The following is a 72,089-nucleotide window of genomic DNA, read 5'->3' on the forward strand; positions in this document are numbered from 1 at the left end:
CCCTGACTGCTGGGGGGTGGGGGTGGTGGGAGACATGTGTGGGGGCCTGGTGGAGGGTGCCCCTGACTGCTGGGGGGTGGGGGTGCAGGGGGACATGAGTTGGACATGAGTGGGGGTCTGGTGGAGGGTGCCCCTGGATGCTGGGGGTGGGGGTGGTGGGAGACATGTGTGGGGGCCTGGTGGAGGGTGCCCCTGACTGCTGGGGGTGGGGGTGGTGGGAGACATGTCTGGGGGCCTGGTGGAGGATGCCCCTGACTGCTGGGGGGTGGGGGGGTGGGAGACATCTGTGGGGGCCTGGTGGAGGGTGCCCCTGACTGCTGGGGGTGGGGGTGCAGGGGGACATGAGTTGGACATGAGTGGGGGCCTGGTGGAGGGTGCCCCTGGATGCTGGGGGGTGGGGGTGATGGGAGACATGTGTGGGGGCCTGGTGGAGCGTGCCCCGGGATGCTGGGGGTTGGGGGTGCTGGGAGACATGAGTTGGACATGAGTGGGGGCCTGGTGGAGGGTGCCCTGCACTGCTGGGGGGTGGGGGTGGTGGGAGACAAGTGTGGGGGCCAGGTGGAGGGTGCCCCTGACTACTGGGGGGTGGGGGTGGTGGGAGACATGTGTGGGGGCCTGGTGGAGGGTGCCCCTGACTGCTGGGGGGTGGGGGTGTTGGGAGACATGTGTGGGGGCCTGGTGGAGGGTGCCCCCGACTGCTGGGGGGTGGGGGTTCAGGGGGACATGAGTTGGACATGAGTGGGGGCCTGGTGGAGGGTGCCCCTGACTGCTGGGGGGTGGGGGTGGTGGGGGACATGTGTGGGGGCCTGGTGGAGGGTGTCCCTGACTGCTGGGGGGTGGGGGTGGTGGGAAACATGTGTGGGGGCCTGGTGGAGGGTGTCCCTGACTGCTGGGGGGTGGGGGTGGTGGGAGACATGTGTGGGGGCCTGGTGGAGGGTGCCCCTGACTGCTGGGGGGTGGGGGTGGTGGGAGACATGTGTGGGTGCCTGGTGGAGGGTGCCCCTGACTGCTGGGGGGTGGGGGTGGTGGGAGACATGTGTGGGGGCCTGGTGGAGGGTGCCCCTGACTGCTGGGGGGTGGGGGTGGTGGGAGACATGTGTGGGGGCCTGGTGGAGGGTGCCCCTGACTGCTGGGGGGTGGGGGTGATGGGAGACATGTGTGGGGGCCTGGTGGAGGGTGCTCCTGGATGCTGGGGGTGGGGGTGCTGGGAGACATGAGAGGGGGCCTGGTGGAGGGTGCCCTGCACTGCTGGGGTTGGGGGTTCTGGAGCACATGAGTTGGACATGAGTGGGGGCCTGGTGGAGGGTGGCCTGCACTGCTGGGGGTTGGGGGTGCTGGGAGACATGAGTTGGACATGAGTGGGGGCCTGGTGGAGGGTGCCCTGCACTGCTGGGGTTGGGGGTTCTGGAGCACATGAGTTGGACATGAGTGGGGGCCTGGTGGAGGGTGGCCTGCACTGCTGGGGGTTGGGGGTGCTGGGAGACATGAGTTGGACATGAGCGGGGGCCTGGTGGAGGGTGCCCCTGGGTGCTGGGGGGTGGGGGTGATGGGAGACATGTGTGGGGGCCTGGTGGAGGGTGCTCCTGGATGCTGGGGGTGGGGGTGCTGGGAGACATGAGAGGGGGCCTGGTGGAGGGTGCCCTGCACTGCTGGGGTTGGGGGTTCTGGAGCACATGAGTTGGACATGAGTGGGGGCCTGGTGGAGGGTGGCCTGCACTGCTGGGGGTTGGGGGTGCTGGGAGACATGAGTTGGACATGAGTGGGGGCCTGGTGGAGGGTGCCCTGCACTGCTGGGGGGTGGGGGTGCTGGGAGACATGAGTTGGACATGAGTGGGGGCCTGGTGGAGGGTGCCCCTGGATGCTGGGGGGTGGGGGTGATGGGGGACATGAGTGGGGGCCTGGTGGAGGCTGCCCCTGGATGCTGGGGGGTGGGGGTGCTGGGAGACCTGAGTGGGGGCCTGGTGGAGGCTGCCCCTGGATGCTGGGGGGTGGGGGTGATGGGAGACATGAGTGGGGGCCTGGTGGAGGCTGCCCCTGGATGCTGGGGGGTGGGGGTGCTGGGAGACCTGAGTGGGGGCCTGGTGGAGGCTGCCCCTGGATGCTGGTGGGTGGGGGTGCAGGGAGACATGAGTGGGGGCCTGGTGGAGGGTGCCCTGCACTGCTGGGGGGTGGGGGTGCTGGGATACATGAGTTGGACATGAGTGGGGGCCTGGTGGAGGGTGCCCTATACTGCTGGGGGGTGGGGGTGCTGGGAGACATGAGTTGGACATGAGTGGGGGCCTGGTGGAGGGTGCCCCTGGATGCTGGGGGGTGGGGGTGATGGGAGACATGATTTGGACATGAGTGGGGCCTGGTGGAGGCTGCCCCTGGATGCTGGAGCATGGGGGTGCTGGGAGACATGAGTGGGGGCCTGGTGGAGGCTGCCCCTGGATGCTGGGGGGTGGGGGTGATTGGAGACATGAGTGTGGGCCTGGTGGAGGGTGCCCTGCACTGCTGGGGGGTGGGGGTGCTGGGAGACATGAGTTGGACATAAGTGGGGGCCTGGTGGAGGGTGCCCCTGACTGCTGGGGGTGGGGGTGCAGGGGGACATGAGTTGGACATGAGTGGGGGCCTGGTGGAGGGTGCCCCTGGATGCTGGGGGGTGGGGGTGATGGGAGACATGTGTGGGGTGCGCCTGGATGCTGTGGGGTGGGGGTGCTGGGAGACATGAGTGGGGGCCTGGTGGAGGGTGCCCTGCACTGCTGGGGGTGGGGGTGCTGGGAGACATGAGTTGGACATGAGTGTGGGCCTGGTGGAGGGTACCCTGCACTGCTGGGTGGTGGGGGTGGTGGGAGACATGCGTGGGGGCCAGGTGGAGGGTGCCCCTGACTGCTGGGGGGTGGGGGTGGTGGGAGACATGTGTGGGGGCCTGGTGGAGGGTGCCCCTGACTGCTGGGGGGTGGGGTGGTGGGAGACATGTGTGGGGGCCTGGTGGAGGGTGCCCCTGACTGCTGGGGTGTGGGGGTGATAGGAGACATGTGTGGGGGCCTGGTGGAGGGTGCCACTGGATGCTGGGGGTTGGGGTGCTGGGAGACATGAGTGGGGGCCTGCTGGAGGGTGCCCTGCACTGCTGGGGGGTGGGGGTTCTGGGAGACATGAGTTGGACATGAGTGGGGCCTGGTGGAGGGTGCCCTGCACTGCTGGGGGGTGGGGGTGCTGGGAGACATGAGTTGGACATGAGTGGGGGCCTGCTGGAGGGTGCCCTGGATGCTGGGGGGTGGGGGTGATGGGAGACATGTGTGGGGGCCTGGTGGAGGGTGCCCCTGGATGCTGGGGGTGGGGGTGCTGGGAGACATGAGTGGGGGCCTGCTGGAGGGTGCCCTGCACTGCTGGGGGGTGGGGGTTCTGGGAGACATGAGTTGGACATGAGTGGGGGCCTGGTGGAGGGTGCCTTGCACTGCTGGGGGGTGGGGGTGCTGGGAGACATGAGTTGGACATTAGTGGGGGCCTGGTGGAGGGTGCCTTGCACGGCTGGAGGGTGGGGGTGTTGGGAGACATGAGTTGGACATGAGTGGGGGCCTGGTGGAGGGTGCCCCTGGATGCTGGGGGGTGGGGGTGCTGGGAGACATGAGTGGGGGCCTGGTGGAGGCTGCCCCTGGATGCTGGGGGGTGGGGGTGCTTGGAGACATGAGTGGGGACCTGGTGGAGGGTGCCCTGCACTGCTGGGGGGTGGGGGTGCTGGGAGACATGAGTTGGACATGAGTGGGGGCCTGGTGGAGGGTGCCCTGCACTGCTGGGGGTGGGGGTGCTGGGAGACATGGGTTGGACATGAGTGGGGGCCTGGTGGAGGGTGCCCTGCACTGCTGGGGGGTGGGGCTGCTGGGAGACATGTGTTGGACATGAGTGGGGGCCTGGTGGAGGGTTCCCCTGGATGCTGGGGTGTGGGGGTGCTGGGAGACATGAGTGGGGACCTGGTGGAGGGTGCCCTGCACTGCTGCGGGGTGGGGGTGCTGGGAGACATGAGTTGGACATGAGTGGGGGCCTGGTGGAGGGTGCCCTGCACTGCTGGGGGGTGGGGGTGCTGGGAGACATGAGTTGGACATGAGTGGGGGCCTGGTGGAGGGTGCCCCTGGATACTGGTGGGTGGGGGTGCAGGGGGACATGAGTGGGGGCCTGGTGGAGGGTGCCCCTGGCTGCTGGGGGGTGGGGGTGCAGGGGGACATGCGTTGGTGATCAGTAGTGCAAGGTGACATGTGGGTTGGCTGGGGGGCATGGCCATGGTGGATGGGCTGCCTGCGGGACATGTGCAGGGGTGCAGGGTACTCCCCTGTGGTGTGGGCTGCCTGCAGGGGCAGTGGAGGGTGTAGAGGGAACACCTGGGAGGACCCACACGGTCAATTCATTTGTAGTACTACCCAGCACCTCCGAAATACACGTACCCTGCTGAAATCCCGTGTGGAACTTCCCGCGCACCCCGGAATTCACGTACCCTGCAGGATTAGCGTGTGGAACTTCCCACGCACCCCGGAATACACGTACCCTGCAGAATTAGCGTGTGGAACTTCACACGCACCCCGGAATACACGTACCCTGCAGAATTAGCGTGTGGAACTTCCCGCGCACCCCGGAATACACGTACCCAGGCCAATTGCGTGTGGGACTTCCCGCTCACCCCGAAATACACGGACCCAGCCATTTCGCGTGTGGGACTTCCCGCGCACCCCGGAATACACGGACCCAGGCAATGTGTGGGGGCCTGGCCACTCATGTCCCACGGACCCAGGCAATTCGCGTGTGGGACTTTCCGCGCAGCACAGAATGCACGCACACACTATTTTTCACACAGCGTGTTTGTCGCGTACCCCTTTTCATGTCATTTGTCCTAAAGGGCCACAGTATGTGACATTCATCATGGCTGTATATAGGTGCTTTTTGTTGGCGCACATTTTGGCGCACATTTATTTCAGGGGCAGGGACACTACCGCCTGCTTTCTTGTGGCGGACGTGTTTGGGCCTGTGCGCTGGTTTGACCGTGCGCTGGTTTGCCCTATTGGATTCCATGAATACGTGTTGTAGGCGAGCGTGTGGCCGTTCCGTGCACTTGCCTCCTGTACTTCCCCCGTGACGCCCACATTTTGACGAGTTGTTCCCCATTCCGAGTGTTACGCCCCGTGTTCCGCCTACTTTTGTTGTGTGCGCCACGCTATGTGCGATTTCGCTGTGGCTGTGGCACACACCGTTAGATATCCTGTGCGCCGGCATGCACCGCACACTTTTTCAGCGCACATCCGATATTTTTCTCGCGCACGGCCTTCCATGAATCGATGTGCGCTGGTTTCCCTGTGATTTTCGCACTTGCACTGCGATTTTCGCACTTTTACTGCGAATCGCAAGTTTTGGCACCTCTGCGCGGGAATTTTCAGCGCACATTAATTCCATGAATCGACACCATAATAGGTAATAAGAGTGGTGGGGTTTAATGGAGTACAATGGCTGTACTCCCCGCCCACCTGACACTTACCTTAATAGTCGCATCTGGTTGATGGTGCAGGCTTCCCAGGTGAACATGAGCAAACACAAACTGGAGTTGTTTCTTCGGGAGCTGCCCTTTGCCTTCGGCCCTTAGCTGAGGCCTTCCCAGGCATCCTCACCTGGGAAGAGTATCCTAAAAGGACAAGAGGACCATTCAAAGGAAGGAGGGTGGGAGTACAGCAAGGCATGCAAACGCCAACTATACAATTTCAAATGCTGCACTTCTTTCAATTTACATGAAAAAAGCTTAAAGGAGGATGCACTAATTGGATGGTGGTTCTCAGCGCAGGGAAACACTCACTGCATGGCTCACCACTGTAGAGTGGCCTCAGTGACTTCAATGAGAGGGCAAGGCTGTCATCAATCTTCTCAAAGGCCTACAAAGGACCAATCATGGGAAGGAGGGCGGGATGCGAGGCAGGGACAAAGACCACTACGATTAAGTGGGCAGGGAGTGCAGCGGATCATGCCAACACTGATTTTACAATTTAAAATGCTGCACTTCTTTGAAAAAAAGCTTAAATGAGGTTGCACAGAGTGGATAGTGGCTCTGCATGCAGAAAAACACTCACTGCATGTAGAGTAGCCTTAGTGGCTTCAATGAGAGGGAAAGACCCTCATTGGTCTTCCCATAGGTCTACAACAGAGCATTGCAAAATAAGGCCTACAGCAGACTATTGTGAAACATTGTGATGTAAAGGCAAAACTGACGTCATCAAGAAAGTGGATGGGGCTGTGTGGTATGAGTGAGCAAATGATTTTGCAGAAGAATGAAAATAAGTTTTGTAAATTTCTTTTAGGCCTTCCTGCATCAGCCCCTTCCTATGTGTTCCATACAGAAATGGTTATTAATTACCTTGATGAAGATCTAAAGTTGGAACTTTTTATTTTGCCACTAAAGAGCGCTAATTAATTCCATTGCTGTGTTGACCAAAACCACATGGAAAATCCTTCTGGGAAATGGTCAAGATGATTCCATGGTTAAATAACATATGAGCTCATTTTCAATTGAGCTGTAAGGTAAATGTAAGGGATAAATGCCTTGAGTAACACCTTCCATTCATGCCACAGTTCATTATCAAGCATTTTTATGGTACAGAGGAGGGGCGGAACACAATTTGCATTTCCACTGCTCCCTTACTCTCCGCCATACAAATGCTCCAGCATCTGCTCCAGCATGGATTTTCATGCCGGTGCAGAAACTGGAGATCCCCATGAGGTTGGCCTGCTTTATGCACCAGCAAAAATCAGGTGGACCCCATAGGGACCATGTGAGCATCTACAATTGTAATTAAACCCTCCCCGAAATTCTCGGATGTCGGGGGGTGTTTAATTTCAACTGGGAATGGTCCTTACCATGCACGCAGTAGGAATGAAACCCTTCCCGACGTGCAAGCATGTCAGGAATGGTTTCATTTAATTTGTGAGCACTGCTTGCCATGCCATGCCTGGCAGCATTTACTCGTTTTGCACTGCACAGTGCAAATCTGAAGGGCAAAAGGGCACATACACACTTGTACACTGCCTGTTTCCCTTTACGTTTGCACTCCACTGTGAAAATTACAAAAATTTGGCAGCGGGGATGCACTTACATTACAGTATAAACGTAACGGCTCCCTGCAATCAAATTATACTTTTTTAGAAAATGAGCCCCAAAGTGTCCTAACTAGCTTAGGTTAATGCAGTAAATGTTATTACTGACCCACCTATTTTAAAAACATCAAATATTAGGGAAATAAAGAATATCCTACTAGTGCTGTACAAACAATAATAGGAAGCTTCTAAAATCAACTAATAGGTCCATAGTGATTATTACTAATATCGCTGGACCGTAGGCCTATTTAGAGTGGTCTCCTTTTGGAAATACAGGTCCGTAATAACTTGACTCAACCTTAATTTCCTTCAGATAAGCAATACCATTGGAAATTGGCAAACAAATCATTCAATATAAACGTTCCCTTTTGGCTGAATCTAACTGTAACAGTGTTTTAAAGAGTGAGTTTTTTTGCCCATTTTTCACACATATTAGGACATCCATCTTAATGCCAGTGCTTAGAGACTTGAACTTTAGGCAAGCTTTTATATATCTATTAAGAGCTAGAACCAAATATAGAACATGGGCAGTACTCCAGTTCTAAGGAAACCTCTGAGGAAACGGACTATGAGAACTTGAATTCATGTTTGTGTCTGGATAAAAATGTATTTTAACTATTTTTGATGTATAACCGCTTTTATTGCAATTCATTTTATTGGTACGTTTTAGAACCTGGTGGATTATACTTTTAGTTGCAATAATATTGTTTCAGGGTATAATTCTTTTGCATGTTTTTAATCTCATTATGATTTATAATTGTGATTTTGCAATATGGATCTTCAATGGGATTTTAAATGACTTTATTTCTGAAAATAAAGGCTTTAAATTATAATTGAAATGGATATTGGGTTCTGCTGTTCTTATTAAAATGCTACAGAATCTTACATCTCTGCATACTCCTGAACCCACAACGTGGTAGCCTGAAGCAGAAAAGGCCTAAATGCCATTAAACATGCTCTCTCCACCACACCAGCCTTACGGCTGCCTGATTACAAGAAACCCTTTACTCTATTCCATCACAAATTAGATGGTTTTGCTCTTGTGTTTTGACAGAAGGAAATGGGGATAAACACTGCCAGTTAGCACACTGTATCACTGCACTAGATTATGTTGCCACTGCACTTTCTCCCTATGTCCAGTCTTTTGCAGCCACTGCTCTGTCAATACCATTTTCAGAATCTTTGGATTTTGAGTTCCCCTTTAACTGTTGCAGTACCATGTGTTGCCACAGCTTTGCTGCTTAAAACAATACCTGTATCTTTCTACATTAGAGAAACACCAAACTGTCATCATATACACTGATGTGCTTTGTGCTTTTGGAGTTGTATATGATTATACACAGTTACGGAAAGAGTTGGAATGCTTTACATCTGTTGGAGCACCAATTAAATATACACTTTATGTTTCAGTCTTACTTGACGATCTAAAATAACCAAAAGCGATTGCTACGTTTAAGTGTATTGCTCACCAACCCCTTCATGATGAGGTTACGGAAGGAAATCGCTTTGTTGATACAGCATCTAAGAAAGTGTCTCTGTTGCTTCTCTCAGACTGCACATGTTTCTCCAAACTGACCAAATGCAGTGACCTCCCTTTGCATGCCTGCAGGCCCTTGCTAAAACACAAGACGAGACACTAGAGGTTGGAAAACAATATTTGAATGTTACAGGGTTCCTCTTAGATCCCAGCAACCTTTTGCACGCCTCAGACAGCCACCTCGTTGCACCGAAGTTGTTGTTTCCCTATTTTTCCCACATACCCCACAGAGTGGTGCACATAGCCAAAGAGAGGCTAGTAGCATCTGTTCAGCAAAACTGGGATGCACCACACTTCTCTTCAGCAGCTCGGTAGTACTGTGAACAATGCAATGTTAGCAATACAAAGTTGTAAAAACAGCGAAAACAAAGATTGGTGCACACACCTCTCCATGAGGATCTTTTGGAAATATTTAGATTGATTTAATTCAAATGGCAAAATGTTGTGGGTTTGAGTATGTATTAGTTGGGAGAGAGTGTAGCCCTGTTGGGAGATACATACAAAGGCTGTAGTGAAAACATGTATTAAAGACCTCATTTTAAGATTTGGAGTTCCTGTGAGCAAAAATGGTGATAGGTTATGCGCATTCCTGCATCACCCCTGCTAGTTTTGATACAAATGAACATTCATCTAGCTGACAATTTATGTTTAACCTATTGCCTGGCACTGAATAGATGTGTCAGATCTATTCAATCACAGGTCAATGAAGCACTGCCAAAGGTTCCACAACAAGTCTGTCATTCATGGGGGGCGGGATATTAGATCTATATAAAAGTAAATCAGAAAAAGTCTGCTGTAACATCACAGTGTAAGGGTCAATACAAGGTTCTGCTAACCACAAACATTGCTGTTAAGTGCCAAGGACTACCCATTTGTATTCACATATGAAGCCCCTAAGGAGTGCCCACAATGGTACCAGTTGCAAAGACTCATCTTAAGAGAAATCACTGAAATGTCAACACAATGGACATAATAACATCGGCATACACATGAAACTGGACATGGTGGAATAGGTTTAAAGTTGTTGTTTGGCAAGGGGGTGGCGAAGGGACATTATTTGGGTTTTTCCTGGGGTATCTGAGTATGCTTTTCAACAAGTCCCACCTCCATACTATGCACTTCTTTATTGGGTTTCTGATGAAGAGCATAATAAAATTATATTGTAACTACTTCTTGTTTGCCTCAATCCGTCCCACCTACACTCCCTATCATACCACTCCTCAGACTGCTATAGTACAGGTAAAATTATAGCATAAGCCCTTGACCCTAAATAACTTGATGCTGTATTGTACTAACACTTTATTTTTTTAAACCAGGAGAGAACGTACCAGAGGATGATCCAATGGCATACAAAAACGAAGGAAAAAGCCAATGTACCTGACATGTGGGATATCATAACGTTCTTTATATATATGTATATATATATATATATATATATATATATATATATATATATATATATATATATATATATATATATGTAAATATGTATATAGGGACCAATTGCTACCGAGTCCCTAGAGAGTGGTTAACAAAAAGGGATGTTTTTAGAGGAGGAAGCCCCATTTCCAAGTGCAGGTGTAAGTCCACAAATACCTTGAACGTAAGTCAGCCAGATATATGTTGCGTATCTTCTTTTTTGCTCTGTATCAGTGTCCGGTGGTAGCAGCGGCGGTATGGAGAGGAGCCTCTAGTAAGATGATAGAGGCTCATTCTTTTCTACAGTGGGCTAGCTGAAAAGGTGAGAAGTTGTCTCCTCATGTATTTAAATAGTTGAATATGTAAGCACAGAGAGGGGTTGGCTTGTCTGCGTTGTTGTATGCATGTTAATGGCTGCAGTACTGTCCAGCCTCAATATTTGCTATGTTCGACAGTGATGGAGGTCTGTCTTCTATGGTTCTTAATATCTCAAACAGATCCGCTCCTGTGCAGATAATTTTAATCCTTGGATTTACTCTATTACTTATCACGCTTAATCCAAGCACGATATCAGCTACTGGTAGAATATAAACTGCTCTGTTCTAGGTTGTTCTTTTCTGCACGAAGTGCATTGGACGCTGTTGCAAATGTATCCAAACTGTTATATCGATTCATGTGTGTATACCTTGTGGTGTGTGTTTGGTTTACAGAGGATTATCCTCTCTAAATTGCTTACTTATACTCCACCCATTGTGGTGCCTACGCCGAGCGTGTTAGACTCTGTTACGAGTCGGTAATCTCTTTTAGTTTGTGTGCATATGCTTTCGAAGATTCGAGGGGTCAGACTAAATACATGAAGGGCAGAGTTGTCTCTTACATGCTGTCTCATCTGTGTCTGGCTTGTTGCAGAGAGGCTCCGTGAGGAATCTCGCGCACAAGTTCCAGTGTTAGAATTCGCAGGTTGGTAGACCTGCTGTATTTGTATACTTCCTTGTTAGTTACAACAGAACTTGCTTATTTACAGGTCGGCCATCTTTGACTTGTATTTTCGATATGTTGTGCCATAAAAAAAGGGATTGCCGATGTCATATCTCCCGTTATTTGAGACAAGTAAAAAGGGGTCGGGGGTTCCCCTTCTTTGTTCTTAGACTGATGTATGTTGTGTCTCATGTTGACCAATTGGTGGCCATTAATAATCATATTCATATAGTAGAGAGTATGTAGACATGCTGATTAAGAGGTGTAATGTCAGATTTTGCAGGCCATGATCTAATTCCAAAGATTTGTATAGCTCTTGACTAGTGCCATCTGTTCTTATGATCCACTGAGTGCTTGAAACACTTGTGTATAGGCGTGTTATAAATGCCATATCATATCATATCATATCATATAGTGTATATATCCCCAGGTGCACTAGAGTGGGGATCCGAGTTGACAACATCTGCCTAGACTTCATTATAAGTACTGGCTGGGGGTTCATATACTGTATCCTGATGGTTATTTTATGAGCGCCAGGTGATTTCACTGTATTTCCTCATTGAGGCCATTTCTTACAGTGTCCAAGCGGATAATCCAATTCTGCTATCTCTTTAAAAGAAGGTTGTCAAAGTTGCCGCCTCTAAATGGCCGCGTGATCTTTTCGAGCACAGTCCATCTAAATTGTTCCGCTATGTGGTTCTTATTGAGGAAATGGGCTACCGCAGGTGCTGTAACTTTTTTTATTAGAATACAGGATTTATGTTCAATGAGCCATTGTTTTCCGCTCTACATGTCATGCCCACATATTTTAGGTCACATGGGCAGGAAATTAAGTAGATGACCCCCTATTATGTAGATGAGCCAACAATCAGGGGCAGTGAAATCCCAAAGGAATACCAAAAGCAGCAGGGACCGCCAAAACACCAGACCATTTATTCAAGCACTTGCTATGAGCGTACGCGTATGAGCACACTGGGGGTGTTTAAATATCCAGTAGGGCCAACAGGGAAGAGCCGGCAATCAGGTACAGTTAAATACAAAAGGAATACCAAAAGCAGCAAGGACCGCCAAACTGCTACAGCCCTTATTCAATCACTTGCTGTGAGTGCGCGTGCATGAGAGCGCTAGGGGTCTTCAAATATCCAGCAGGTCCAAGAGGGAGGTGCCGGCAATCAGGTGCAGTGCAATCCAAAAGGAATAACAAAAGCAGCAGGGCCCGCCAAACCACTACAGCACTTATTCAAGCACTTGCTATGTGCATGCGCGTATGATCACACTGGGGGTGTTTAAATATCAAGCAGGTCCAACAGGGAAGGGCCGGAAATCAGGTGCAGTGAAATACAAAAGAAATACCTAAAGCAGCAGGGACCGCCAAACTGCTACAGCCCTTATTCAATCACTACCTGTGAGTGCGTGTGCATGAGAGAGCTGGTGGTCTTTAAATATCCAGCAGGTCCAAGAGGGAGGAGCCGGCAATAAGGTGCAGTTTGTTTGTTTGTTTGTTTATTCATTTGGTAAGCGCACCAGACTCGTAAGTAAAAGGGCGCAACAACAAGGAAATGCAAGGCTTACATGGTTGCGTATACACAGGTTACAGAATTTACATATAGCAAGATGAACAATTTTGCATGATTACAGGATATATACAATATGAACAATATGACTGAAGCAAGGGTACATGCACTAAGGATATACATCTTGTATGGTTAAATATACATAGGCTGCAGTATTTACATAAAGAAAGAATATAGCAAGATATACTGTTTCATAATTGCAGGATAGTGTCCTCAGGGGAGAAGGTGATGGGAAGCTAAGGATTGGTGGCAGTGATGTGTTTTATTACGTTTTTCCTGAAGAGTGGATATGGCTGGTCAGCTCTCAACTCCTTCTTCAATCACTTGCTGTGAGTGCGCGTGCATGAGTGCGCTGGGGGTGTTTAAATATCCAGCAGGTCCAAGAGGGAGGAGTCGGCAATCGGGTGCAGTGCAATCCAAAAGGAATACCAAAAGCAGCAGAGACCGTCAACCTGCTACATCACTTATTCAAGCACTTGCTGTGATCGTGCGCCATCAGATACTGATGTATATGAGAGAGACTGCTTCATTCTCAGAATGAAAACCTACCAGCAGCTAGCATTCTGCCCACTCTCTTCACTGCTTATGATATGGTGGACTACTCTAGCTTTTCCAGTCCGACATAAGTATAGGCATAGAAGTCTTGGATTGGGAAGAATTGTTCCTCCAAAACAGTTGCTGCCAGGTACATGTTGTCCTACTACAGCTCAACATTAAGACGTTATCTTGTGGAACACGACAGATTTTCCCTTAGAACTTCATTGTCCATATGAATCACTTAGCGCCCGTCAGTGGATCATTTTCCCTGCTATTGTAATTCTAGGGAGGTATTGTACAACTTATGCTCCATCTCAGAGTGGGAAACAACGAAGTGAATTCAATCTTCCGTTATATTGAAAAAATCCAGATTTGGTTGGCTTCCAGTAGTTTCTGCATGAATAATGAACAGACAGGAGGCTAATATTTGGTGCAACCTACCATTTACATGGTCTTAATGTTTGGGTCCTCACCATCCCCATCAGTTGAGGACCAAACTTTGTGTCATCTTCAATGAATATGTGACCTTATCATCACAGGTCAATACGATTTTGAAAAAAGCCAACTTCAAGGGCCATATGGCAAAGAAAATCCTGATACTTGACTACCACCAGAAAGGGGCTCTTGTCATAGACCTGATCCTTCCCATCTTAGACCACTGTAAGAGCATCTATGCAATGCCCCCGCATAAAACATAATCGAGCATCCTGAATGGTCATGGGGATTAAGAAACTAGACCACAGCTCCCCAACCATAAAGACAATACACTGACTCCATATGTACCAACAGGTATTACACTGTGCGCCTCACCCATAGGGCTTTATTGGACATTGGTCCAAAGTTACTCTGCACCACAGCCAAGCCTTCACTCTGACCAAGGAACCTCTACCTATCTAGGAAGAGACTGGCCAATATTGTAACTCACACAGAGTACACTGTGGGAGTAGGTCACTAGACTCCTTAGTGACAAAACTGTGGAGCTGCCTCCGGAAGATGTGCAACATCAAAAAGGCCATCTACAGTACAGAAAGGCATTACAGGCACGCCTATTCTCACAGGCCTTCAATCACACTACAGGCCCATCCTTCCATCTGCCACTGAAGACCCCAGCGTAAATACAGCTGCATAACACTATTGTAGTTCTATATCTCCATGCTCACCGTGGTCCAGGTAGCCAGCCTGCGCATTGCTAGATCCATCCTGCAGCAGGGTGGATAATAATAATAATTTAGCATTTATATACCGCTACGAACCCTAAGGTATCTGAGTGCTGCTTATTAATATCCACAGTGTGTGGTGTTCATTTATCGACCTCGGAAGGATGAAAGGCTGATTTTGGCCCTGCCGGGATTCGTACCTGCGTCAGCAGCCTCTGTACAGATGTCAAAGCAAGCGCTCTACTCGCTGTGCTGTTGGACTGAATGTTTCCTCAGCTATTTTAAAAATGAACTATGCCAAGATCTCTTATGTACCCAGCACTGTGATGTCATGTTCAACTATGAACGGATCTCCCAACCTTCTATTCATCCATTTCCTTTCCATCACCCCCATTTTGACTCCTTTCAAATCCCTGGCCCCTTTCTATCATCATGAAATGTCACATACATGTACTAAGGCCATCCGGTCCCCATGCCAGTAGAAGCTCAATGTAGTGCTCCCAGCATGTCAATGGATAGCCTGCTGAAGTTCTGTTACACATTAATACCTGCAGGAGCACTTGGTACCTGCAGAACCTTAGTAGGGTATCTGCATAATTCAGAGTGGTTCCTGCAAGAGCCCAGCACGGCACTCATAGTATCTGGCACAGTCTTCTCAAGTGAGGACTGAAGGAGCTTTGTTGGTACCCACAGGTGCTTTAGTGGGTGTCTGCAGGTGCTCAAACATGTGCTTATGGATCTTCACTGGGGTGCCCACAGGAGTGTAGTATATTGCCTGCAAGAGAGTTGAGGGGGCACGGAACGACCTCCATTAGATCCCTCCGTGCACAATGGTGTTCTGTCTAATGTTGCTCTGTTGAATGGTTGCATGTGTTGCTCAGTGGAGTTCTTGCAAGAGTTTCAGTGCGTTCCTGCAGAAGATCAGTGGGCATCTGGAGTGGCTCCAAGGGCGCAATCTAAGGCCAATAGAGGCTACACTGGGTGCCACCAGGAAGACAGTGAATGGATTTTAAATTAACATATCCAGCTCAGCTGCTTTTGCATAGGAATAATTCAACAGGTCCACAACCAATTTCACAACATACACTGCCAAATATGCTTTTGGAAAAATATGGGTTAAACGAGAGCTTTTCTTTAGCATTTGGCCTTGCGCACCAGATTAACTGGAAATTACCTTGTTCAGCGCTTAGGCTATAGGGGAGCTCGATACGTCCCAGCTGCTTGATACAGAGCAGTCGCTGAGCAAGAATTTCTGGAATGCTGTTAAAATGCCCCCCTTTTCACTGTGGTGCATATTTCTAGGAATATAAATCGGAGGGTTTCTCAGCAAAGACTTGGAGATATTCCAACCAGCCACTGGCCACGCTCAACGTGCTCATAGCAACTAAGGATTTCACTCAATATTAGTATCTGTGTTAACCAGAACAACTCGGAACCAGGGTTCCTGCCCTGCAGAGGGGACCTTCCACCTGGACTAGGCCTCATCTTGCAGTGCTACCCTCCACTCACTATCGAGTGTCCTCTAATGAAAAGTTGTCTGGTGCACTGTCACTTCTGCCATTTTCTCGGACGTCTGGAGCAGACATTTTAAATGGTGGTAAAGAAAATCCTGCAATAAGGGAAACACTAATACATAACTTCTAGATCTTACAGAAGCAGACTAAAGCAAGTCCTAGGAGGGAAAAGGCCCATATAGGGAGGGGTTTCCGTGATGCTCTAAATCATTTAGTGCCATTAGTTATATGCCACAGACTGCCCGGCCATCAATTCTCAGATGGTCCCTGCAAGGTGAGGGCACTGCACAAAAACATCAATGTCTGCTCCTGTGAGTGCTGGAGTCTCAGGCGATAGCTCACCCATTAGAGAGTTGAGAGTCACTGATCAATGGGGTCACAGTAATATTCTCTGAGGTTCTCTCAATTGTGTCTTTGACCAACAAAGGAGGAGCTATGCCCTCAGTGGAGTCAATTCGTCACGTCTGTCTAAGCACATCCAGGCTGTTAACAGAACTACTTGTTCCTTATTTTTACTTCACAACTTCCGGTCTCCCGATTGTCTGCACTGCTCTCTCACGAATCAGCACATATGCAGTTTGCAGTTGTTTTGAGTTTTGTCTATTAGGCTGTATTCTTTCTTCTTCTTGTGATTATTGGATACCGAGGTTTGAGCCTCATTACTCCATCCTCTAGGGTAGAGTGTGTAGTCGTGGGATGGAATTCTTCAAGGTCTGTGTGGACTTCACGAAAAAACCTTGAATATCCTTTGTTGTGCGCCCCAATTTTATTTGCTTATAATATTGATTTTCACACAAAATGTCTATTTCAATTTTGAATTCACAATTTCCAAATTTCAAATTGCTCTTATCCTCTTCAATTTGTGCATCAATTTGCATCAATCTCTGATCCTTGGGGGATGTTTAGGGGAGGGATCCTGCTTGCCTCTTTGGATGTCCTGGCCTTCATTCACTGGCAAAAGATGTAAGGCAGACTGTACCTTGGTCCAGGATCCAATGATGAGTTATTCTTGCTACTCCTTGCAGAGTCTTCAGAAGATCTGCCAAAAGAGGGGCTCAGACCTCTTTTAAAGCCAAGTGGGCCAAAGTGATTGGTGTAGGTGAAACCTACATAAATGAACCAATCCTGGGGTCCCTACCAACAATCTCCTGTATGCGTGAGGTCATAACCAGAGTGCTTTTCAACAGGAACGGTAAAGGGTGAAAACATGTGATACTAAGTCCCACCCATCTTCCTGTCTATTGTTAATCAAAGAGTTTCTCTTGTTAATGGATCTCTCTGTGGTTCCTGATTAAAGTGGCAGGTCTCTCTTGACGCTGCAGTGAGATCAGACTCTCTGGCTCCTGCAAACCACATTCTCATACTTTATGAATGTGGCCTACTGTAAAAACGCAGTTGAAGACATGACAGTTCACTGCCAATGATACTGATGGTGGGAGCTGGCTTCAGGTTGACACAGTTACATATGGAAGGGTGTTGCAGTTTCTTGTCTCCTTTGTTAACCTCTGCAGCCAGGCCCCATGTGGGCCTGTTTGAAGTACACTCTATTGTTAATCATTTCCACCAGCTGCAGGGCCCAACAAAAGAGCAGGGCAGATCCACTGAGCCTTTGTTAGTTAATAAGGCTGGCCATGGCAGGGGGAAGGTTGGCCCTCTCCCTTTCTGGAGATGACATGGTGTACTCCTGGCTGTCATATCCCAACTAAATATAACAGGGCAAACTGTACCTGTAGGCTGTGTCCACCCAGAGTACATGGGTCTATGCGTTTGTGGTGGTGTGAGCATAGGAAAATGTGTGTGGATTAGTCCTGCACTTTTTCCTGAGGTTGATCCATCATCATTCCATTTAATAAAAAATTTCAAAAAAAAGCTCAGCGAGCACACACCCACTGTGTGGATGGTCCAATTCCTCACACTACATAATCGTTTTCTTCTTTTATTGTAATGGCGAGGTACCTCTCACCTGCACATATATATATATATATAAAAATGGTAACGTAATGCCACTACAGAATCTGGCAATTATTTACCTCAGGCCTTTACAACGTCAAAACCTTTGGCTTTGTCATTGCCTGTTTTTTAGAAATGTCCTGAAACTGCCTATTTCTGATCCCCCACCCCACCTCTGACCTCTGCCCTTCCTTGCTATTTATTCAGGTGGAATCCTTCACCACCCATATTTCTACGCTACCCCACTGCTGCCTTTTCAGTTTTGTAGGGTAGCACATGACAAAGTCCAGCAGGTGCATCTCAACAACAGTGTACAGGAGAATTGTCCAACACATTTTCATAATATCTTTGCCCACAATATATGCCAGTATAATAAACATATGCAAGCTGGCGATGCCCATACGTGTCCATACTTGCTGCACCAATATGCCAGTATTGTCATATAAGAACAACCACATGTTTGCTTTGCCCATAATGCCAGTAATGATGCTATAAGAAAATATGTCCATGCCGGTTCTACCACTATTTATGCATAAGAACATACTCTTGTTGGCTTTGCAGGTTAATACAAGCCATGTCACAGTAGACAAAATGTCCAAACTGGTGGCACCAATGTAGGCCACTATAGACACTTAAGAGCACACATCATTCTAGATTTTCCCTCGATGCCAGTAAAAAAAAAAATGCCATGTCATAGTAAGGATATAGGTCCGGATTGACACCACCAATAGAAGCCAGTAAGGCCACATAAGACACTCACCATGCTTAATTTACCCTTGATGCTCAGTGAACAAAGCCACGCCACAGAAATAATATATGTCTAGACTGGTACAACCATTGTAAGCCAAAATGGCCACTTAAGAACAATCATGATGCTGGCCTTTAAGCTTGATGCACAGTATAACATGACATGCCACAGTTCAAATGTATGTCCAGTCTAGCACCATCAATGTAGGCCAGTATGGCCATGAAATAACCCCCATCATTCAGACTTTATCCTTGATACCCAATACAAAAATGCCATGCCAAAGTAAAAAAACATGTCCAGGCTGCTGCCCCTCACAATCAGAGACCTACTCCCTGGTACACACAAATTCATAAAGTCATATATGCAAAGAGACCAATATGTGGAGGCCAAGATCATTTTGGGTAAAAATTGAGGGCATGTTTTGTAAGCATGTGTTATCATTGCCACCTTGTCAACCAATGCTCGTGTTTAGGCACGAATTGGGGTTATTATCCTTATTCAACTTGTATACCTGGAAACTGTGCTCACTATATAGAAAGTGCTTACTATCAACCAAAAAAGGGTCATTGTTAAATATCTTAACCATGCATTTACGGTCATCTATCCATAAGTTCATTGTAACTTGTAACAATGAGATCTTGAATATTATGTCAGTGGCAGGTATCTCAACAGAACTTCTGTTAGACAATCAAACTCATGCGAAACTAAAACTTTGGCAGTAAGACTTACGCAAAACCAATGCTCCCAATAAAGTGACTTCAAAGCCAATTCATTTGCCCAGGAGAAATTTCACACTGTAGAAGACTACTTGATGAAATGTCCATCTCCAAGTAATAGACAAGCCTTCCTACGTTTTAGGCTTAACCTATGATGAACAAAGGAAGTCCTTGCAAAGTGGAGACTTATTCGAGAATGTGATAATGTGTGTAGATTATGCCAGAAACTGAATCAAACGGAAACTATAAGACATCTGATTACTGGTTGTCCCATGCATATATCTAAGCGAACTTTGTACCTGAAGAAACATTTTAAAGACCTCTGAATTTTAACACCACAATTGCTCTGGCTTGAACTATTCTCCACCAAGAGTACACCTGTGAAAATTGTGATTGCTAAATTTCTTCTATCGCTTGACTTAGATCAAGAGCACGAATGAATAACTGAATTTGAAATTTAAATAGTTTCACCTAATTCACCAAATATTTTCTTTTTACTTTTTATTTATATCGCTGAGATCAAGCAACGACATCCGCCTGGAACCGAAACCCTACAACCAAAGAAAACTCAGAGGATCCTCTTTCTCTCACCGGGTGCCGAAAACTTGGAACGGCCTACCAAAGAATATACGCAACACAAGAAACCACCTACTTTTCAGGAAAGTACTCAAAACCTTGCTCTTCACTTCACAACTAGAAGACCGCCCACAAGGTCACACACAACTAAAACAACGATGAATGAAGCGACGGACCCCGATTCACACTAAGCAATCGACTGGGAAAAGAATCTAAGGAAGACACTCAACGACATACCGAACAACTAACTGAGAGATAGACAAGATAGGACACTAAAGACCGAACACACAGTAAGACCTAGACGGAACTATAGGACAAATCATCAATAGCACCCTGTTTCTAAACCACGCCCAACCTCCAACAGACCCTTGTCACAATAGATATCAAGAGAATAGGGAACACCCTTCCCTCAGCTCCGAAACCAGAGGGTGAGGAATAGACATACACAATCACATTATACAAAGCACATTAGGATACAGCTGGGAACGCACTGAGCCATCACATACCAGCATCAACCAAACAATAGATTCAAGGAAGACCCTCCACGACAGACCGAACAACTATCTTAGAGATAGCCATGATAGGAGGACACTAAAGACTGAATACATAGGCTGACCAAGACGGAAGTACTAGGACAATCCACCAATAGCACCCTGGCCCTGAACCAGACCAAGCTCCAACAGACCAATGTCACATTAGATAGCAAGGAAATAGGGAGCACCCAACGTCAGCTCCCACACCAGAGGGATAGAATTAGACATACCCAATCAGACTTTACAATGCTCACTAGGTGACAGCTGGGACCACGCCGCACCATCACACACTACAGTCAAACAGCCATTAAGAAATCAGCAATAACCCCACCCACAGGAATACAGCTCAAATGGAACAAGAAGTATTAGAACAAGGATACAGCCCCCACTAACCCCACCTTCAAATCTCTGCATACCCAACCCACCCAAAACTCACACAACCATCTCTCACCCAGCAATCCACACGCACTTCACCACACTGCATTAACAACATACAAACAACACTTCAACAGCACCTTCAGCACACGAGGTCTCGCCCGATCCGATACTCACACCTCAGCGCACAGTGTAGACCGAACTTAAGCCGCCAACAGCACACTACTTCTCCCACTCTCCTACTCCCTCTCCACCCAACTAACCCTACCCGCCCTCCTTCTTGTTTACATATCTGCCAGAGTACCCGGGGACCAATTCCGTTGGTGACGGCGCGCTAAGTACCTTTAAAATAACATAACATATCTTATCTTCTTTCGTTTGGTTTTTAACTTCTTTCATAAAAGAAAGCTTTTACTGTGCTGTAATGTGCTGTTTGCAGAATTTCTAAATGCTGATAATTGTCTTTGTTGTCTTTGTAATTTCATAAACTGAAAGGTTGTTTTTTGTATTCTTGTAATTATACCACTGCATTAATTTAAAAAAGCCATATATACAGCATTAATACACTGTCACGGTCTCATTAATGTGCCCAACCATATAGAATTCAAAAGCTCTCACTATCTCATCCACTTCACACCCATACAACATACACTCTCTCATTCACAGGTGCATTTACACACAAAAAACCTTGCTTTCATGCATACACACATACATACATTTGTTTGTCTTACCTGCAGACTCAGTCTGGACTCCAGATGCCACCTGCACTGAAGGACTTCCTGTTCCCACGCAACATGCAGCAGGAATCAGGAAGCAGGGAGAGCTCCCTGGGTCCTGCACATGCACGTCAGATTCAGAGCGTCTCCATCACATTGTCTTGGGAGAACTAAATGTGCAGGAAGGCGCAAGAGCAGCCCCTATGAATATTTAGGCCTGCAGTTCCCCAGCCTGCATCCTCAATGAGCTGTGCAAGGCTGGGGAAGCAAAATGCCAAACCCTCCCCCCAGCCTTGAGTGGCCTATTGCCTTTTGGAACTGAAACTGTCAAAGGCAAACAAATGTTCCCGTTGACAGTTAAAGCCATCCAGGGGTGTTGCTAGGTCTGAAAAAGATCTGGGGCTATGCTAATGTTGGGTCTGTCAGGACTCGGGCCTAGCTAGCCTTTTGGTTGTAGCCTCTGAACTTCTATCTAGGGCTATAACCAAAGACCTGGGGCTATAGCCTCCTCAGCACACCCCTAGCAATGCCTCTGAAGCCAGCACAGGAGCGTGCTGCGCTGAGGAAGTGCTCAGTGTTTTCACATAACTAGCTTTGGCTTGTCCATAATGGGTTGTGGATTTGATGTAACGCCCCTGCGTTGTCTTCGCAAGCACCAATCCCTTTACTCAATCTTGCAAGGCTCCTGTGTCTGACTCGTGATCATTCTTAGAATTAAAGGTTTTGTTCGGATGTTCTGCAACGCGACCGCATTCAGTGATGCTGATCTTGAATTTCCGCGCCCATGATCCTGCAGTCGGTACTAATGTCGCATCTCATCCTAGCACCGGTTTTCACAGCACTGTGGCACGACTCCCAGGGACTGGATAACTTATCAAGGTGATAATGCTAGAGGCCTGCCGCAGCCATGTTCAGCTCTATCAGTGCCATCTGCCAGCTAGAGTGCATATCTTGCATTAATGACCGTCACATAACCTGACCATGTTTTCCATTGAAAGTCAAAGCAGCCAAATACTTCTGGAGCACAATACTATTAACTTGGGCTCTACAGACTTGCACTAAATAACCCGTATATGAATTCAGGGCTGGATCCCACGAAAGAGCGATCCAAGCCGCGCACATGCAGCCTACACACACGTTCTGTGGACAAGTGTCCTATTGTTTTGGGAGCTTATCTCTCACTCTCATCTGTGAGAAAGCTATGCATAGGCCCATGTCGGCACACATCATGGAATTCCAGGAACATCAAAAGGTTTCTGAGCTCTTTGAAGCTTCAAGACTTCCCCGCGTGCTGTAACGCAGAGCATTCTGCCCAGCAAAACATGGACAGCGGGCATTCGTGTACAGTACCTGGATTGTGACTTTGCATCTTGCTTGGGGCAACGGATGGGTGCAGGAAATGCTTCCCTCCTGTAAGGCTACGGAACCAGGGCTGGACTGGCCTGTAGGGATTTCCCGTTGGGCCTCTGACTCCTGGGCCGCTTTTGGGTGGTATTTCCACTTTTTCCCATAGGAAAATGCTCGTGCTTGCTGAAAATGTGTAATATGGGGCCACTTTGAAATTATTTCCTGCGCACCTTTTGGTTCCCAGTCCATCCCTGTATGGAACATACAAAACAGGGCAGCAGATGGACACATCCGAAGGCAACAAGCTTCAGCTTTTGTGCAGGCAATGGGTAGCCATTTGCCAGGCACTACAATCACGTATCGTTGAATGCACACAGTTAGCCCGCTACTGTCACCTTATGACCGTGCAGTGCCATTATTGGGTGGTGGGTTCTACAGTACACTACCGTATTCATGTCACCTATACGAGGCTTTGCAGTCAGCACAATGTGTGCTTGGTGTTGTACAATGACTGTGTCAAATGCAATGCCGCCCCACAATTTTTTCATTGATAAGGTCGATCAGTGCACCCCCACTGGGAGTGTAAATTCTGTGATATGATATAATAGGTTATTTATAACGCACTTAATACCCAAAGGTTTCTAAGCGCGGACACGGGGATCGAACCTGTGGTGCTCCGGGTCCTCTTGCTTCCAAGGCGAGCACTCCTCCCCAGACGTGCAAGAATTAACACTGCTCACCAAGCTTGAAAAGGAGGAAGAAAGAGTATTCTCGGATGCAGGAGGAAATGTCTCTGGCACTTGCCACCATCGATGTCCAGCTCATCATTTGCTGACATCATTAGACATGGATTGTAAACAACATAGCTTAATGCCCAGGCTGGAGATGCCCAAGCTACCATGTTTTTAGAGTGGGTTGAGTCGCATGCCACTCATCTGATACGGCCTTAGAGAATAACACCTAGAGGGCTCTTTAAGTGATTCAAGCACTGTAAACACATATGAACACCCCCAAACGAAAAGCATACTTTAATTTTGAGTTCATCAATAGAACCGCCTGGTTCCAGTGGAGCTAAACGCACTTTATATTGACCAGTCAAAATGTACAGATGGTAAATATATATGTCCATTTTTGGGTCCACTCCTTTAGGTAGCAACATATTTATACACGCTGTTATTGCACAGTCACACTGGCATCTGACTGTGAGCACTCAAATAAATGCACTCTCAAATTCCGCAACTATGATGTGTGGCTTGCACAGGTGTCCAGGCAGGTGGTGCATTGATCCATCGGGCTATCTTGTTTTCTTTCCTATAGGGCATATAGGCCCGCCAGGTTATTTGTAAATGGCTTTGAGGCAATAGAGTATCACACATGATCGCAGACACGTCCAGAATAAAATGGAGTTGCACAGGCCATTAATAAGGATACTGGAATTCACCTGCTCTGCTGCTTTTTATCCTCCTCTTTTCAGATTTTGATGATACAATTATATTGGCGGGGTGGGGTGTGTGGATTGCTCCAAAATTGTGCAGGCTCTGTCTCCCTTCTTTAAGAGGACACAGCCTTGCTTTATTTGTACCCCAAAAACCCTTTAGTGGAAATTTTAAGTTGCAAGATGTTATTGTAAGGATAATGACCTAACGCTGAATTAAAAAAAAATCCTATATAGTCATTTATGGCAAGGGGGCACTTGTACCATATGGTATGCAGATCGATGATTATAGCACATGCCTAGTTGGATCTATTTGGGTATCACTTTTTTTAGTTCCCGCTCTTGGTCTCAAAATGACAGAAGAATGTCCACCCGCCACGGTTTGGGGTTTGGGTAAGATTTTTCGTTTTTCTGATAATTTTAGGGTACAAATCCAGCATGAATCCCCTAAAAGGTTTTATGGTGAAGTGTTGGCGGAACTCCAGTGTGGGGAAGACATCTGATGTAGTCCTTACTTAGGCATTGGTAGTTACCGGCAGCATTTTCTTGGGTTAATGACAGGAATTTCCAGTAGGATGTCACTCCTGGAGTGTGGGGCTCCATCTACAAAATCTGCAAGATGTCTGGGGGTGCTTTATCATATAAGAAAAGCCAGTGCCAAAATAATCAATGGAACAGTGCTCAAGATCGTACAAAGGGATAGCTGTAAACGTTGAGAAAAAGCGACCATACTGCGCACCAGTGTCCTTCCTCCAAGAAGGACGCTGCCGCACAGCACGGCTTACAGCTATCCTTCGTACGATCTCTAGCACTGTTCCATTTCAAGTGCCGGCGCTTCCTGGACATTGTTCATCGCTGCAACTATTGTGCCTGACACAATGCCCCACCAGCAAACATCAAGCATCTGAAACCACGTGACTATATGACCGATAGTCTAGATCATTCATAGCCCAAGACGTTTCCAATTACTCGTGGATGACACCTAGGCCTACTTCAATACATCTTTGTTAAATAACTGCCTACTGCTTGGAAGCATCAAGTTGACCTGACGAAAGTTCGGAGCATTTGCCAAAACTGTACCATCTATAAATTCTGTACTGTACTCACTCCGAACTAGAAACACAAAATAGTGTCGACAGTTGAAATGTGCTGCTAATGTTCAAACAGCACATAAACACTTCTATGCTACGAACCTCACTTATTGAGCACTTTATTTGTATACCCAATGACAATGACAGTCATAGCTGTATGCCTGCTTTTAGCATGTATTTTAGAATAAACTTTGTTTTAACAGTGTTATAAATGTGTTATTGTGATCTTATATGGCTAATGGACACATCCTTTAGCCCACTGTAGGCTGTGTCAACATTACCGGGGCGTCAAAGGGAGAGGTAACCTTGGGCCTCATTACGACCCAGGCGGTAAGTTACCGCCTGGGCCGTGACTTTACCACCATGGCGTAAAGTACGTTTACGCCATGGTGGTTGGCGGACTTACCGCCCCATTCCGAGGTTGGCGGGGCGGTAAGTCCCCAATCCCCATTTACCCTTCCCCATTCCCATTTTTGCCCCATAGGGCATAATGGGAGTGGGGAAGGCGTTAATTACGCCACCGTAAATTACGGTGGCGTAATTAACTCCATGGTCCCTTAGCGCCATGGATTTTAACACCTGCTAAAAGCAGGTGTTAAAACCTCCATGGCGCTAAGGGACCTCGTACTCAGGCGGTAAGGGTCGGCGCTGTTTACGCCGGCGTAAACCCCTTACCGCCTGAGTCGTAATGAGGCCCCTTGACTCATCTTTTTTTGTACTTGTATCTTACCCACCCTCTAGAGTCAGGCCCCCCGGAAATAAAAGAAGATGCTATTAGCCCATTTTTATATTACTGGCCTCATAAGTATTCATTACGAGCCATGTGGTATCCACCTAATGTGATGTCATGGCAGAGGATTGGAGAATGACAATAAGCAGCTGTCAGGGGATACAGCATTTCTCTGCCTATTTTCTGTTCTTTGTTGGGTCCCTGTGAGGTGAGGTGAGGAGGAGAAGGAACCTGGTATTTATTAACGTTGTGTCTGTTGTTCCTTCGTGCCTCCCCTGCACACACTGCAATGCCGGTCGATGGCAACAATGTAGTTGGCGAAAAAGGGCAGTAAAGGGATGCAGGAGGGACAATACACAACATTACACAAAACAAGTACAGCTAGAGGGTTGTGGTCCATCTCAGCTTTGGTCCCATTGTGTGACAAACCCCTTAGTGGAATATGTCCCTTAGTTGGTAGCCACTCATATATAATGGGAAGGCTCACAACATTGGCGTTGACCAGGCGATGGACAGAATTAGTCAAAAACTCTGAGCACCTAAGACCAAATGTAAACATGCCATGCCTTGAAACCTTTCGCCGGACTAGGTTGAGAAGGCTTATGCATTGGTTAATCTGAATTGAGCTGCACTGCTAATTTAAGTTTGGGGTATGTTTGTTTTTATGATATTTTTATCAATGATGATGACATTGTGATTGTTACCTTTCAATATGATATTTCTGTTTGGGAAGAAATTACAAATTCACATATGTCACATTCTTGGCACCAAGTTACTACAAATGGGGCGTTCATATTCTTAACACATTTTGCATTAACTCTGCTTATTATTCCATACAAATGGAGCAATTAAGGGGTTAATGAAGGAATCAGAATACAATTATTGATTGGTTGATTGATATTCGGGTTACACAACTGCTCAGGATGGGGCTGCATTCATCTCTTGGGCTATGTTGCTTACTTTCCCAAATTTCCAATATGCCCATCTTACCATTTTCGTGAGTGCTATCAAACAGGTGTTAAAAGAGGCCAGGCATGAAATGGTGCTGCTCGCGAAATGACAGAGTATATCGGAATACTTTCATAAGCGACTTCAGGGACAGGCTCCGCTTTGGTGTATCCGGTGACCTAACAATGTCCTTCGACTGATCACGTGGGTTATGGCAAGGCTGCGTCTTGGCACCTGTTCTCTGTAACTACTATACACATGCCTTGACTGCGGTTATGGAGTTGGTGACTTCTGATGGCCCAGGCACTGCTGTCCTGTTCTCTGCTCTTGGTGTGATAACAATGGCACACATACCTTTGGGACTGCAGAAATGAATAGAAGCACATGCAGATTGCATTAGCAAAAGTGACCTGAGCGTTAATGCTAGTAAACACATCTGAATAGATCCATGAAACTGCTACACATTATATGTGTCAAGGAAGTGAGTAGCCTGGAAACGTGTTTAGATACCTACGGATAACAACTTCAGATCCAAAGCAATGGTAAGCACAACCAATAAGTCTGGCTTTGTAAATGTGGAGGGTGAGAAATCTTTGTGAAGCCCCCACAGGAACTAAAGACGTCTGCTCTCCCTATGCAACACCAGACCTATTGGTTATGCCAATGCGTGTTATTGTAACTCTCTCACTGGAGAGAATGTCCAGTGCTTCCATTTCATAATGTCTTCCAGTTTGCCTAACGACATTTGTGTTCTAATTTCTCTGACAAGAGCCTATCCTGCATGCTTCCGAGGAAGTTAAGCCAGGTGCCAGGTCTCTTGCATCGACAGGAAGCGCCGTTGTTTGGATTATACACTGCTACTTTCTTCCAGGGACGTCATTTAGGGGTCGCCAGAGGTTGCAACTGCGACCTCGGAGGTCTCCCTTGCGACCTCTAAAAAAATCTACAAAAAAACCCTTTTTTTTTTTCTTTAATGCAAGCTCCTGGGCTGTGGCTAGCACAATGTGGCTCTTTACTTCTGGAGTGGCCGGCTTTCTTGTTCAGGCCCCTTAAAAAAAGAAGAAAAATAAGAACAGGACTGCCACAAATCTAACACTTTCAGCACTGACCCTAAACCAAATAATATGTCTTTTTGGAATTCTATACAAAAGATACAGACTCATTAAAGGTTTATTTCAGGCACACTTCAGGGGGTGAGTCACTGATTTAGTCTGTTCTTAAACGCCTTATCTCAGCCTTTCATCCTTCTGAGGTCGATAAATGAGTACCAACACAGGTTAGGTGATATTGGGCGTATATTTTTTCTATATAAAGCGGTTAAGTGTAAGTGCTATATAATAACACATAATTATCATTTGGTCATGGACGTCTGCTTGCATTCACAGTAATTTGGTAATATGGGCCTATACACACTGGGGGTCATTATGAGTTTGGAGGTAGCCATGGTGCCATTAGCACCGTGGCTGCCTCCAAAGTCGTGTCCGGGACCAGGTTCTCTGAATGGGGACTTACCGGGTTATTCCAACCTTTGAGGACCAGGTAAGTCCCCATTCTACAAACCCTTCCCCATTCCCATTCAAGCCGCCATAGGGCTCAATGGGAATGGGGAGGGAGCTAATTGGTCCCTTAGCGACTCTCGCTAAGGACAGCTGGTTTTACCAGCCGGCCTTAGTGGGACACGCTAAGGGACCTCGGAATGTGGCTAACAGCACCGGCATCCTTACCAGTGCCATTAACCCTTTACCGCCGCACTCGTAATGAGGCCCACTGATCTTAACGATACATATGGCGATTTATTCTTGTATGAAATGTACATCACATTATAGTGATATCATAACCATATTTTTTGTAGTGTACAATGCTATGTGATGCCACTTCCTGTTTTGTCAACGAGTGAAAGATCGTGTTCCATCGCTTCCTGCAATATCACTTTGGGGTGGGGTCAAATGATATCACTTCTTGTGATGTCATCAGGGGTCAAGGGTTGCGTGATGTCACTTCCGCTACCCGTGGCATTTTGGTGAAATGACGTCCCTGCTTTCTTCCTGTAAATCCTGTTCTATTTTCACACCTGACGGATTTTAAAGGATTGAGAGGAGAGAGTTGAGTGGATGGGCAGTGGTTTGAGAATAGTTGTGGTTAGTCTTGGTTTGAAATATATATATTTCTTCATGATCCACTCTTTGTTCATCATGGAGCAGCTGAATTACACCACAACCCTTCTTACACACTGCTGGAGGAGCTCTGGCAGAGAGCTAAAGCTCTGACTAAACAGACTTAAGGAAAGGAATGAGGACATGCTGTAAGAGGATTCAATTCAACACTACAGCTAAGTCAACGCCTAGTCTATAATACTGAATGAAAACCCTTATTGATATATCTTTATGTCCAGTTCACGCGTTCTGGATGACTACCCCTATATAACACCCCTCCCTTGGAATCCCCCTGACCCCACTGAGCCAAGAAGTAGTTCTGTTTTGCAAGTTTAAAGGTTTATTTGATAACTTAAACAATATATATTATATCACGCTTTATAATAAATTAATAATTGAATATCAGACTTAATCTGATATGATAAAGATTAACAACGGAGACTCTGGCACTAGCGCGCTTCTTTATAATCACTAAGGAGTTGACATGAAATGGATAAGATAGCAACAATACTTTTATTGTTTCAAATGGATGCAATGTGGAATGAAATGCAGTACAGAAAATAACTTGATAGAATTTCAGCAAAGACAAGGTAATCACTTTCTTGTACAATTCACCCCCCCTTTTATGCAATGCAAGGAAATGGAGGGAAGGCACACAGTTCTCAGAAATGCAATTAAATGTGATTCAGTTAACCCAGCAAGCTTAGACTACAGAAGTTGGAAACACAGGCCCAAATGCTTTGATATGTGCTGGCAATGGAGTGAAAATATGTTAAAATGCTTTTAATTCCCTCTAGAGGTTCAGGGTGAGTGGTATCTAGTTAATATTAGTCCAGGCTCACTTTAGCAAGGATCTAGGGTGTAACTAGCAGGTTAAACGAATTTTGGGCAACTGAAAGCAAGAAGCTTCTGTTTTCACACGTGGATAAATTTGCAAATTGCGGTAAAATTCGCGAATGCGTCTAGCGCGATTACAGAGGAACTACAAGGACTATCACTATCATTTTGGGGTCCTAGGGAAGCCTCGGATCTCAGCTTCCAGATGAAAGTTACTGCAAGTCTCTAGCACAAACGGTCACGGAGATATGAGCGATTAAATAAAGGTCATTTTTCAGATTTGAAATTTTAAAGTTCAAAAGACAAGTGCAGCTTGCAAATAGAAAATGACAAGTGACAGCTTTACAAATGACAGGTGACAGTTAGGAGACAGTTCTACTTAGATTAAAATAGGATTGAATTATATTATTTTAACTAAGAGATTGGTTCTGCACAGTTTTCTAGGTACTCACACTATATTCTTGAGTGAAATGGGCCTCGCCATGGATCTGGTCAGGTTTTAGACGGGACTCTGGTCTCTGCACTTCACAGTGATCTGGGTCTGCTCTCTCTCTGGATTCTGAAGATTGAGGGATTTAAAGTCTGGATCTTTCTGCACAGCTTTCTCTGGAGATTGATGGAGGTAAAGTATGGATTTTCCCGGCAGAGCTTCCAGCTGCAAATGGATTTGAAAGTCCCTATCTGTCCTGTCTCTCTGCTTTTATGTGTTTTGAAAATGGGTGTGTGTGAGCAGCATCACTAGCCAGCCCCTCTCCACTTGTCATTGGCCACTTCATCCGCTTCCACTTGATTGGGGGAATGAAATGAAGTGTCATCATGATGAGGTCTGTTTATGATACAGAGAACCCACCCCTGTCAACTTTACACACAATCTATATTTGCTAAAAAAAAACATATTTGCACAGGTACACATTTGTTTAAAATTACATGCACCCTTCACATATCACAGGAGGTATACCCTGTTCAAACTCTGCTGTTTCTAAGAGCTTGCATTCAAAAATGGCAACTTTTAGCACTTTTTAATGTGCTAAACAACATTGGATCTTCATTAAATTTTATACAACTGTTCCTCACATATCTACCCACATACCAATGCATTTTCGTTTGTCTAGCTGAAACAGGGAGTCTGTAATATTAATAAACAGCAGGGTTTTGTCCCAGAATATCCCACAATTTGGAGTTTGGGCTTGAATTAAAGGTACATTTTTTTAATTAAGTCTCTCAAAGTTATACATTTCTGTCATTTGATTACAAAGAGTTATCAGTGTTTTTGTAAAATATATATTTTACTTTCAATTCAGTCCTCAGAGTTTTGGAGTCCGCCTCCAAGACTTGGGTGGGTCAGTCACATGTCTTCTGGCAGGCAGGCCTTTGTTGACAGTAAAACAGTAAAAATCAACATATTCCTTTCAGAGGAGAGGGGCCATTGTGTGGTCTCTGGGAAGCTGACATCAGGAGGCCAGGGAGCCACTTTGCATTTAATTAACAGAACCCTGTGATTTCCCGGCTTCTTGTGTTGAGTTCTGAAGTGTCAAGAGTTCTCAGGACAGGCAACCCCTTTGAACTTTTGATGAAATGAGACCCCTTTCTTTGCACTAGACAGTTTTGCAAGACAGCTCTCCTGTCAAAGTTTAGACCGCCAGCGCCGCCTTGAGGATTTTGTTGGTACTACATGCAATTTTGGGATCTTTCTTGGATTAATGCATTCTAAACAGGAATGGCTCTTACATGGTAGTAAATCCTTGCTTAACATTGTTTTGATGGGGCTCCTTACAGTAAGATGGTTATGTGGAACCCCACAAAAGGGTTGAATCTTTAAAGTGGTCCAATGAGTCACGATTTCAGCAACTTTTTGACATCAGTAACAGTGGATTTTGTGAACAAAGACCTTTCTTTACACTGGTGGGTGGCAAGTTAGGCAACCATTTTGGTGTGCGCACAACTGCGCAGCTCTCCTGGATTCTGGGATGAAATGATGGGCGGCGACAGCGCATCCCCATCTTTACCCACTCCAATGATTTATTTTTGTTCTGGGGTAAAATGATGGGCAGCGACAGCTTAATCCCCACATTTACCCCGTCTAATGATTCCACATGGGTCAAAACCCTCCACAAACCCCCCGCCCGACTGCGCTTTGACTTGAGTCGAGGGGGAGTCGGTTTCAAGGGAGGTTTTGAACCCTGGCGCTGGTATGTCCACATTATCTTCTTCCAATTCTGTAGATGGCACAGTTCAGCATCTTCCTCTCCATCCGGTCAGATCGATCAGTTCTCCTCGCCGGTCCTGATGGGAATATTGGGCGGTACACTGGACCCGTTGCGTCTCCGCTACCGGTCTCCGGATCGTCCTCCTTGTCCCGTCTCCAGGTTTTCTTTCTCCTAGGATGACAAAGGAAGAGCGGCAATACCTATTCATAGACGTTTTTTTCCACCACTGTTGAGATAGTGGGGCAGCATATGCATTTCATCATAATGAACCATTACATTCTTATTTTGAAAAAAAAACAGTATAACTAAGAGACAGTTTCATGCAAATCACAATATTTTAGAGACTAGATGTGGTATGTTTTAGGATTGGAACTGAATTAGTCTGAGACAGTACCCTCTAGGATTCCAGAGGATTCCTCCAGTTGTTGCAGAGTGTGCCTGGGATGGCAACATTTCAACTGGTTTATGTGGACCCACTTGTCTTCCCCCGCTGTCAAAGGACCTTTGGGGATGTGGATTTTGTAAGCCACAGGGGAGATTTTGTCGATGATCTCAAAGGGTCCCTTCCACGTAGGCAAAAATTTCCGCTGTTTTGCCTGGTTTCTTTGGAAGTTGTATAGATAGACCCGGTCCCCCACCTGATATTCCTTCCTGGAAGTTTTCAGGTCATAATGGGTCTTCATGCTATCAGCTGATCTTTCTAGATTCCGCTGAGCATAAGCAAAAGCATGTTGGAGGTGTTTCCTTAAATTCTCCACATACTCATGAGTAGTGGAGGCATTTATCAGTGTCTGCTCTTGGGTCCTGTAGAGCAAATGCTGAGGAAGCACCATCTTGCGCCCAGTCATCAACTCAAATGGTGACATTTTGGTTGCAGATGAAGGGGTAGATCTGATGGCCATTAGGACCAGAGGTAATCGGATGTCCCAACTTGGCCCAGAATCTGCCACAAACTTTTTTAAGATGCTCACAATTGTCCGGTTGTAGCGTTCTACTGCTCCAGAAGAAGCTGGCCTGTAAGCAATATGCAACTTCCTTTTGACCCCCAGTATCTCCCACATCTTTGTCATTACTTCACTGGTGAAGTGGCTACCCCTGTCTGACTCAATCCTTTGAGGTAGACCAAAACGAGAAAAGATGTGGTTAATCATCAAGGCAGCTGCCGTTTCTGCCTTGCAATTTGGGGCTGGGAGACATTCCACCCACTTGGTAAACAAGCAGGTCACAGTCAACATGTACTTATTCCCCCTAGCAGAGCGAATCACGGGGCCTACAAAGTCGATTTGTAAATCTGACCATGGCAGTGTCATCCCCCTCTTTTGGAGAGGCGCACGGTGCGTGAGGGATGATGGCTGAAATTGTGCACACACAAGACACCCCTTCAAGTATTGGTCGAGGTCCTGCCCCATGTGTGGCCAGTATGCAACCTCTCTTAAGATTTCCAATGTTGTGTGAAACCCCCTATGACCGGCGGTGGCCGCATCATGGGCGTGACTTAACATCAGGCTTCGGAATGAGGTAGGAACCACCCACTGATCGTGGCCAGCTTTGGATTTCCTTACCAACAAACCATCTTGGATCCGGAACATTTTTGGACATTTCATCAACACTCTTAGGTCCTCTTTCCCAATGTAATCGGTATCCGTCAGGGGAAAGTTCTCAGGGTCCTCAAGGTGCTGGTAAAACTTACCAATAATTGGATCCCCCTTCTGAGTGGTAATCAAATCAGCATCAGGGGTCTCCTTACTCCATTGTGCAATTGAAAGGTCGTTGTGAGCATTTGTCTGGGACCTAGTGATAGCAGTGACCTGGATTTCCCCCAACAGGGACTCAATCTGAATTAGATCCCCTTGGATGGCCCCGGTTTTGGCCAGCTGATCAGCTAAGTCATTTCCAGTTTTGTCTGGTCCCTCTACTTTGGAATGACCCTTGATCTTTTTCCAATAGATGGTCATCTCATTCGAGGTGACCAGATCATCAATGTTTTGGATCAACTTCCCATGTTTCAAGGGTTTGTTGTTAGCACATAACATGCCTCTGGTTTTCCAATTAACCAGGTGCTCCACGAACCCGTTCCGTACATAATCCGAATCTGTGATTATGACCAGTTCGTGGAGTTGATGCTGGACAGCAGTGAGGATGGCCTGATGCGCAGCCATCAATTCTGCCACCTGGCTACTTCGGGGACCAATTTTGTATCCAGCGGAGGGTTCTGGGGACTCATTCACCCATGCATTCCCTACGCCGGCCACCAGTTCTTTCTCCCCGTTGTTGTCAACATGGTACGAGCATCCATCCACATAGACAGTGGGCATTCCCTCACACTTGTCTTCTTCAAAGACTTTGTGTGGGGAATTAAGGTATGCCTCCATGTTGTCCTTTATTTTTAGACTTTCGTCCTCGAGACAGTTTTCTCTGGCACAATCATGCAAGTCAGCCAGAACTTGCGCGAGGGGACTCTTCTTGTTTTGGCCATATCTGACCTCCACAGGAAAGCCTTGCATTGACAGAATCCAGGAAGTAATTCGGGAATTACTCACATTTCGGGCCCGGATTCTGTCACTTTGGAGATATTGCAGAGGCTGGTGTGGAGTCTCCACTATGATGTGTTCCCCCTGGATAAACGGGCGGTAATTCTTCAATGCCCACACCGTTGCCAGGAGTGCCTTCTCACAATCGTTGAATTTTTCCTCCACAGAGGATAAAGTTTTGCTCGCATAGGAGATTACTTTATTGACCTCGTCATGCTTTTGGTATAATACTGCCGTCAAGCACGTATTAGAGAACCCTGTCTCCAGGAAGAACTCCTTGTTTCTGACAGGGTAAGCTAGGCAGGGCGCTTGTGAGAGGCTTCTTTTGAGTTGTTTTACTGCCTCGTCTTGTTCTGGACCCCATTCCCACTTGACCCCCCCCTTCAGGAGATGAATCAGGGGTCTGGTGATCTCTGCGTAGCCCTCAATGAACTTTCTGCTGTAATTAGTCAGTCCAAGGAGGCTCCTTAGTTCCCGCAGAGTTGTGGGGTCTTTCAGTTTCTGAAGTGCTTCCACTTTCTTTTCCTGGGGACAGAGGCCCTGAGCAGTAATCTCATGCCCCAAGAAATTAACACGGGTTCTACACCACTGTGCTTTCTGAAAGGAAAGTTTTGCTCCGGCGGCCCTCAACTGCGTCAGAACATAACGGATCTCCGCTATGTGTTCCTCCACAAATGAACTTTTGATGAGGACATCATCTACATAAGCCAGGTTACCCCTCGCACCCAGGTCTGGCATGGCCTTATGTAGGAAAATATTGAACTCATTACCGGAGTTAAGGTATCCGAAGGGAGTCCGGGTCCATGTGTACTGCTGGCCCCCAAAGGTGAAAGCCAGTTTGTATTGGTCCTCCCTACTGACAGGCACAGTCCAGTATCCATTGGTCAGGTCTATTGCAGTGAATACCTGTGACCCCTGGATCTGGGCCAGCCCTTGGTCAATGTAGGGCAGAGGCCATCGGGAAGTATGGACCCGTTTGTTATGCTCCCTGAGGTCGGCACAGAGTCTCCACTGGCCGTTTGGCTTTAATATTCCCAGCACCGGATTATTGAAGGTGCTGTGGACTGGACGGATTATTCCCCGGGACTCAAGGTTCTTAATTATTTCAGTAAGGGACTCCATTGATGCGAGAGGCAAGCGATATTGCTTCACAAACACAGGAGTCATGCCAGGGTCCGTGGGGATTGTGGTTGTGTGGATGTCGGTGCGACCACAGTCATATGAGTCTACCGCAAAGAGATCTTGGAAATCCAAGAAAACTTGTTTCAACTTTTGCTTTTGTTCCAGAGTCACACAGGCATCAGCTAGGTTGACTCTCTCTTCCACCATCTGCCTGAAGCCTGGAAAGACTTCTGGTTTGGCTATTTCAGCGGCCTCCTCCAGCTGGGTGGAGAAGTCCCTGGTCAGAGTGCTGATTTGGACTGGAGGCTTCAGGTGGGAAAGGCAGCCCTCATGGACCTGGAAAATCACCTCATCCCTCCTGAAGTCACAAGTCACATCTTCCTTACCATAGGGGCAGGAAGTGTACACCAGGAAGTTCCCCCCATGCCGGGTAAAAATCCTGTCTGGTGTTGTATTGTCATCACTGTCACCGTCAAAACAGTCCTTGGGGATTGGTCCTAACAGTTCATTTACTAAGTCGATGGAAAAATGTCGGTCATCAACCGCCATTCCAATAATGGTGCCTGCGGCTAGAGTAATACTCTTTAAGTCGCTGTTATCCACCTCTATTAGAATGGTGTCATGTTGTATGTTGACTAATGGAGTTGGGTTTACCCCCAACCCTTGCTGTTGGAGAGAAGCGTTTAGATGTATGTAAGCATCAGGGTTTTGCAAATATTGTCCTCTTTTAGCTTTCACTTCCAGGGAGAATTGTCGGGTCCTTTCGGGGATGGTGACTTCCTCTTTGATCTGAATTTCAACTGCATAAGGTAGCAATTGAGCTGACCTAAATGCTTTTTCTGGATCATCAAAGCCCATGGGATTATCCGCTAATCGGGACCAAGCTTTGAAGTTTATTAGGTCCAAACTAATGGCAAAGCGATTGAGAATGTCACTGCCTAAGTAAAAGGCGGCAGGGACGTCTCGCACGACCCAACAATTGTGGACTATGCTCTTGTTGCCAATGGAGATTTTGAGCATATACCTGCTTGGCAGGAGATGTTTGGAATTAGGCGCTTCCAGGTCCATTTCCCATTTGTCTATCAGTTTGAATGTGGGAATGGCTGGATCTTTTGGGAGTTGGCGGAACATGGCTTCACTGATGAAGCTCTTACCGTTGTTCACACACACTCGAGCGAGAACAGAGTCCTTCCCATCATTTAACTGAACAGGGATGAACAACTGCTCTCCAATTTGCTGAATATCAGCCAGGCTCTGAGCTGATTTCACATCTTTCTGGACTATTGGAGTGGGAGTTTCTGATTGTGGATTAGTATAGAATCTTAGAGTGTTTCCTTCCAGCGTGGAGTACCACTTTAGACTGGAAGGAAGGTTGATTTTCAGAAATAGAGAGGACCCCCCATCACTAGTCTGTTGTCCTACTGCTATTACTGTCACGTCTGGAATTTGGCTATTCTGGAAGTGAAATTCTACTTGGTCAGATTTTTGTTCAACCATGTGGCAGGTGCCGTTTAAACTAACATGGTTGACACTCTGTTTTAATTTTATGGGTCGGCTAGTCTGGGTCCAGAGGACCTTGTTTACACAATCTATTAGGGGTGACAACCTTCTCAGGAGGTCATTCCCTAGTAAACAAGGGGTGCCCTCTGGAGTCACAATTATGACCGGGTGTTTCAACTTGTGTCGCCCGATTTTAATGTCCAAATCTGCCGTCCCCTCGACGGGAATTTCCTCCCCGTCAAAGTTCTGGAGTTGTCCAGGAAGGGAGGTGAGAGGAATTTGGTAATTCTCTCCCCTTCCTGCATTCAGTTCGTCAAAGGCCCTTCTGGAGAGAAGGGTAGCTTGAGATCCAGTGTCCACCAGTGCCAAAATCGTACCCTGTCCCTGTACTTGTACCGGGGCATAGTATCTTCCCTCCTTCTCCTCAAGGGGGCACGGATAATGCACATTTTTGGACAACTGGCGGGCTAACTTTCTGGTTTTGGACATCGCTAGCGAAGAGATTTGGGCAGAATTCTGTGGAGAGCCTTGGGAATCTGAAAGAAAAAGTTGGCAACTGGAGATCAGAGCCATTGTGGGTTCCCCTGGCTCCGGTTCTGGGCCGCCCCCCCCCTTTTTGGAGGCAGTCACCAGGATGGGTTTGAACCAGGGGAGTTTCTTGCTGTTGGTTCTGGGATGAGATGGTGGGCGGCAGTAGCTCAGTCTCCACATCTCCCCAGTCTGGATTTGCATCCCTAGGGACCCATTTTTCTTTGGGAGGGGTTCCCCCCTCTTTGAAGGAGAAACCCTTTTCCCAGGATCCTCTGAGGATCCCTCTCCCTCAAATTGGAAGATCTGTACCTCCTCCTCAAACTGAGTCTGTTTGGGTCTTTTGTTTCTCCTACCCCCCCTCTGCTTCTTAGGAGGCAGACTTTCAGGGGCAAGAGATTTTGTTTCCGGTTCCTGGGTTTCCAGGGGCTGTTTACAAGTGAGGAAGGAAGCTTCCTCCAAGGCTTTACACCCCCCTTCCCCTTGTGCCTCCTCCCTGGGAACCAGTGAGTTATCGGGGTGCTGCCCCCGTCATTGTTCTGGAGCACCAGGTCCAGAGTTGGGTGCGTTCTGCGCCGGCATGCCGATCTGAGGGTTCTGCTGAGCCCTCAGTATGTGACCCAGATCCCGCGCCATGTTTTCAACCTGGCGCTCTAACTGGGAAACCCGCTCAGGCTGATACGGGGCCCTGTTTTCTCCCCTGGGCTGATCCCGGGAAGGGTAGCTGTCCCTCCTCTGGTAATACCCCGGGTTGGGAAGATTTGGGTACCCCTCCACCCTTGGCCTCCCCTCTCCCGGATTAGGTTGTCTGGGCTCAGGGAATTGGGGAAAGAAGGGTGGAGGATTTTGGGGCTGGAAATTGGGTGGATACCTGGGGAAAAAGTTCTGCCCAGGATTCGGAGAATTTCTGCCCTCCGGTGGGAAGTTAGGAGGAAAGTTCCCTGGGTTAGGTTCTTGGCTGGATCTCCCCCCTTGGGCTGGAGGAGTCCACACATAACCCAGGATGGGTCTGTTTCCCTTGTAACGGGGGCTTACATAATCAGGAGAGCGAGGGACCCCATTTGTGGGGCTGCCTCCGTGGCTCCCTGTCTGTGACTGGCCCGAGGACCTTCTGGGCCTAGCATTATTAGGTGCAGGTAGGTTTTTAGGACCCCCCATCTCCAAATCCAAAACGGGGGTGACCTTTACCTCTGCCACCTTGGCAGCAGCAGGGGTGCTGTTGGCTTTGGGGTTTTTCTGGGCATTACTTTTGCTATCTACCGGTTTCTGCACCTCATAGATCCGGGTAGCCTGTTCAATGACCCAGTCTAAAGATCTTTTCTCGTGAAAATCCCTCACGAGCTGGGTCATTATGTATTTGGGCAAGGCATGAAAAAATGTATTGATGAATTCTCTACTGTCTGTGCGCACCCTTCTGGTGGTCTGCGCAAAAGCACGTTTCAGTTCTTGCACAAATTCTTGTGGGGCCTGATCCTCCCCACATTGCAAATTGTAGGCTGCCTTGCGAGCCTCTTGAGGATTTCTATGAATGGAAAAATGTTTCAAGATGGCCGCCTTATAGGTGGACCATCTTAAATGATTTTGGTCCTCCAGCCCCGCAAAGAAACTGGAGTATTCCGGGGAGAAGGTCCACTTTACATATTGAATACAGCTTTGGCTGTCCTTCAAATGGAAAGTCTCCATCATTTGCTCAAACAACTCTAAGTGCTCCCAAACAGAATACTTAGCGTTCTTATGGTAAGGCGTGATGACGCTCCTGATCGCCTTAATCTGCTTTAAGGGGTCCTTAAGCAAGGCCCTTTTTGCCTTATTGGCCCTTTTGGTTCGGGTAACCCTTGTCCATTCATCCTCTGACTCAGAGGCACTGCTCCCAGAGGTTCCTGTCTGTTCTTCCAGGTTTTCCCGGATTCTGCGAGCCTGGGAATGGCTGGCAGAATGTGGGGACCTGGTCTCCTGTTTCCTGTGGTGCTCAGAGGAGTCCTCAGATCCCTCCTTGCTGCCAGGATTTGCTGGGTACCCCCCCCCACTGACCTAACTGGGCAGAGGTTTTCAGGATGCCCTTAAGGGGCCTACTCTCCTGGGGTTCCCCACTGAACTGTACTGTACTTGGGTGCCCATACCCGGATGCCCACCCCTCCATTCCTGAGTGGTACTGGCCTATGAGCCCCATACTTTTAGCTGGATAGGATCTGCCATCCCTGTGGCCCTGTGCTCATGTGCGCCAGGGGACATGGGGGTGGTAGAGTCCAGGGACTGGGAGAGATGAATTCCCCTGGTGTTAGGGCTCCTGAGGTTATGGTCAGGAGTCTCTCTTTCCCAGCGGACCTCATCTCTATCCGCCCCTGCTCCCTGTTGCAATGCAAGAGCCTGCATTTGTGCTTTCAGTTCCTCAGTCAAGGCCTTACTAGACTCTATCAGTCTCTCCTGCATCGCTACCTGTTGTTGGAGCCTATCATTGTGTTGACAGAGGGCCTCATTTTCCCTCTGTGCTTCCTGGTTGGTCCTGGAGAACTGGGCCAGTCTTTGCTGCAGGAGGTTTACCTCCTGAGTCCCATCCCTACCGGCCTGCTCCTTTCTTGCCAGAGCATCTTCCACCCTTCTGGTGTGCTCTACCAAGTTCTGGTTTTCTTTTTGGAGGTCACCCAGCCCCTGGAGGGCCAGGTGATTTTCTTCAATTTCCTTTTTTAAGTGGCAGACTTCCTGGCCTAAAGTGTCTCTTTCCTGACTGAGAGCCTGCATCTGTGCTGCCAGGTCGTCCCTCTGCCTTTGAAGGGCACCAGCTTTCCGGCGCTCTTCATCAAACTCTGCCTGGGTATCCAGGTCTTTCAGAATCAGTTTATTGCTTTCTGCTTTTTCCCTATCTAGGTGGCCTTGCAGGGTGACTACCTGCTCAGCACATACCCTGTTGAAGTCCAGTTGTTGCTCCAGCTTTTTCTGGCTTTGCAGTAGGGAGTCCAAACCTTCTTGGTGTTCCTTCTGCAAGGCCCGAAATCTGGTATCCTGTTCTGACTTTTCCTTTTGCAGCACATCCATATCCTCCTTTATTTTAGTGATGTACTGTCTGGTCTCATTTTCTGACTCCTGGCTTCTGTGCAGCCTTTGCTCAGAAGAGTCCAGATCAGATTGGGCCTTCTCTAACGCCATCTGTTGCCTTTTTGCCAGATCATGGCCTTCAGCACATTTATTCTGTATGGCTCCCATATATAAATATAAATATGCCGCTATCCTAACAATCTTGTCGTGTTCATCTTTGGCCTTAGGAGCCATATATAGTTCACTCAGGGCCACATGTAATGGACCCTGATCTCTCCATAAATCTGACCATGTTTCAGTGGCCTGTCGCGTGATGGCCTGCAACCAGGCCTCCTGGCCCTGCTCAGCCCATTCACCTCTCACAAATAGTTTATGTAAGAAGTGCTCTCTGGCTATTTTCATATCTACCAAGGTCGTCATTCTAGAGATTGGTCTCTGTCCTGACTTACAGAAGTTAGTATTTTATTTTTGCAGAACAGAACTTTTCTTGGAGTGTCCCTTTTGAGGAATGCTTCACAGCGTAATGCAGCGTGGTGATCCGACTGGATGTATGTATCCCGTCAGTTAGCACACTGTATTAAGCTGCACAAGTGGTATTCTAACCCAGAATCCCGGCTACGAGCCCCCAATTTGTAAGAGGATTCAATTCAACACTACAGCTAAGTCAACGCCTAGTCTATAATACTGAATGAAAACCCTTATTGATATATCTTTATGTCCAGTTCATGCGTTCTGGATGACTACCCCTATATAACACCCCTCCCTTGGAATCCCCCTGACCCCACTGAGCCAAGAAGTAGTTCTGTTTTGCAAGTTTAAAGGTTTATTTGATAACTTAAACAATATATATTATATCACGCTTTATAATAAATTAATAATTGAATATCACACTTAATCTGATATGATAAAGATTAACAAGGGAGAATCTGGCACTAGCGCACTTCTTTATAATCACTAAGGAGTTGACATGAAATGGATAAGATAGCAACAATACTTTTATGGTTTCAAATGGATGCAATGTGGAATGAAATGCAGTACAGAAAATAATTTGATAGAATTTCAGCAAAGACAAGGTAATCACTTTCTTGTACAATTCACCCCCCCCTTTTATGCAATGCAAGGAAATGGAGGGAAGGCACACAGTTCTCAGAAATGCAATTAAATGTGATTCAGTTAACCCAGCAAGCTTAGACTACAGAAGTTGGAAACACAGGCCCAAATGCTTTGATATGTGCTGGCAATGGAGTGAAAATATGTTAAGATGCTTTTAATTCCCTCTAGAGGTTCAGGGTGAGTGGTATCTAGTTAATATTAGTCCAGGCTCACTTTAGCAAGGATCTAGGGTGTAACTAGCAGGTTAAACGAATTTTGGGCAACTGAAAGCAAGAAGCTTCTGTTTTCACACGTGGAGAAATTTGCAAATCGCGGTAAAATTCGCGAATGCGTCTAGCACGATTACAGAGGAACTACAAGGACTATCACTATCATTTTGGGAAAGCCTAGGATCTCAGCTTCCAGATGAAAGTTACTGCAAGTCTCTAGCACAAACGGTCACGGAGATATGAGCGATTAAATAAAGGTTGTTTTTCAGATTTGAAATTTTTAAGTTCAAAAGACAAGTGCAGCTTGCAAATAGAAAATGACAAGTGACAGCTTTACAAATGACAGATGACAGTTAGGAGACAGTTCTACTTAGATTAAAATAGGATTGAATTATATTATTTTAACTAAGAGATTGGTTCTGCACAGTTTTCTAGGTACTCACACTATATTCTTGAGTGAAATGGGCCTCGCCATAGATCTGGTCAGGTTTTAGACGGGACTCTGGTCTCTGCACTTCACAGTGATCTGGGTCTGCTCTCTCTCTGGATTCTGAAGATTGAGGGATTTAAAGTCTGGATCTTTCGGCACAGCTTTCTCTGGAGATTGATGGAGGTAAAGTATGGATTTTCCCGGCAGAGCTTCCAGCTGCAAATGGATTTGAAAGTCCCTATCTGTCCTGTCTCTCTGCTTTTATGTGTTTTGAAAATGGGTGTGTGTGAGCAGCATCACTAGCCAGCCCCTCTCCACTTGTCATTGGCCACTTGATTGGGGGAATGAAATGAAGTGTCATCATGATGAGGTCTGTTTATGATACAGAGAACCCACCCCTGTCAACTTTACACACAATCTATATTTGCTCAAAAAAAACATATTTGCACAGGTACACATTTGTTTAAAATTACATGCACCCTTCACATATCACAGGAGGTATACCCTGTTCAAACTCTGCTGTTTCTAAGAGCTTGCATTCAAAAATGGCAACTTTTAGCACTTTTTAATGTGCTAAACAACATTGGATCTTCATTAAATTTTATACAACTGTTCCTCACATATCTACCCACATACCAATGCATTTTCGTTTGTCTAGCTGAAACAGGGAGTCTGTAATATTAATAAACAGCAGGGTTTTGTCCCAGAATATCCCACAATTTGGAGTTTGGGCTTGAATTAAAGGTACATTTTTTTTAATTAAGTCTCTCAAAGTTATACATTTCTGTCATTTGATTACAAAGAGTTATCAGTGTTTTTGTAAAATATATATTTTACTTTCAATTCAGTCCTCAGAGTTTTGGAGTCCGCCTCCAAGACTTGGGTGGGTCAGTCACATGTCTTCTGGCAGGCAGGCCTTTGTTGACAGTAAAACAGTAAAAATCAACATATTCCTTTCAGAGGAGAGGGGCCATTGTGTGGTCTCTGGGAAGCTGACATCAGGAGGCCAGGGAGCCACTTTGCATTTAATTAACAGAACCCTGTGATTTCCTGGCTTCTTGTGTTGAGTTCTGAAGTGTCAAGAGTTCTCAGGACAGGCAACCCCTTTGAACTTTTGATGAAATGAGACCCCTTTCTTTGCACTAGACAGTTTTGCAAGACAGCTCTCCTGTCAAAGTTTAGACCGCCAGCGCCGCCTTGAGGATTTTGTTGGTACTGCATGCAATTTTGGGATCTTTCTTGGATTAATGCATTCTAAACAGGAATGGTTCTTACATGGTAGTAAATCCTTGCTTAACATTGTTTTGATGGGGCTCCTTACAGTAAGATGGTTATGTGGAACCCCACAAAAGGGTTGAATCTTTAAAGTGGTCCAATGAGTCACGATTTCAGCAACTTTTTGACATCAGTAACAGTGGATTTTGTGAACAAAGACCTTTCTTTACACTGGTGGGTGGCAAGTTAGGCAACCATTTTGGTGTGCGCACAACTGCGCAGCTCTCCTGGATTCTGGGATGAAATGATGGGCGGCGACAGCGCATCCCCATCTTTACCCAATCCAATGATTTATTTTTGTTCTGGGGTAAAATGATGGGCAGCGACAGCTTAATCCCCACATTTACCCCGTCTAATGATTCCACATGGGTCAAAACCCTCCACAATGCTCATTAACCACATACTTTGGGCAGTTTTCCTGCTGAAAGTAGGTTCAAGGAATGCATAGCAAAAACCTTAACAAAGTCTATTTACGGAGCGGGAATTTGGGGATATATAAACTATCAAGAACTGTACGAACATAATTAGTAGACATTGTTTAAGGTCCACCATGTGTGGAGGTAAACTATCAAATGTGTGCTCTTGTGATGTGGTTAGGAATTTCGAGTAACCCAAGCTGCAGACTTCCCAAATGCACAATAAAGGGTATAACAGAGGTTAGTAGCTGGTATGAATGTTCTACATCGAAGTAACGTGTTTTGCGTCACCCTTTACTCTGGGAACTGTTTCACATTTTGAAGGGTAGATGAGTTCCAGGTCGACAGCTATAATTCGATGCAGTAAACAGAGACGTTTTTATGGGAGGGCAAAAGGGGCACTTGCCCTGGGCCCCCAACTTAGAGGGAGCCCCACAAGGTTGCCTGATCTAAAGAAGTAAGATTCCATTGTTCACCAGACTTAAACAGCACATGTCAGGATATTTTATGGCATGGTGCTGAGGCTCTGAACCAATTGCCTGTCGGTTGTTGACAAGTACATGCTGCCCTAATCAATTTATCATATAATGCTTTCGGTGTTCACTGTGGTATATAATAGTCTGTGTACTCACTACTGCACCACTGATGTAGCATTCTTTACACCCTGTGGGAATTATATTGATCATGTGCAATAGCCAAAGCTGAAATACATATTGATGGTCAGAAATTAGCTCATTGTGTTAAGCACTCTTTGCAGAGGCATGTGTATATGTGTAAGATTAGAATAGCACATTACAGCCAGGCTGGCTGAGCCTTTCCTATGAAAGAAGTTTATAACCTGCCTCCATATGTACTTGGTTTTTCAGCACAAAAGGTGCTATTATCAGCAATGTGCCTTCACCAGATAGGTGTTGCTATACAAACTAAAATGACATCGTATGATGGTCTAGAAATTGGTTTATTCAGATGGGTTGTTTTAAAACCTAGGCAATCACCTCCAACGATGAGCATAAACAGTTAGTCCAACCGTTAGTGCAATTGGTGAAAACGCATCCAAATTCAAGACTGTGGAACCAAAGCGTTCATGCTTCTATCCTGGATTTGCCAGCAGACAATACAGTGATCCTGGTCAAATCATCTGATATGTGTTACATTACTGTGCTGTCTTCTGTGAAGTTTGCCTTCTCGCATGCTGGTGACATCATTTAGCCCATTACTTGCTGCACGTTTATAAATGACAATTTCACAAGCCAGTGTTTCGGAAGTATTTCAAGCTTTAAAATAGAGAAGACAACCCCAGATTAAATATGTTAAATCGCATCGATTGGTATGCTAGCACTTATAAACTTCCCTTGATGATGGAGGAATGAAGCTACAATCCTTCCCATTTTGCGTAACACCCTTCTATAACATTTTGTTTTAAAAAATTGTCACGTTTCGTAATGTGATTTGTGTACTTTCCAATCCAGTTTTAATGAGATTATTTTAGTTCATGGTAAAAACTGGAAAAGAAAGTATTTAAATGCAGAAATTGCAGAGTTGGTACACATCCCAGCTTCACCCTTTAACTAATGTGTGATCCTGGGCATCCCATTTAATCTTGTATTGCCTTACCTCTGAACATTGCCAGTGCCTAAACCTTTCAAAATTGTCATCCCTTCAGAGTGATATCCTTCTCAGGGTATGATCTTCAAAAAAGCCTCACTCATGGTTTCACTGGTTGCTTCCACTAGAAGAGTGAGATTTGATATATTGCACACTACAGGCACGTGTTCCCCAGATTTCTAATGCAGCACTGTTTGTAAACCATGTCCCACTTCTAATCCAAGTCTGGCTGAATACAGACACCTTCCTGGTAGCTTCTAATCTGCATCCACTATCCATGCTATGGTGCGTGTGCATGATGTGAGGCAGCTAATGTGAGTGCTCTGTCTATTCTCGTTTACATGCACCTTTTACACACATTCCTGCATTAATACTACAGTTTGCATACCTTCCTGGATGCTGTTGATAAAAAGTGTCCTGTATCTATACTAGAACAGAAGTAACCTCTTTATAAACTGCTAATGTTGGCCTTCAAATGATACTTATTATTCTGATTAAAGCAAGAATGAAGCAGTTAATGGGACTTAAAGGGAGTAAGCATGCTTACTTTTGCATGTTACGAGGCAGCAGATCAACCCACGACTAGGTGTTTGGGGGAAGGGTGCGACCACATATTCTTGATCACTAAATTCCTTTGGTTTGGTGGAGAGGGGCTCAAAGATGTCCGTGTCCAGGGCCCCAAAATTGGTTAAGATGATCCTGGCAGTAGAATGTTTGAATCCGCTTTTATGAAAATCAATGTGAATGTGCCCCTACACAGCAAAGTATAACTATGTGAGTTTATTGTCTAGAATATCTATTGATATTTTATGTAGAGATTTTTGTGTGAATTAGGATGAAAACATGAATGAGATAGCAGACAGACTGTCTGTTCCTTTCTGTAGAGAAGCAGCCTGTGCTATATGAAGTATTGTGGATGATATCCCCAGCACTGTAAATTAGGGCATGATCTGGATCTCCTTGATTTAATAATTTAAATAAAATAACATTTTCAGATTAAACCAGACTTTATTTGGTCCTCGATTGTGGGGTGGGATGTTAGCATTGAGGGTGCATTAAATTAGCATAATTCTCCCATGAAAAGAATCGCTAGAAAAGTAAACGAGTTCCATAGATATATTTTGTTACAGAAGCAACCTTTGTGTTCTTCTGCTGGTTTTGCTACCCCCTTGCGGCTGACTTTCAAATGCCTCTCTAATGCTTTGAATTTCAGTGAGCCCCAAACAGCATTCTGGGAGTTGTGGTCCCTTAGGTATCTTGATCTTCTATGTGTAGCCTCTAGGATCCCATAGCACCACATCCCTGGGAAGTAGCAGGCCTGCAGGATCCTGCCTCAACTCTCTTGGAGGTACACTGAGTAGCAGATGGACCAATCCCATCCCTAGCAGCCTACTACCACCACAAATTAGGATGGAGAATTCCTGGAACCAAAGCACAGGTAAAAAAATATATCTACCGGTTGGGTATCAAAACACACACACATTTCTCAGACATTGGCAATGTCTCGGACCATGCTATGAAATGGTGTGACACCTTCTTATCAGATCGGTGTCAGCTAGTAATAATTGTGGGTTTTCTCTCAGGCTCCATCGATATAAGTTGCTGAGTTCCAGAGGGATCTTCCCCATCACCTCTGCTTTTTAATCTCTATTTGCAGCCTTTGATGAATATCCTGAGGTGTCATTGGAGTCATTTTTACTCTTATGTCGATAACACCCAGGTTTTCATCAAAATAGAGAATGCTGATTAAACATTTTGTAGGATCAATCAATGGGGGTCATTCTGAGTTTACGGGCACTGGTAAGGATGCCAGTGCTGGTAAACCCTTACCGCCCTATTCCGAGGTCCCTTAGCGGGTCCCAGCAGGAACGGCTGGTTTGACCAGAAGTTCTTTACGGGACCCATTAAGGGACCTTGGAGCTAATAATGGGCCCACAATTTGCGGGCCCGTTATTAGTGTCTTCCCCATTCCCATTTAGCCTTATGGGGGCTCAATTGGGAATGGGGAATGGTTTACTGAATGGGGATTTACCGGGTCCTCCAAGGTCGGAATGACCCGGTAAGTCCCCTTTCAGTGAGACCGGATCCGGGTTTGGAGGCAGCCATGGCGCTACTAGTGCCATGGCTGCCTCCAAACTCGTAATGACCCCCTATGTCTTGAGGAAGTTAGCCACTGGATGTCCGCAAATCAGCTGCAATTAAATCCAGCCAAGGCCGAGGTTGCCCTTTTTGGCCCAAAACATCTTCTTGCTGCTGGGAAGCATCCCCACGATTCACGCTTCCTTGGGGCTGAAATTAAATTTGCCTCTAAAGTAAAAAATGTGGGATGCATATGGCAGGACAATCTTAGCAGTGAAAGTGAGGTCAGTGCCAATGTCCAGGCAGTATTTTACTCCTTGCGCCTGCTTCTACAAGTTTTGCCATTTATCCCAAGCAGCGACCATGCTGTTGCAGTGGGTTCTTTAGTAAATTGACATTTAGACTACTGTCACAGCCTTCTTATTGGAATCCCGGCTAAGCAGTGCCAGAGACTGCAAAGGGCCCTAAATGCAGCTGTTAGACTGGTCTGTTTGAGTAGATTCGTCCATCTTTCGACTGCCAGCTGGACTCCCCACTGGCTGGCAGTAGATGACAGAATCAAGTTCAAAATCGCCTACCTGATTTTTAAGAGTTTGAAGGGGTCTGGCCAATCATATTTAGCGGACAAACTTAGTGGACATTAACTGTCTAGATTGTTACGTTCAGGTGATCAACTGTTGCTGAATATTCCCGATCTTGTTGTGTTACAAGGGGAGACAGAAGATTTGCCGTATACGGCCCTACGTTTTGGAATAGAATTCCCTTAGAAATCAGGACTCTTGAAACCTTTTACCAGTTTCGAAGAGCCCTTAAGACTTTCCTCTTTAAATGAATAGGATATCTATACATCGTCTGTCTCCATGGTATATAGCTCTCTCTGACAATTTGACCTTTTTTGATCAATTTTCTATTCTGATATGTCGTTTTTAAGGTCGTCTGCACCTCTATACGATTCAGTTTGTCTTGTGTGCATTTACAAATACCATAATCAAATCAAATCAAACATGGATAAGGTTATGCTACAGTGAGCCATAGGCACCGGGTGAATTGAAACAATGTGACTGTCTAATGGGCAGATGTTGATGAAGACCTTAAGACAGTGGTTGAGGTAGGTTTTGGTGCTAGGAAATGCTGCAAATCGGTCGGGACCATTTCATTATTTTATAAAATTATTGGAACTTATATATTAGGATCCCTTATGGTCAGTGTGGCATGCAATCCTTTTCATAGGCAATTAAGGGTAAGCTGCATGATGGCAATTTAATCACCTGTAGATGCTTCTAATTTTAGCATACAAGTACAGTAAGGAAATGTGATGTACACAATTCGTGCAATTGGCAAAAGCGTGGATTAGAGCCCCATTTGTTTTCTGTGCTCCATAAAGCTGGCTTGCAAATTAAGAAGATTGCGTATCAAAGCATCCAGACATTATATATGAGATCCTTATAGAAACAATCCAAGTAAAAACAATATTTTATGATTCAGCATCATGATGGGCAAATAATACAAAATGCAAAATACATATCTTCAAAATAACTGCAATACAGTAAACTTCATGGATCAAAGATACATGTATGTTATTCTTTCCATAGTAATGTCAAATGGAGGAAAGGTACAACACTTCCTCGTTTAGATCCGTGGCATCGACAGTGAATTAACAAACTGTTTTATTGCACAAGATGACTAAGTCACAGACAGACTTTGCGCCAAAATTGAGTCAATATAGTGAATTACCATTGTGACGGTTTGCCATTTGGCAATAGTGTAGAAGCAAGCCCTGGCTTTTTTTGATTTTTATAAATTAATATAATTATGCAGGTAATTCCATCTCTGAAGGGGTGATCTGCCAATCAGATTCCCCTTTCATAGGCTCTGTGCCAAAAGCATAGTGTACAGTTCTGCTCTGCTGCACCAGTAGCCTGATCTGAAACGCCTCCTCCACAGTGGCAGGTTCAGTGGTCACAGGTACCCATTTGACATCTGCAGCGACAGGCAAGTCTCTGCAGCACAGGGGCTACATTTAAGATATGCACCCCAGTGACAAAACCCATATTTATGAATCTATTGTTCTGGTGGAATAATATTCTCTAAATATAAGCCATACCTTAGTTAGGGTATGGTGGATGGTATTTCCCAAAATGATTGCAGCCACATCAAATTGGTATCACACATGTGTCAGCTCTGTGAGCCCAGCTCAGCTGTGAAAGGATTATGCATTTTCCCCCCAGACAGGCTAAGCCTGCTGCAGCACGACAGTAGCCTTGGGTGGTTGCTTCCTTTATGAGGGCATGTAACACCCTCCCCGGAATGACAGCTACTCTACAGAAGGCCAGCCAGGAACAGGAATCAAAGATCACACTGATTCACGAAAGGCTTGGCCTCAGACTAGGGTGCTATATATCTAAAGGCCTTTGATTATATTGAGAAGGGAAGGGGGCAGGTTTAATGTAGACAAAGCAAGCTCTTTACAGTTGGAGGAAGGTTCCACCATCATGTTACTCTCTACCTCTATCTTTCCTTTCTGTCCTCTCCATTTACTGTAGAACAAAACACTTTGGGTGTAATGTCAGAAGGCACGGTCCACTTTACCCAAATCCAGGGATTGGACCCCTAAAGCAGCCTAGCTGTATTCCAATCACCTATGCACTTTTGCCTTTAAAAGAAGGGGTCTCCCATCGCTTAGTTGATTCACTCTTGAACAAACATAAGAGAGGAATTAATTTGGACCTCTTTTGGGAGAGTTGTACTTTCCAAAGCCCTCGACCACTGCGGTGAAGAAGGCAGAGGAAAGCTCTGCCACTTACCAACTCCCAGGGCACATTGATGTTGACCCTTCCTGACAGTTGTAAGAAAACCCGACCTGTCTCAACCCAAAGCATATCTTGGTGAGCGACTTCACATGTTTCGCCGAACACGCCTTCGAACCACAAGGAGCTACCGCATCCAAACCTGCTTGGCACCCGCTGACTGATTGGGCCCACATGAACCAATGTACTCAAACCTAGTTCGATCCACTCACACCACTGCTCAAAGCTGGGTTCGATAGCGTTGAACCACCAAATAGCTAAAGAAAAAGTTACTATTGACCACTAACTGCCCCCTGGTCCATTACGGGCCTTAGGACCGTCTAGGTCACATTAATTCCTTTTGGCAACCTTAAGAACCTAAGGACTGTAGGACAGCTCTTCGCAGACAGCATTGAGTAGGCTGCTGGTCATGTGACAGGCCCTGCTACTCAGTTGCTCCACCCACCTCCAGTTTTTTGCCTTCCAAGCCTCTACTTACGGACTCTATCATTGAGTAGGCTGCTGGCCACAAGATCAGGCCCTGCCACTCCGTTACTCTGCCCACCCCCAGGTTTCACGCCTTCCAAGCCATTACTTTAGGACTTTAGGCCAGTTCCAGGCAGACAGCAACGAGGAGGCTGCTGGTAACATGACCAGGCCCTGCCACTCAGTTGCTCCGCCCACCTCCAGTTTATTGGTGCCTTCCAAGCCTCTACTTAAGGAATGTAGGCCAGCTCTGGGTAGGCAGTATCAAGTAAGCTGCTGGTCACGTAGCCAGGCCCTGCCACTCAGTTGCTCCTCCCACCTCCAGTTTTCACATCTTCCAAGCCTCTACTTAAAGACTGTAGCATTGAGTAGGCTGCTGGTCACGTGACCAGGCGCAGCCACTCAGTTGCTCCACCCATCTCCAGTTTTCGTGCCTTTCAATCCTCTACTTACGACTGTAGCATTGAGTAGGCTACTGATCAGGCCCTGCACTTCGTTGCTCCCTCCTACCCCTAGTTTTCACACCTTCCAAGCCATTACTTAAAGGCTGTAGGTCAGCTCCAGGCAAACGGTATTGAGTAGACTGCTGGTCACATGACCATGCCCTGTTACTCAGTTGCTCCGCCCACCTCAAGTTTTTTTCATGCCTTCCAAGCCTCTACTTAAGGACTGTAGGCCAGCTCCAGGTAGACAGCATTCAGTAGGCTGCTGCTCACATGACCAGGCTCTGCCGCTCAGTTGCTCTGCCCACCTCCAGTTTTCATGCCTTCCAATCCCCTACTTAAGGAGTTCAGGCCAGCTCCAGGAAGACAGCATTGAGTAGGTTGCTGGTCTCGTGACCAGTCCCTGCCACTCAGTTGCTCCGCCCACCTCCAGTTTTCGCACCTTCCAAGCCTCTACTTAAGCACTGTAGGGCAGCTCCAGGCAGACATCATTGAGTAGGCTGCTGGTCATGTGACCAGGCCCCGCCACTCAGTTGCTCTTTCCACCTCCAGTTTCTGTGCCTTCCAAGTATCTACTTAAGGTCTGTAGGCCAGTTCCAGACAGACAGCATTGGGTAGGCTGCTGGTCACGTGACCAGGCCCTGCCACTCAGTTGCTCCTCCGACCACCTATTTATTCAGTCCTCGTTAGGCATCCTCATCACCCCCGTCCTTAGCAAAGGACATGCAAAGACAAGGACCTCACCTGTTTGTGCCTGTCAGGCCTGCTAGGGCCAAGGGCCTAACCCGCTATCCTGCATTTCACCTACAAACTAATCGCTACTACTGGTACTCTCCAAAAGACATCACCATGTGTCTACTCCCTCCACAGCCCATCCCCACTCCCACTAGGGTTTGAATGGCCAAGTGCCCTGGGTAGATTGGGCCATATACCGTAGTGAACCTAATCAATATTGCACTTGCCCCCACCCATCACCCAGGGACCACATGCAGAGATCCTCTCATGTTGATCAATGCTCGCTCATCAGTAGCTCATGCTGCAGAGACTGACTCTTTCATTGCAGACATCTCAAAATTACTCTCCTCTGCCAAATTAACACATTCAAATAATGTATTTCTCAGTGGTTTCAATGTCCCTGGGTCACAGGCTGACAACCACACCCCAAGCACGTTTCTTGCACTGATGACTTCTATGGACCTTAAGCAAATTGTACTCTCCCCCACGCACAACTAAGGAAACACCCTAGACTTAGTCTTCTCATCATTCCAATTCAATACCTGTGCAGACCCTATCTCACTTCACTGGTCTGACAATGCTGCATTCCCATTATCAGTCACCAACTCGACTACGGGTCACAAAGGTCAGGCTAAACGCCCCCTCATTCAACACCGGTCATTCAAATCCTTCCCGTTCAATGAGAGAGAAGCAGACTTTGCACACTTTCCCATCACAGGGAATGCGTTGGGTTTCCTGGAATTATTCAGCAAATCTGCTATGAACTTTCATGCCCCCTAAAATCCAGCCAGGCTAGAAGCAAACCATCCGCCCCATGGTACACCCACAGGATAGCCTCCATCAGACACTCAATCAGAGCCCTAGAGAAATGGTGGTGCAAAAACTATAACTCGGGAGACCTCACCAACCTAAAATCTCTGCACACAAACCATAGGATTCTGATTACTGAGGCCAAAGCTGCTTACTACTCCACCACCATTGCTGCCCCCTTTGAAGTAATAAAGGATTGTCCCAAAGACTCACACAACCCCTAGGTACCAGCAAATCAGGAAAAATGCAACAGAATCAACTAATTTTTTGTTGAAAAAATAGACAAAATCTGAGAGACCATCGAATAAACCTCTCACAGCATTAGCATCCCCTGCACGCACAATGCCCCTCTGGACTGAATTCTCTACTCCCTTTCCCCTGGATCTCTTAAAACTGAATGCCCCCCTCAAACCTTCTTTTTACTCTGAAGATATAATTCTGGCCTCCATCATTAAACAATGTAATGGTCCGTCGCTCAATGTTTTCCTCTGCATCATCAGTGCCTCCGGTGCAGATGGACCATTCACAGACACCGTCAAGACTCATACAAACTCTTTTGAAAAAACCAACTATAGATCCAGATGGCCTGACTAACTACAGGCCCATTACGAACCTCCTGTTTATTGGCAGGGTTTTGCCCCCAAAGTGTAGCATCGAGACAACCACCATTCAGGTGGTGGATGATGCTCTCCAAATCATGGATAAGGGTGACTGATGCCCCATCATCCTCCATGAACCTTCGGCTGCTTTCGACACCATCGACCACTGCATCCTTCTCTCCATCCTTGCTGACAGGATGGGATTTTCTGGCACTGTCCTGAATTGGTTTACCTCCTACCTCTCAGGCAGACCCCAGGCTGTTAAGATGAACTTGTTGCGTTTTAACTGACTCAAGGTCTTCTGCTGAAACCCCCAAGACTCCATACTCTCACAAATCCTTTTTAACCCTTACATGGAGACTCTGTACACTCTCCTCAAAGATCCCAATATAGCCATCCACTAATACTTAGAGGAAACTCAGTTGTACATGAGAGTGAATAGCGTGCATGACATCATTCGTCTCCGTGATTACTTGGCTATCATCCAGTCCTCGATGTCGACTGCCTACCTCAAACTAAACCCATCCAAGACTGAATTCGACCTCATCGGCCACCCGCTAACATTGGCTCGATAATATGCACCTAGAAGGATTTGATCCACAACTCTCAGACTCAGCAAAAGCCTTCAGCTTCACCATTGACAGCAATGTATCCTTCCAGAAACACATAGCCAATAAAGCCCAAATAGCCTGGCTCAGAATCTCTAGCCTTGGAAAAATCAAACCTTTCATCCCACCGCAGGACTTCCGGACTGTAGTGCAGGCCCTTGTGGTCTTGCATATCGATGGGGAAATGTTCTCCTGACAGGGCTCCCAGCTGCTCACTTGGATCCTCTAAAAGTAGTACACCGCGCTGCAGCACGTCTTATTACGGGAGCACAGAAATTTGACAGATACCCTGATCCTACGCGAACTACATTGGCTTCCACTCCAAGTCAGGATACTGTTCAAGACTGAATGTATCATCTACAAGTAGCACACCAGCGTACCTGACAGCTAAGCTACACATATCTGGTAGCACGCGCTCCTCGTGCAGCAAATCGACTAACCGCTTGAATCACAAATCGTCCGCAAAGATAGGACCCGCAAACAATCCTTCTCTTGTAATGCGCGCACCCTTGGGAAATCGATCCCAGTGTCAGCTCGAAATGCCCCCACAATTCTCCAGTTTGACAAATCTCTCAAAACATGGGTCTTTCAACAATACCTGACCAAGGACTAATCCCAATGGATGCACATACCGACGCACAGACCACACAGTACTGCACTATTGTTAAAAGATGCTAGCCCAAATGGTGGCTGCCCACACTCTGTACCGCGCTCTGCTGTTCTCAAGCTAGGTCTGCGCTTTAAACAATAACATCTTAACAAAATAATAAAGAAGATTTCCTTCTGAACATTGTGTTTTTTATTGCCTTTTCCCCCTGTCTCTTTACCCAGAGGGTTGCATCTGCTATCGATGCATATTCTTTGTTCTTTCGACAGGGGTGGGTTTTTGTAGTGTTTTCTACTAAGTTATTGTATTTATTTTATTTATTTATTTTAGTATTTGTATAGCGCGCTGCAACCCGTGGGCATAGAGGCGCTGAGAAGAATACATATGCAGGCTTGCTTGAGGGTTACAAGATAGCGGCCCAGTACAGTTGAATAGAACAGTTACATCGAATACAGTAAGTCACAAGTCAGGTGTATTGGGCATGGACAGTCATAATCTGATACAGTAGCGGAGGCAGTTTAGGTAAAAAGCTTAGTCTTCAGGGCTTTACGGAAGGTTGTGTGAGATTCGATCATCCTGAGTTGGGCAGGAAGGGTGTTCCAGTGACTTGCAGCCTAGGTGGGGAAATTGTACATGGTGTGTTTAATTAAAGTATATATATTGATTGGACATTCCTTTATTTATTTTGGACGGTTATCCTTCACTGTTTGGGTTGCTACTGAAGCACATTCACACCCCTGTTAGGAGAACAGACTCCCCTTGACCCACGTTACCACAAAATGCAAAGGAGGTATATCGCTTAACTGCGCTTGTTTTACCTTTATGATGGATTTTGTTGCCTCTTGGTTTGTAGAAGTGTGTGCAGGTGCTGAGTAGGTGCTTTAGCCTCTGTTCATCCTTTTGCTCCTGCAGGGCAGAAGTCAGTTTGTCACAACCACAAAAAAATGGTTTTAGAGACAGGTGACTGGCATTCCCTGCTGGTTCATCCAGGCTACCCATTGGGAATGCTTTTAGGGGTGACTGTCCCTTATTCGGACAGGGTAGTGCAAAGGGGAAAAAGGTCAGGGTGTTGTGCTGGCCAGTGAAATGTGTTCTTCCCAGGCTCGGACAGGCTTATATGGCAATAGGGTAATACCTGAACCAAAAACACAAAATGCTAATGTGGGCAAGTTTTTTTTGGTCAAAGTGGGACACTTTGTTGTCCCATGTGGGCCAGTTTGATGTTACTTGACCATGCGACTAATAGTTCTGAGCAGTATTACTGAATGAATATTCTAAAATAAATGCACAATTTGCATAACATTTTATCAAAATCCTTCCCCTTGGGTTCTACTCAAATAGTTTCTCTCAAAAGGAATGAATTGCCATTTGCAACTGTAGGCCCCTTTTTCATTGGTGCCCGAGACAATTGTATGCCTCAGTCCGACCCTGGTTCTTTCTACGCTCAGCGCGCTGTGAGCATAAAAACATGGCCCACAGCTACCAGTATATTCTCCCCTTCTGTGCCTTCTGTAGGGCGGCGGGGGGTGGAGGACAGGTGCAGGGCTTGAGAGGCCATGAGCGTGGGTCACTGGTGGAGTGTCTGAGCGCATTTGGTGGAAGACCACCTCCACAGGAGCTGTGAGGCATGAGTTGTAGGGCACTACAACAAGGCTTGAAGGGTACAACGGCACTGCTGAAGGTACTGGGAGGCATGGGGTGCATGAGAAGGGTTGCAGGGCAGGGGTGCATGAGAAGGGTTGCAGGGCAGCCTAGTAAAGGGTCAGTGGAGAGAGTAATGTTGACGTCCTGAAAGGCCAGCATGCAAGGGCATTGTGTACATATCAGAACACCTCATGTCATGCGGGAGATGTTCACACAGTCCTGTTTTATTGTTGCATTGTGGGACATGTAGTCCTAGCTGCATACTAGGAAAAACAAAACTCCAGGTCCCCGAATGAAAAGAAGAAATATGAGGGGCAATGTTGCCATATATGCCACCGGTGAGGAGCCTGCAAGGATTGCAGTGAAGGGGCACTGGCACAGAGCATCTGTCAGCAGGGGACATAGGGCAGGGCAGCAAAGTCCTGTGATGTAGGGGCACGTGTGGTGTCATGGCCCTAGTTTAGGGCTTCAAAGGCATGTGCTCAGGACGAATGCCTGAGGTTTGTATTGCAGGACAGGGGATGAAAAATTAATGGCAAGAGAAACTGGTGCAGGGTATTAGATCCCTCAGCTGTAAAACAGTAGAAGGCAATTGTAGCAGAGTAAATTATGTTAATTGCCCAGGTAAAAAATCCATAAAGCAGTACAGATAATACAAAACCATACAGATTGAATGCATTATTCCCTGCAGAAACACATTATAAAGACACACGTATACATAGTAAATGACAACTATAAAAACTCTCACAAGATGCAAATCTGAAGACAATCAAATTTAATTCATTATACATAAACTGACATATGAAATGTGTGCCTAATTAATAACAAAAAAACTGTTTTCAGACATTGAGTTTTCTTTTTCGCTGCAATAAACGTCTGAGCGAAAGAAGGACCTGAGAAGACCGGACACATCCATTCATAACACATATGTTATGTTATGTTATGTTATGTTAAAGATACTTATATAGCACACCGTCACCAACGGAATTGGTCCCCAGGCACTCTGGCGGATCTGTAAACAGGAAGGACGGGTAGGGTTAGTCGGCAGGAGGGGAGAAGGAGAGTGGGAGAAGTGATGTGCTGTTGGCAGCTTCAGCTTTGTATACACCGACTGCTGGGCTTTGGTGCAAGTATCGGATCGGGCGAGATGTCGAGTGCTGTAGGTGATGTTTATGTGTTGTTGATGCAGTGTGGTAAAGTGCGTGTGGATTGCTGGGAGAGAGATGGTTGTGTGGCTTTGTGTGGTTGAAGTATGCAGAAGATTGAGGGGTGGGTTAGTGGGGTCTGTGTCCTGATTCAGGTTCTTCTGATTCTGTTAGAGTTGTATCCCTGTGGGTTGGGTTGATGCTGGTTCCTCATGGGCTGCCTCGCTTTGATGGTGATGCGCTGACCCTGCTGTATCATAGTGAGTAATTGTTTGGATTGATAGGTGCGTCTGAACCTTTCTTCGGGTGTGAGACTGGGTTGGTAATATCTCTATTCTCTTGTTATCTAGTGTGACACTGTTCAGTTGAGGTTTTGAAACGATCAGGGTCATGACATAAGCATGCGGGGACATTAACCATCTACACCGACTGACCCCAAGGCCATGGGCGACCAGAAAATACCGAGAGGCCACGTGGCACGACTTAGCATCTGAGCTTTTTAGTGGTGGAACTACATCTTTAGAGCGAGGGCCTGCAAACTTCCTACAGAAGAGGTGAGCTTGAATCGTCCTCTGCTGATATACTATCACCCCAGCAGTTTAATCCTCTGATGAAACAATAAAAAGAGGTTAATTATAAGTGCCCCCGTCTGTCTGGGCAGTCTGGCCACGCCATTAGAACAGTACGATAACCCTGCCTCATAGATAATCCACGGAGACTTTAATCAATTATCCATACTTAACTCCTTAATGATCCACACAGCCTATCAAAATAGGAGGCAGGCAAGTTGACGCCTGGAGACTTAAGGTTATAAATGTGTCTCAAGATACAAACGCAATTAGCTGTAGAGGCCATTACCCCAACCACATTGATTATGACTTGTGCTAAACCCTGGCCATATGGGTATACAGTAATTATAAAGACAAACAAATAACGAATAGCTTCTATACGAAACATAAATATAAATAAATGTAGAATTTTTGGTTAAAAGTATATATGGGGTGGGGTAAGGTATTACAAAGGGTGTGAGGCTTGGGGAGGGGGAAATATAACTAGGGAAACAGGAGTTTGGGAGGAACCTCCCGAATTAAAAAATAGAAAAGAAATCAATATGTTTTGTTATTTTTCATTCACTGAAAAAGTGTGAGTTATGTATTTATTTGTTATAAACACATGGAACCGGCCGTAGGGGCCCACGCTTCCCTCCTGCTGCATAACAAGGGTTCAAGACTCAGCCTTACATATCTGGAGGGCAGGACAGGCATAACAGTGTTTCTACCAAATATTTCCGAATTGATCTGCTTCAGCTGCGGGGCTATTTGATCAAATTGATGTTTCTGTTTCTTGTTGTCAGATGTGCTGACCCCGGAACATTAATGTGGAAGAGAGGGGGCAGTCTCCTACCCCTTTGATAGTCCATACGTGATTTCTGGCTGTTAATTGTCATGTGACAGGATTCGATAAATTGTTCAGAACCATTTATCAATTTCTGTAAAGCAGTTTAGGTCCTATTGGGAAAGGAAACGTGAGAGTGCAGGGAAGGTGTGTTGGGATGGGAAGCTGGAAGGGTTAGAGAAACATAGAAAGAAAAAAGAGAACAATCTCTCCTATCGCTAGTGTGGGGAGCTCATTTTAAAAAAACTAATAATTGTCCAGGCAGGACCGCCTACGTTTCTTCTTTTGTGCAAACACGTCCCCTCCGGCCAATTTTCGTCATTTGAATTGTGGAGTGCAAATGAGAAGTGTAAAGAGGCATCGTTGAGTGGGCATTTACAACTGCTGTTGTGCAGCCTGAGCAACAGGCTTTGCTCTCCGGGAAATCCGCGCATTGCGCAGATGAGCGGAGAGTGGATCCTGCTGCGTGCATGTCAGGAACCAGGAAGCTATCTCTGCTTCCTGGTTTCTGTCACTGGAGGAGCCAGAGGCCTACTTAGATGCTGAGGAGATGGCGGTGTGGCGAGTCTGGATGGAAACAGAAAATGGAAGAAAAAGTGTTTTTGTTTGTGTGTATGCGTGTGTGCAAGGATTGTATGTAGGTACGAATGTATGTGTGCATGCTTGCGAGGGTGTGTGTACGTGCACGTGTGTGTATGTACATATGTATGTATGCGAGGGGTGTCTGTAAGTGCATTTGTATCAATTAATGCAGTGTGAATGGTGTACATTGGTGCAAGAATGGGTGTGAATGAGAATGCAGTATGAATGTTCTGGGTGCTAGTGTGAATGACAGAAAAACTGTGTATGTGACTGGACCGATGAATGTGTAGAAATGTACATGAGTTTGTCTGTCTGTATGTGTCTATGTGTATGTCTCTGTGTGTCTGTCTGTGTGTGTATTTTTGTGTGTCTGTGTCTGCGAGGCTGCGGCCCGGGAGGGTCATTGGACCATGAACAATGACCCCAAGGGGTTGAAGCGCCTTTGCAGGCATTTGGAGATCGAGCGCAAAGCTGGGCTCTACCAGGACAACAGTGGGCCCAGGGTGCCAAATCTACTCTGCGCGGTTCCGGATAGTCCATGGATCTGCTTCACTTCTCTGGATACTTGGCTCTGTGTATAGGTCAATTTGGACCTTTGGGTGATCTGCGGGTCTGCATTCAGAACCCCATTGGAAAGGAAGCCCCAGACATGACCTGCACCCCTGCTCCTCATTTCGAGCTACCAAGAGGACACTCACCAAGGTATGTGACGTATGAGGAGCAAACAAACCGACAGAGAGCCGCACTGGGACTCTGCCCTGTGTACATAAGAAGATCTGTACCGGTTGAAGCAACCATAACTTGACAACCCTGGGCAGCACGGTACCCTATCAGACAGCCATACCAGCCGCTGATACGAAATGAAGAATACCTGCACACGGTCCACGAAGAGACCCCAAAAGCCATAATGGAAGGCCAGTGGAAATGACACAAGGGCCTGAACAGACTCATGAATGAGCAAAAGTGGCTATTGAAGACAAGCACGCCAGTGCAAGTAGCTACGAAAATAAATGTAATGTACGCAGAGAAGAGACAATGTTAAAACGTAAGGAAATGGTGCTATGAGACAAGATGGAAGCAACCGTCCTGTTAAAACGTGTGTAAATAGGCTTGAAACGCAAGATGCTAAGAAATCGATAGTGCTTGCAATGCTCAGTAGAAGATAGAGCGGCAAGCGCCAATCATATATCTACTTCAATAAGGCACATTATACAAGTACGACTCCATTTTGTAAAAGCAGAAAGGTACCCAGGCGGCCAGAGGCCTGACAGGCCAAGTTTCGAAACCCAGCCAAAGGCAGGAGAAGGAGCGGAATCGAAACTCAGCAAAGAGCGACTCATGCTTTGGAAATCAAGGTCAACCAGAGAAGAGGAGGAGGGCATGAGCTCACAAGACTCCAACTACAGAGCATACCAGCCCGCCCGTGAAGGTCAAGATAAGAGAGGCCCATGGAGGTGGCTAGGCTGACACAGAATTAAATGCACAAAAGGCTAGAAACTGAAGCAGATTCACGGTGAACCATCATGTGACCAGCTAGGCGCAAAGAGGTACCACCGCCTGATGTCATTCAGAACCCGAGGATGCCATAACCTTTCCTGATAAGAGGCTACAGTTCCGAGGCCATACCCAGCCAACTAATTGACACATAGCCCTAAAACACTGATTGATGGAAAGGAGGAAGGGTGAATCTTGGGGCACTAGGCACCTGGGTGTCTATTCTGCATGCTGCTAATTAAAGTGGAGATTTATGTTTAGGGGTGTACTTGCTCAATCACAATGGACCATGTAATATAGGGTCCGATAGACACTGTAACCAATGAGATGTCGTACTTGTAATGACGTCAATCTCGTGTGATGTAGAGGGATGGGCGTAGACGCCCACCCGATAAGAGTTATCCAATCCACATGCTTTATTTCTATATACAGATATAGCACCTATACTTAAGTTACCTTTCCTAACCAATTATATTGCATGATGATTTTTTATAGAAATTAGACATCAGTGATGACGATTTTTACCTATAAGAATTGCTGTTCTACCAAAGTTCTTGGAAGTCGGAGCGAGACCGGTGATCGCACTACAGCTGATTCCCATTTGTTTCCTTGTTTGATGCATGTATCATTAAACGGACTTCCCTTTGCCAAACTACTGAGTCCTCGTTATTGAATCGTGTCGAGTAAGTGAATCCTGCACCCCCTGTCCTCACATGGTGCAGCTATCTTGTCTAGTTCTAGAGGGTGAGTGCTGACCTACGGGCCTGTCAGTGATTTCCTCCCCTCCTGGACACTTGGTAGCGTGAGGATGGTTACGGCCATCGATTATAGATTATCGATTGATATATTGTAAGACACCCTTAGACCGAAGGCACGAAGTAACTCTGGGCCTTCGGTAAGATCACGAGTCCTTTCGCCATTCCGGCTGAGTAGACTAATAAGCTTCCTGTGGACAATGATAGAGTACAAAATTTCAAAAAATCTGCAGTGGGTCTGAAGAAACCCGCCTTTCCAAGTATAACCCTTCTCATTCCCACAGGCAGTGGATCGGACGAAAACCTTAAAAGCAGGAAGAGGAAGGGGCGGTGATCCCGAAGTTCCAGAGAGGAAACGATGCGATCGGTGAGTAAAGCAATAAAACTCGTTACTTTGGCAAATGTCGTGTAGGTATAAGAGCCATTAAGGGAAAGATAACGGAGGGTGGTGGAGAAACAATAAAATAGTTAGAAGTAGAGAAGACTGTTTATATATAGGGGGTAATGACTCGAGCATAAGAAATAAAAACATAAAGAATATCAGGGGGGCATCTGAAGTAAAAGCGTAAAGAATATCATGGGGGGCACCTGAAGTAAAAACGTAAGGAATACCAGGGGGGCACCTGAGCAAAAACGTAAAGATTTGCCTTGTTCCTGTGCTTTAAAGAGTGGTCAGAATGAACGTGAACCCAGAGCCCACAGAGGGGGGACATTTAGGCTACGATAACGTTTAAAGATGTAATTAAGGGGGTTTGTTCAAATCCCATGGTGGGGTAGTGATAAGAAGGCAGGTATATGTATGACCAGCTGGCGTCCGTCTAGTCTGTCATATATGTCCTGTGTATGTCAAATGTGAAATTACTGTACTGTTGATTGATTGCAATGTATTTTGCTTTACGCGATTTCGTAACTAAGAGGGAATTGCCTTTGAATTGATGAGTTTTGAGTAAATTGTTGATACAAAATTTGGCGGGAAAAGGTTGGATTGGAGCTTGCATATGTGGTGCTCGCTCATACTAGTGGAAAGCTTAAAGAACTGTGTGAATATTGTTGGTGACAAAATTAAGAATGGAGGTAGTTACCCCACTTGCGCATTTATGTAAGCAGCTGCCCAAGCATGCAGTAAAATTGAAAAAATACAGCCAGGAGTGGGTTAAGGGTACCGTCAATAAGATGTTTATGCCTTGGCCCCACAATGGGTCACTGTCTAAGGCTGTTTTACAGCACATGACAACATTTCTACACACCACATATACCGGCAAGAAGCTTGAGAAATTCCTTGCTGTTCTCGAACTTTGGAAAATGTTCGAGCAAGCGAAGGAAGAAGAACCACCCGCAGACTGGATATTAAATGTATGTACGGAGGGGGGTGCGAGGCCTACCGCACCACCATCCCCGCTGGAACCAGTCATTGAGGGAAGCAAGTCAGAAGGCCTTTACCCGTTGAGAGAGCTCAAAGCAGCCACAGGGTATAGCAACCCCACATATGAGTCACCTACATGCAGTAGTGATGAGACGAAAGAGAAGGAACAGGAAATTGATTTGGCCTCCGCAGTCCCGAGGGACAAGGACAGGCGCAGCGATGGAAGAAAGGATCAGGCACAGACTAGTCGACCTCTCAATAGAGAGAGAGGGAAAAAAGCGGAAAGGAAGCGATGAGTTAGCATTTGCAAAAGACGAATGGATGAAACGACAAATATTATTGATATTCGATAGAAAAGACGTAAGACCGAGTGAACCGTCTGATGAGTTGCAAAGAAAGGAAAAGGAGAAAGAACAGGACATGAGAGACGAGAGGGTAAGAAAGAAGGATAGGTTGAGGCGAGAACAACTATATCGCGAAGAGCAGGGAATACCGCTCAGTCGCACACAATACGCTGCCTATGAAAAGTACAGGCAGAACATGCTAAAGTTGGAGGAAGAAAGGAGAGTGCACGAAAAGAAAATGAAGAAGCGAGAAGATGAGGAGATTAGAAGGGCAAAGGAACGTAGAAACAAACTAATGAAAGAAGTAGATATGCCTAGAGAAGAATCAAAGAAGCGAAAGGAAATAAATGAGGAAGCAGAATGCAAGCGTAGACAGAGGGCACGAGATCTTGAGTTTTTTGGAGCGGGAAGTCATTAAACCCAATCCTGTTGTAGACTGGGAAGACATAGAAGAGTTTTTTCCTGCAAGCGATGTGGTACAAGGGACAAGCGGGACGAATATTGACGATGACTTCGACACCAGAAGCATCGGGGAAACGATTGATAAAATCTATGATGAGATGGGGCTGGAACTAATTTCCCAAGGGGGAAGGGAAGATGAGCACTTAGAGAGCACTCAGCTATATGACATTGAGGATGTCACCCGAAGTAGTGGGAGCAGGGGACTGTCCCTATACAGGCTGGAGATTGGGCAGAACGAAGATGATGCAAGGAGTTGTGTAAACTGGGAGTATTCAGTCAGACTCCGGTGGGGAAACGGAGGAAGTGGCACATGAAGAAGGGAGACGGTACGAAAAAGGGCTCCCAAGGGACCAAGAGGTACGATGGTCAGATGCTAGTGGGTCCACAAGTAGGACAAGGAGGTCCGCTGGACAGTCCAGCCGACATAAAGAAGCACCCCATGGTCACAGGGGGACGTCAGCACCTGCCTATGCGGACAGGTTGAGGGCATTGCCAGGTAGACGGCAAGGCGGGGACGTCACCCGATGAAAGAACGGAGAGGTATGGGGAAGGAGAAGGAGGATTGTGCATTCCAATTCCCACTGCTAGAAAAGGGGGGAGCAAGACCACAATATATGCCATGGCCGCATATGGACCGAGAAAACCTGAAAAATAAGCTTCCAATGCTGACATCGGGAGCTGGGAAGTGGATACACAAGTTAGAGAAAATCACAGGGGGTGTCACCCTAGCCATAGGGGACATTAAGGGGCTCCTAATTGCTGTACTTGGTGAAAGAGCAGACGATGTGTGGAAAAGGGCGGGATACCCTAGAGTAACCATAACTGACACCTCCCATGATGGAGCCCCATTTAATAACTGTAGAGCAGCAGTGTGGAAAGCAATGCGTACACTATATCCAGACACGTCTGATATGGGAGCTATAATGACTCGAAAAATGAAAGAGTCAGAGGATCCGTTGCTTTATATCCAGAATTTTCAAGACGCATGGGTGCTCGAAACGCATGAATCTTGGATGAAATCCATCCCTGTGTTCTACCATATATTGTGCCGAGGGTTACCAGAACCGGTGCAAAAACAGCTCAAGAAATTGGTAGGAATAGAAGCTAAACCATGGGCCAAAATCCAGTTGACAATTGCACATTACTGTAGATTGTTGCAAGAAAAGAATCGAAAGAAGGAGGCAACGCGTAAGGGAGAGGAGGCAAACCTGGTGCAAAGGAAGCTCTCTAAGTATGCTCTTGAGGGCGCCATGCTCACCAGCCCAGCCGAGCTAAGTGCACAAAACGTGACTAACTCTTCACAGAATAATCAGGGTAACACAGGATTTTACCAAAAAGGAAGGGGTTTTGGAGGAAGAGGATGGCAGAGTAATCAGGGTGGGTTTCGGAATAATCAAGGAGGGTTTCAGAATGTTCAAGGTGGTGTCCAGAACACACAGATGGGCAGTCCAGCTACATTAAATGGACAAATGGCCCGACCACCTCCAGTTTGTTGGCTGTGGGGAGTGACAGGACATGTGGTACGCACATCTATGCAGAAGCCAAAGCATATGGCAAAACAGCCAAGGGATGGGGGCAGGCATGGTGAATCAACCTGCTATCCCACAACAGGGCAATGCACAAAATTATACCGTGCAGCAGCAGGCGGCAGGCTTGCAGCAAGGTGCACAGCAAGTGGTTCAACCACCGAACATGGGGAATTTGCCACAGGGACAACCCCAGAAGGCACCACTGCAAATGGCTCAGGGCACTAATTCCGGTGGGGGAATTAACCCTGAAAATGGGGGAAACCCACAAGTATACAGTGGACCAAACCTGTATATTAAATAGGACGGCTCACAGGGGACTCTGATGTGTTCTATCCTACCAGTGACACCAGACCCTAACAGGGAACCTAGTTTATTTATTTATTTTATTTATTTGCATTTTTAAAGCGCAGCAGCTGCCCTCGGGCATCGTGACGCTGTTACAAGAAAGTTTACTTGACATGGTGACTTGGTTACAGGTATGGCTATGGTTCCAAGGTTACATGGGAACCATGATCATGGTACAGTTGTAATTTACAGACATTGTTGCATGCAATAGAATTATAAGTGGGATTCACTTAAATAGGGTGGTTTTCAGAGCTTTTCTGAAAGCTATGAGGGATGTTTCAACTCTTAGTTTGGGCATTAAGGAGTTCCAGGCATTTGGCGCTAGGACTTCGAAACTCGAGCTGCCAGCTTTCACTCTAGTGAAGTTGGGGATTGCGAGTTGGTTGGCATATAGGTCCCTTTTGGGTCTGAGTGATTGGACTGGTTGTATCCGTTCTTTGAGGTAGCTAGGGGCAGATTGGGATATGCATCTCTGTGTAATGGTGAGAGTCTTGAACTGGATGCGCTCTTTAACTGGGAGCCAGTGGGCATTTTGTCTTGCTAGGGAGATGTGTTCCCTCTTTGGAATATTGAGGGCTGCTCTCAAAGCATTGTTTTGTGCAATCCGGAGTCTATTAATGTTTTTGGCGGAGGTACCTAGTAGGAGGACGTTGCAGTAGTCCAGTTTCGCACCTATGGTGGCTCTGGCGATGTTGAGGCGTTTTGTGGTGGACAGGTGAGGCTTTACTGCATTGATTATTTTGGTTGTAAGAGCTGCTGAGGAGGAGATGTAACTGACATGTCTGTCCATGGACAGGGTAGAATCTAGGTATACCCCCAGTGTTTTTATAGCAGGGAAGACAGAGATTACTGAGTTCTCGATTAGGAAAGTACTGTATTTGCTGTCTAACTTGTTGAGGGTTTCTTTAGGGCCCACTAGTAGGATCTCTGTCTTGTCTCCATTGAGACCGAGGCCATTGGCTGCCATCCATGCCTGGATGATGGCATAAGTGTTTTGTAGGGTTTTTAGGTCTTGCTCGTAGTCACACGTTAGTGGGAGAAGGATTGGAGTGTCATCGGCATAGTTGGTGAACGTTATGCCGAATTCTTCTAAGTCATTGAATAGTGGGAGTGTAAATAGATTGTATAGAGTAGGGGAGGTGCAGGACCCTTGTGGTACTCCACAATTGGTAGGGGAGGGTGTGGCTGACGCTTGGTCTGAGTAGACCCTCATAGCTCTGCCCTCCAGGAAGGATGAGATCCAAGCTGTGGCTTTATCCGAGAAGTGGGCTGTGTTGGTGAGATGTGTCCTTAATGTTTTGTGGTCGACTAAGTCGAACGCAGCCGGCAGGTCAAGGAGTAGAAGGATGGCGCATTTGCCTTTATCCATATTTTTTAGGAGTTGGTTCTTTAGGTCGAGTAGTGCTGACTCTGTGCCATGGCGTGGACGGAAACCAGACTGTCTCTTGCCTAGGATGTTGTGAGATTCAAGGTAGACTTGTATCTATAGATATGCGGCCTTATCAAGGATTTTCAGCAGGAATGGCACTGTTGTAATGGGTCTCTAGTTGTTGGGTGAGTCTGGGTCTAGCGTAGGTTTTTTTTAGTAGTGGGCAAAACCAAGCTTCCTTGAGGGAGGAGGGTACTGAACCAGTGGCGAATGAGGCATTAATAAAGGTAGCAATGAAGTGGGCTAGAGGTTCAGCGCAGTCTTTGATTATGTTTGCTGGACAGATGTCCCCCTTGCAGAGTGAGGGTTTTATTTGTTTCATGATGCGTAGGACCTCAGGGGCGGTTACCTTTTTAAAGGTGAAAGGCGGTGGAGGATTGTTGTTATGTTTGCTTTGGGGAGGGTGCTTAGGTCTAGGGCCAGTCCGCGTTTTGTGTGGAGACTTGGGTAGATTGTCAAAGTTGGCTTTGATTTTCATTTGGAGTAAGTCTATTTTGTCGAGCATAGCCTTCTGGATGTCATTACACCAATTCTCGTCTTTGATTGTTTGATGTTTGGATGCGGGCGGTATGACTAGTTCGTTGAAGATAGCGAATAATTCTTTTGAGTGTGATTGGGCATTGTCGATTCTAGTGTTGTATGCGTCAGCTTTGGCTTTGGCTATGGCGTTTTTGTATTGTTTGACAATAGTTAGGTATGAGTCGCGTAGAGGGGCGGAGGGCTGTGATTACCATTTTTTGAGTGCTTGTCTTTTGAGTGTTTTTAGGTCACGTAGATCTTGGTTGAACCATGAGTTTGCGTGCAAGAGTTACTTCGCTTTTTTTGTCTCTAATGGGGCAATAGTGTCGATGATCTCTTTAATAGTGGTGTTGTAAAGTACGACTAGTTCTTTGGGGTTGTTGGAGGTGGGTGATGCTAGTACTGAGACTTCTAGGAGTGGACACATCCTTTCTTTGGAGAGTAGCTTTTTTGATCTAGCTAGAGCAGCTGGCATAGGAGGGTTTTAACTAATATCTGTCTTTGTTGGGATGTAGAAATGGATGAGGTGGTGGTCGGTCCATGGTTGCGGCGTGTTTGAGCTGATGTCTACCCTGCAGTTGTGGTCGACTAGCCAGTCTAGTATGCGGCCTTTGGTGTGAGTAGCAGAGTCAGCTCTCTGGATGAATTGTAGGTCTAGAAGGGCTTTAGCAAGGGTTTTGCTGTGTTTGTCTTTTGTGTCATTGAAACCGAGGTTCAGGTCTCCTAGGAGTATAGCTTTAGTATTAGGTTTGAGGTTGTTCCCTAAGCGGTGTAGGATGTCGGCTTGGAAGTTCAGGAGTGGGCCTGGCGGTTGGTAGATAAGGTGCATTGTCATGGTGTCATTAGAAGAGACACATCTGATATGGGAGCTATAATGACTCGAAAAATGAAAGAGTCAGAGGATCCGTTGCTTTATATCCAGAATTTTCAAGACGCATGGATGCTCGAAACGCATGAATCTTGGATGAAATCCATCCCTGTGTTCTACCATATATTGTGCCAAGGGTTACCAGAACCGGTGCAAAAACCGGTGCTCAAGAAATTGGTAGGAATAGAAGCTAAACCATGGGCCAAAATCCAGTTGACATTTGCACATTACTGTAGATTGTTGCAAGAAAAGAATCGAAAGAAGGAGGCAACGCGTAAGGGAGAGGAGGCAAAGCTGGTGCAAAGGAAGCTCTCTAAGTATGCTCTCAAGGGAGCCATGCTCACCAGCCCAGCCGAGCTAAGTGCACAAAACGTGACTAACTCATCACAGAATAATCAGGGTAACACAGGATTTTACCCAAAAGGAAGGGGTTTTGGAGGAAGAGGATGGCAGAGTAATCAGGGAGGGTTTCGGAATAATCAAGGAGGGTTTCAGAATGTTCAAGGTGGTGTCCAGAACACACAGATGGGCAGTCCAGCTACATTAAATGGACAAATGGCCCGACCACGTCCAGTTTGTTGGCTGTGTGGAGTGACAGGACATGTGGCGCGCATGTGCAGAAGCCGAAGCACATGGCAAAACAGCCAAGGGATGGGGGCAGGCATGGTGAATCAACCTGCTCTCCCACAACAGGGCAATGCACAAAATTATACCGTGCAGCAGCAGGCGGCAGGCTTGCAGCAAGGTGCACAGAAAGTGGTTCAACCACCGAACATGGGGAATTTGCCACAGGGACAACCCCAGCAGGCACCGCCGCAAATGGCTCAGGGCACTAATTCCGGTGGGGGAATTAACCCTGAAAATGGGGGAAACCCACAAGTATACAGTGGACCGAACCTGTACATGAAATAGGACGGCTCACAGGGGACTCTGATGTGTTCTATCCTATCAGTGACACCAGACCCTAACAGGGAACCTAGTTTATTTATTTATTTTATTTATTTGCATTTTTAAAGCGCAGCAGCTGCCCAATGGCATTGTGGCGCTGTTACAAGAAAGTTTACTTGACATGGTGACTTGGTTACAGGCATGGCTATGGTTCCAAGGTTACATGGGAACCGTGATCATGGTACAGTTGTAATTTACAGACATTGTTGCATGCAATAGAATTATAAGTGGGAGTCACTTAAATAGGGTGGTTTTCAGAGCTTTTCTGAAAGCTATGAGGGATGTTTCAGCTCTTAGTCTGGGCGTTAGGGAGTTCCAGGCATTTGGCGCTAGGACTTCGAAACTCGAGCCGCCAGCTTTGACTCTAGTGAAGTTGGGGATTGCGAGTTGGTTGGCATATAGGTCCCTTTTGGGTCTGAGTGATTGGACTGGTTGTATCTGTTCATTGAGGTAGCTAGGGGCAGATTGGTATATGCATCTATGTGTAATGGTGAGAGTCTTGAACTGGATGCGCTCTTTAAGTGGGAGCCAGTGGGCATTTTGTCTTGCTAGGGAGATGTGTTCCCTCTTTGGAATATTGAGGGCTGCTCTCAAAGCATTGTTTTGTGCAATCTGGAGTCTATTCATGTTTTTGGCGGACGTACCTAGTAGGAGGACGTTGCAGTAGTCCAGTTTCGCACCTATGGTGGCTCTGGCGATGTTGAGGCGGTTTGTGGTGGACAGGTGAGGCTTTACTGCATTGATTATTTTGGTTGTAAGAGCTGCTGAGGAGTAGATGTAACTGACATGTCTGTCCATGGACAGGGTAGAATCTAGGTATACCTCCAGTGTTTTTACAGCAGGGGAGACAGAGATTACTGAGTTCTTGATTAGGAAAGTACTGTATTTGCTGTCTAACTTGTTGAGAGTTTCTTTAGGGCCCACTAGTAGGATCTCTGTCTTTTCTCCATTGAGACAGAGGCCATTGGCTGCCATCCATGCCTGGATGATGGCATAAGTGTTTTGTAGGGTTTTTAGGTCTTGCTCGTAGTCACCAGTTAGTGGGACAAGGATTTGAGTGTCATCGGCATGGTGAACGTTATGCCGAATTCTTCTAAGTCATTGAATAGTGGGAGTGTGAATAGGTTGTATAGAGTAGGGGAGGTGCAGGACCCTTGTGATACTCCACAATTGATAGGGGAGGGGGTGGATGACGCTTGGTCTGAGTAGACCCCTATAGCTCTGCCATCCAGGAAGGATGAGATCCAAGCTGTGGCTTTATCCGAGAGGTGGGCTGTGTTGGTGAGATGTGTCCTTAGTGTTTTGTGGTCGACTAAGTCGAACGCAGCCGGCAGGTCAAGGAGTAGGAGGATGGCGCATTTGCCTTTATCCATATTTTTTAGGAGTTGGTTCTTTAGGTCGGGTAGTGCTGACTCTGTGCCATGTCATGGGCGGAAACCAGACTGTCTCTTGCCTAGGCTGTTGTGAGATTCAAGGTAGGCTTGTATCTGTAGATATGCGGCCTTATCGAGGATTTTCAGAAGGAATGGCACTGTTGTAATGGGTCTGTAGTTGGTGGGTGAGTCTGGGTCTACCATAGGTTTTTTTTTAGTAGTGGGCGAACCCAAGCTTCTTTGAGGGAGGAGGCTACTGAGCCAGTGGCGAATGAGGCATTAATAAAGGTAGCAATGAAGTGGGCTAGAGGTTCAGCGCAGTCTTTGATTATGTTTGCTGGACAGATGTCCCCCTTGCAGAGTGAGGGTTTTATTTGTTTCATGATGCGTAGGACCTCAGGGGCGGTTACCTTTTTAAAGGTGAAAGGCGGTGGAGGATTGTTGTTATGTTTGCTTTGGGGAGGGTGCTTAGGTCTAGGGGCAGTCTGCGTTTTGTGTGGAGACTTGGGTAGATTGTCAAGGTTGGCTTTGATTTTCTTTCGGAGTAAGTCTGTTTTGTCGAGCATAGCCTTCTGGATGTCATTACACCAATTCTCGTCTTTGATTGTTTGATGTTTGGATGCGGGCGGTATGACTAGTTTGTTGAAGATAGCGAATAATTCTTTTGAGTGTGATTGGGCATTATCGATTCTAGTGTTGTATGCGTCAGCTTTGGCTTTGGCTATGGCGTTTTTGTATTGTTTGACAATAGTTAGGTATGAGTCGCGTAGAGGGGCGGAGGGGTGTGATTGCCAATT

This window comes from Ambystoma mexicanum, chromosome 1p, assembly GCF_040938575.1.
Source record: "Ambystoma mexicanum isolate Mex_15411 chromosome 1p, UKY_AmexF1_1, whole genome shotgun sequence".
Classification (NCBI taxonomy): Eukaryota; Metazoa; Chordata; class Amphibia; order Caudata; family Ambystomatidae; genus Ambystoma; species Ambystoma mexicanum.